Source organism: Panthera uncia, unplaced genomic scaffold, assembly GCF_023721935.1.
Source record: "Panthera uncia isolate 11264 unplaced genomic scaffold, Puncia_PCG_1.0 HiC_scaffold_1274, whole genome shotgun sequence".
In the NCBI taxonomy this organism is placed as follows: Eukaryota; Metazoa; Chordata; class Mammalia; order Carnivora; family Felidae; genus Panthera; species Panthera uncia.
In genome coordinates this window covers 152538-224626 of record NW_026057892.1, presented here as the reverse complement: position 1 = coordinate 224626, position 72089 = coordinate 152538, and the positions used below count along the sequence as shown (strand labels likewise).

General features: G+C 41.5%; 2 protein-coding genes and 1 long non-coding RNA gene across 3 annotated transcripts; 2 read left to right on the top strand and 1 right to left on the bottom strand.

The window, feature by feature from the left end:
- Nucleotides 1-17059: 17059 nt before the first annotated feature.
- LOC125916869 (protein CMSS1-like) lies at nucleotides 17060-18139 on the top strand. The gene has a single exon (XM_049623127.1). It carries the CDS (start codon nucleotides 17144-17146, stop codon nucleotides 17909-17911), a length of 768 nt encoding a protein of 255 aa, XP_049479084.1. The 5' UTR covers nucleotides 17060-17143; the 3' UTR covers nucleotides 17912-18139.
- Nucleotides 18140-54155: 36016 nt separating this feature from the next.
- Nucleotides 54156-60014, bottom strand: LOC125916868 (uncharacterized). The gene is made up of 2 exons (XR_007456051.1): nucleotides 59465-60014; nucleotides 54156-54651 (listed from the first exon to the last, which is right to left on the bottom strand). It is a non-coding gene; the product is annotated as an uncharacterized LOC125916868 (long non-coding RNA).
- A 38-nt stretch (nucleotides 60015-60052) lies between these two features.
- LOC125916867 (ribonuclease P protein subunit p40-like) lies at nucleotides 60053-68810 on the top strand. Its single transcript, XM_049623126.1, has 8 exons — nucleotides 60053-60248; nucleotides 61836-61980; nucleotides 63296-63364; nucleotides 64169-64264; nucleotides 64947-65072; nucleotides 66797-66995; nucleotides 67130-67264; nucleotides 68591-68810. The coding sequence occupies exons 1-8, from the start codon at nucleotides 60126-60128 to the stop codon at nucleotides 68787-68789; spliced, it is 1092 nt and encodes a 363-aa protein (XP_049479083.1). The 5' UTR covers nucleotides 60053-60125; the 3' UTR covers nucleotides 68790-68810.
- The last annotated feature ends 3279 nt before the right edge of the window (nucleotides 68811-72089 follow it).

Below are 72089 nucleotides of genomic sequence, written 5' to 3'. Positions count from 1 at the left end.
AAAGGAAAGGAAAGGAAAGAGGAAAGCAAAGGAAAGGAGCCATGACCATCGTCCTGGAACAAGTCCAACATACAGAGGTCAGACCCAGGCACCAGGGTACATGTGGAAATCCTGAAATGAAGCAGGTAAGCCTCACCCTCTTGAAGTTGGACCCCTGACATGGTAGTGGGGATAAGAAGTTTCCTAGGTGTTTAAAACAATAATGTATTAATAGAAAATTTGAGGTATATTAAAGCCACCAGATTAGAAGACAATGGCCTTTGAAAAGATGGTTTACTACTCACACTTCCGAGGAGGAGGGGGCATGACACACCATGAAGGGAAGCACCAGTGTTGATCTGGAGGCAGATGGAGAGCGGGAGCTGTGGGCAAGAGTCTTTGTTGTGGTTTCCATGGGAAGGAATGTGTGAGCCAGGCCCCAGGATGGTGGTACCAATCCAGGGACACCTCCAGACTTCTCAGACTTTCAGGGGTTGGAACTGTCCCCCTATGTGCTCTAGGTGTGGCAGCATGGGTCATTTAGTGGCCAAAGGCCACTGGAAATGAGCACAACTTTCCTTAATCTTGCTAGACACAGGGATCCTGGAGGTGGGAGGGATTAAGCCCTTAAACCAGTATCTTTGCTCCCTGGTCTGCAAAGAGAAATGTTGGAAATGCCCAGAAAGTGTCTTCAGAAGTCCTGGGCACTGGGTGCCTGGGTGGCTCAGTTGGTTATGCATCCGACTTTGGCCCAGGTCATGATCTCACGGTTCGTGGGTTCTAGCCCCGTATTGGGTTCTGCACTGACAGCTCTGAGCCTGGAGCCTGCTTTGGATTCTGTGTCTCCCTCTCACTCTGACCCTCTTCTGCTCATGTTCTGTCTCTTTCTCTCAAAAATAATAAACTTTAGAAGTTCTGGGCAGGAATCCTGATCAACTGGAAGGAGAAAAGACAGCAATGGGATTAGCGCTGAGGCAAAGCCCTTCTGGGAGATACACTGTCTTCCTGCCAGAGACTCACAAAGACCCAACAAAGGAAGAGCACAAGATTGCATATATACAACCTTCCCTCCTTCTCTCCTCCTGCCACCTCCCACACTCTTATTAGATCAGTTCCTGGTTCTTCGGGTCTATTTTGTACAGAATCCAGGTGCTAAGAAAATAAGAAAATGATAGAACACAGAAAAGCTCAGTGGATGGTTACAATGAAGAGATGGGCAGAGAGGGAGGATAAGGGGAGGAGGAGGGGCCAGGTGGGCTAGGCGTCAGAGGCGGGGTCCATGGGAAGCTCTGACAGAAGGTGTGGGCACGAGGGGATAGAAAGATGAAGAAATAGAACCTTTTGTAGATGTTGTGCTGTGTCTAAAAATTGTTTCCTCTTTCAAGTTCCCTCTAGAGACGAAATACAGATTTGGACTCCTCTCAACCCTACTTTTATGTCAGGCTGTTATTTCTTGGAAGGGAACACTGTGCCAGGACTGGGCCATATTGGGATCCCATGTTTATATGGATTATATTGTACTGAGCTGTGTTTTCATAAACTGTAGTCGGAGATGATTTTGCTGCTGTCAAATTTTATAGAAAAGCATAAAAAGCATTTTTGGCTTTTGTGTTTTGGGAAAAAGAGAAGTCTGGGTATCACCCTAAGGATGGCGAGTGCTCTGATTTCATTTCCCCTCCCAACAATGCAAGCCTAGACCTTTCTATTCTGATCTCAAGCTTGGAGGTGAACAGGACCTTTTTTTCTGAGGAAACATCTAGACAATGCCAGACAAATTGAAGGAAAAGTAAAACCTTGACAGCCTGTTTGGTCCACGGATTGCAAAATGACCAAGAAGGATGGTTTGGCCCACTGTCTCTGTTATATTCCACTGCTCTCTTTTCACTCAGTTGTCTTAAGAGTGACTGTTTCAGGTTTAAGATGGAGCACAAAGTCTTCGTGACTTTTCTCAGCTGAGAGATCGTGCTTGTTTTGAATGGCAATATTGTTATGCCAAATGGAACTTACTTCTGGCAAATGGGATGGCTAATTGATAAATTCAGGACAGCAGGCCTCCTGAAGGAGACAGTGCAAATGAAAAAGAAAATGCGCGGAGCCTATGTACCAATAGTTAAGCCAGTGCGGAAGCCACTCTCTGGCATCTCTGATGGAAAACCTCTGTTGAAAAAGAGACCCCACCCCCACCCCACAGCAGTTTAAAGTCAAAAGACTAGCTGCTTGCTACTTTTTATTTTTAACTCTGAGAGGATCAATTAGAGCCTTCAGATGCCATCCCCTAAGGTCCTGGTTTGAGCCTGCTGACTCAGGAGAGGCAGACAGCAGGCCCTCCTGGGGCCTCAGTGCTTGTCCTTAATTGGTTTGAAAAATTGCAGCTGGATCTCGACAGCCACTGCTCTCAGGCTGGGTCAGGAGCCCAGAGGGACAGACGGAGGATGACAGCATGGCCTCCCGCCTTGCAAAGCCCCTCCACTTACTTTCCTGCCGTCAGCCTTCTCTTCCTTCCCTGAAGTGTGTTTCTGGGACCTCTCCCCCAAACTGTCTTATGAAAAGACCTCTTCTCATCTGTGATGACACTTCTGGAGGCACTTCCTGTCTGTGCTTGCTGGCTGGTAAGTCATTAATGAGAGGATTCCTCTTCCTGTACCTCTGCCTCAGGCCCCAACCGGCAGACTGCTTCTGTTATTACCTTTGAGTTAAAGCCCATCTCTGGTTTTTCCTCCAGCATTTATTCTTTTGGGTTTTTTTTTAAGTTTATTTTTATTTATTGAGAGACAGAGAGAGCAAGTAGGGGAGGGGGAGAGAGAAGGAGACAGAATCCCAAGCAGGCTCCACACTGTCAGTGCAGAGCCTGATGTGGGGCTCAAACTCATGAACAGTGAGATCATGACCTGAGCTGAAGTCAGGAATCAGACACTTAACAGAATGAGCCAGCCAGGCGCCTCTTATCCTTCTGTTCTTTAACTGAACCCTTTCCTGCTTCAGTGTGCCACAAGTACTCTGACCACCCTCCTGCCTCTCCAGGCATCTTGGGGAAGCAGGACACTCACAAGGGTAGGAGAAACTCTGGCTTGCAGAAATAAGAGCTGTGCTTGCTATAGCCTCGGTTTCCTTGCCTGTAAATGAAGAGGGTTACAGAAGTATTTCAGCTAATACATGGAAAAGGAGTAATAGACCTAGAACATCCTCAATTTGCAAATCCTAATGTGTCACAGAGGTAGCAGTGAACATTAACGGCTGCTAATATCACAAGACCAGCAGACTTCAGATCTTCCTGGTAGAAGGAAACACCACCATCTGTGAAGTTGCTCTGTCCCTCCCCCAGCCCCACCACAAAAACAAAACCAAACCTGAATCTTGTCAAACCTCTAGATCTAATGAAGGATTTACAGGAATCAAGCAGGAAGGAGAAACATGTTAAAATAAACAAACAACTGGGGCACCTGGGTGGCTAAGTCAGTTAAGCGTCAGACTCTTGATTTTGGCTCAGGTCATGATCTCACATTCATGAGTTTGAGCCCCACATCAGGCTCCATGCTGACAGGTTGAGATTCTCTCTCTCCCTCTGTCTGCCCCTTCCCTGCTCATGGTCTCTCTCTCCCTCTCTCTCTCAAAATAAATAAATAAAACTTAAAAAAATTAAAATAAGGTAAGATACAAAATTGAGGCTAAGGGAATCTCCACAAGGCAAATGACCCAAGTATCAACAAAATATACATGGGGGAAAAAAAGAGATGAAGGGTTAACCTATAAGTGAGATATAAGAGATATATCAACCAATCACAATGGATTAAAAAAATAAATTTGTTCTCAAATCTCCTTTTACTTTCAGCTGATTGAAATTTTATTCAAACAAAACCACATCCTATGGAGGCCTGCCCACTTGGTCTCATGCCTTCCATTCCCCCCGCTCTCACACCTGTCCCTGCAGCCCCTGGGACTCCCAGAGCACAGTCCACAAATCACCAGACTGGAAGCTTAAGCGCTAGCAGTCTGGGATTCTGAGACTGAGATTTTCAGGAATGGCCTGAGGGGAGGAAAGGGACTCTGCAGTGTGACAGCCTTTTCCCCCCATGGGGCAGAGGACTAAAGGACAAGAAAGAAGCAAACAGTACTACCACCAATGACAATAGCTTATGCTGTGGTGTCCCTTCCTGTAGCTCCAATTGACCTACAAGTGAGTTGGGGGAAAACAGAGGGGCCAACTGCCCTGGCCCATCATCGCCCTGGAGACGAGGTTGAAGAGGTAGGCCACATTGGGGTTTTTGCTTTTTTTTTTCCTTTAGTACAATGGAAAGTTATTGAAAAATTTTAAATACAGGCTCAGCATGATCTAATTTTACACACTTAGAAGATCTATGTTTGAAAGAGTCTAATGTTGGTTTGGAGAGGGGGGGTGAGAAGATAAGCCTGGAGGCAGGGAAAACCACAAGGTTTTTTCACTAGTGTTATTGACAAATGATGGGATTACCTAAGAGGATTGAAACCTTGTGTCCACACAGAAACATGTATGGCAACGGTCACTGCAGTACTATTCATAATCGTCTTAAAATGCAAACAACCCTGAAGTCCACCAACCAATGAACGGGAAAACAAAACATGAGATATCTATACAGTGGGATATTATTTGGCCACAAAAAGAAATAAGGTACTGATGCTGACAGGTGCTACAGGAAGGATGGAACTTGAAAACATTATGTTGAGTTAAAGAAGCCAGTCATACAAGAACACGTGATGTGTGATTCCATTTATATGAAGTGTCTGCTACAGGCAAATCTATAGACAGGAAGTAGAGTCACGGGTGTCCAGAGAGGCCAGCAGGGGGATGCGGAGTCACTGCTGAGGGTGCAGGACTTCTTTCTGGGGAGGTGACATGTTCCAGAATTAGACAATGGTGATGGTTGCACGACTTTGTGAATAAACTAAAAACTAGTGAATTGTACACTTAAAAATAATTAAATTTAAATTTAAATTACATTAAGTTAAAATAAATTTTTAAAAAGAGATGGTGGGAACTGGAACAAAAGTGGTAATGGGGACGGAGTAGGTTCTAGAATTTTATTTTGTTTTATTTTATTTTGTTGTATTGTATTGTATTGTATTGTATTGTATTGTATATAGAGAGAAAGCACAAGCAGGGGAGAGAAGCAGAGGGAGAGAGAGAGATTCTTAAGCAGGATCCATGCTCAGTGCAGACACCGACACAGGGCTCCACCCATGACCCTGGGATCCTGACCTGAGCAGAAATCAAGGGTCAGACGCTCAACCGACTGAGCCACCTAGGTGACCCAGGTTCTAGAACTTTTCAAGAAAAGGAATAGAATTTGGTGAGAGGTTGAGCATGGGGTATGAGAGAGAAAGAGAAAGAGGGAGGGAGAGAGAAAGAGAAAGGGCAAGGGAAAGAGAAAGGAAAAGGGAGAGAGAAAGGAAAGGGAGAGAGAGAAAGAGAAAGAGAGAAAGGGAAAGAAAGGGAAAGGGAAAGTGAGAGAGAGAAAGAGAAAGAAAGATTGAAAGGGAATGAGAAAGAGAAAGGAAGAGAGAAAGAAAGGAAGAGGAAGGGAGAGAGAAAGAGAAAGAGAGAAAGTGAAAGGGAGAGAGAGGGTGTGAAAAAGAGAAAGAGAAAGAGGAGGCTGGCTCTCAGGCACCCAGAAGCGTTCTGCCTGCGGACAGGCCTGCCACAGAGCAGGGCAGGTACAGAGGATGGGCAGTGATAGAGTGGGAGCCGTCACCTGGAAGAGATGTGTGAGCTGGAAAAGCCCGGATGTGCTGCCTTGAGGCTGGACTTCCTTGCGGGGGTGGAGAGAATGGAGGCCACACACAGTTGGCTCTGAGATGGGGATTTCCCTGCTGCTAACAGGTGAGCAGAACTGAGCCCAGATTGTCCCAGGCCCCCATCCTGTTTCCTCCTGTGTGTTTTAGGCATGCTGAGCACTGTTCCCACCTTCTTTACTCTGGACTCCCCTTTATCTTTGCTCTGACTACATGGTATTGAAGGTTTTCAGTCTGTATCCAGACGAGGACAGGACTTCTGTGTGAAGACAAGTTCCTGGCAGTGGCAGGCATACAACGCATGGTTATTGGACTGGATTAAAATTTTATATAGAGTTGGTCCATCATCTTAATTATTTGGAGTTTGTTTTTCCACCTCTGACACTGGTTTTAAAGCTACAATGGCCAGAACTCCCTGTGGCATTCCAAGCTTGGACCTACCAGGAGGTGGTGTGTGGGAGAAAGCACAGGTGTGGAATTACTGGTCGGGTTCTCAGTTTTGGTTTTGCTGCAAGCTCTTATTTCTCTTAGCTGGATTATTCTTTATTCTTTATTTGATTTGATTTGATTTTTTATTTTTGGTAATCTACACCCAACCTGGGGCTCTAACTCATTACCTGGAGATTAAGGTTGCAAGCACTTCTGACTGAGCCAGCCAGGCACCCTTCTTAGCTGGATTATTTTATACAACTTTTAGGACTTACTCATCTATAAAATAAGGCCTAGGTATTATCTGAGAGAGTGCTGTCAGATAGAACTTGGGTGGTGACAGAAATGTGCTGTGGCTGTGCCGTCCAATATGGCAGCCATTAGCCACCTGGCAGCTGAGACCTTGAAATGTGGTCAGTTTGACTGTTGGGAGCTCAGCTCTAACACTCCTCACAGCTTTAAGATATCACTTTCTTTTTTTTTACAAATCTTTTTTAAAAAAAATTTATTTTAGAGAGAGAGTGTGTACAAGTGGGAGAAAGGGAGAGAGAAAAAATCTTAAGCAGACTATGTGTTCAGCGCAGAGCCTGACACAGGGCTTAAACCCATGACCCTGGGATCATGACCTGAGCCAAAATCAACAGTTGGTTGCCCAACTGACTGAGCCACCCAGGCGCCCCTAATATAACACTTCTTTTATGTGTTTCTACACATTCTTTCCTCTAGCCTTGTTTTCAAGTTCTAATATATGACAATAGAAAACTCAAAGATATTTCTGTTTGAACAAAATGTCAACATGTTTGTGATATAATTAGTGATAAAGGAAACTTTTTAGGTAAGTATTTTGGAGAACTGAGAAAAAAAGACAAAAGGATACCCTAACTGCAGTGTAAGGATGAGTCATGAGTCCTGGGAGGACTTGGGCAGTGCCATGAGCAGACAAGACTTGCCCGTAACCCCAAGTCCTCCAATGTGCTATACAGACAGCCCCTATTATGCCTCTCCTGCCTGGGGGTGGGAACTGGGGTGTCAAAGCATCTGGAGGCTGCCATATCTGCCCAACTAGAGGGAAATGCCAGTTTAGAACACACAACAGACCTACTGCCACCTGTGGACCTGTGTCCTCAGTGTGTAAAAGGGGGCCCACTTGTGTACAGAAAGACTATGGTAGGAGTGGTTTGTGGTGGGGACAGTTTTGCCCCCCGCGGACATTTGGCAATGTCTAGAGACAGTTTTGGTTGGGACACACTTGGGTGGGAATGCTATTGGCATCTAGTGGGTAGAGGCCAGGGATACTACTAAACATCCTATAATACACAGAAGAGCCCTCCCACACACACTTACACACAATGAAGGATTATCCAGCTGCCCCAAATCTCAATAGTGCTAATATTGAGAAACTCTGATTTGTAGCAACATTCCATCTAGAAATGCAAAGCTTTATTATTGTCTAGTCCTGGATTCCTAAAGCAGAGGCAAATGTTGAATAAATAAAATGGCTTATATTCAGGGTAATGTCATCATTTGGCTTCTTGCAATTAACTAGGAAAAAAGACCAGAAATTGTTATAGTTTCTAGCTGTATTCAGTTTCATATGAGTTAGGCAGAGCCCAAATGACATTAAACAATTAAGTGAAAAAAGATCAGTCACAAGATATTTTTATTATATTGATCAAAATAATCTTACATGAGAGATATTTTCTCTCTTTGTTCATGAATAATTGTACCTTTCTCTTCCTACTGGTATATATATGCATATATTTGTATATATTTTCAAATGGGCTATAACTTATAATTCTAACTTGGCTGTAAATGCTATGATTTATATATGTAGTTAGATAATATTTACCAGGCAATATCTATCAAGTATTTAATATTTTTTCAAAAATTTCACATGTATTAATAAACTATGAGCCATCTTGCAAGATGATATCATACCTATTTTACAATGAGGGAAACAAAGAATAAGGAACAGGTTGTTTCCTCAAAGCCATAAAAAGGATCATGTATTTGATCCAAATATCCAAATATTTAAATACTTTTATCCCATAGGTCCTTGTATACAAAATAACTTAGAAAATAATTACTTTTTACTTTAAACTTCTTTTTTATTTTCTCTGTTTTCAAACCAAATTTTATTTAGGTATAATTTATATATATTAAAACTAAAATGTACTGTTTGAAGAGTGTTTAAAAACTTATTTAGGGGTGCCTAGGTGGCTCAGTCGGTTAAGCATCTTACTTTGGCTCAGGTCATGATTTCACAGTTCATGAGTTTGAGTCCTGTTTCGGGCTCTGTGCTGACAGTGCTGACAGTGAGGATTTCTTTAGGATTTGTTTTTTTTCATGTCTAATTGCATATATGCACATATATCATAGCCATTGCTTTATCCATTCATCCATCAGTGGACACTTAGATTATTTCCATGTCTAAGCTATTGTAATTAATGCTGCTGTGAAAATGGGGATGCAAGTATCTTTTCAAGTTAGTGTTTTCACTACTTTTGGACATATTCCCAGAAATAGAATTGCTGGATCATATGGTAGTTCTATTTTTAATTTGTGGAGGAACACCCATATTTTCCATAGTGGTTGTACCAATTTACGCTCTCACCAATAGTGCATAGGGTTCCCTTTTATCCACATCCTCACTGGCATTTGTTATCTCTTATCTTTTGATGATGGCCATTTTAACAGGCATGAAGTGATATCTCATTGTGGATGTCTTTTTTAAGATTTTATTTTTAAGTAATCTCTACACTCAACATGGGGCTCGAACTCACAACCCTGAGATCAACAGTCTCATGTGCCACTGACTGAGCCAGCCAAGCTCCCCTCATTGTGGTTTTAATTTGCATTTCTCTAATGATTCGTGATGTTGAGCATCTTTTCAAGGGCCTATTGGCCTTTTGTATATCTTTGGAGAAGTATCTATTCAGGTCCTTTACTATTTATTTGTTTGTTTAATTTTTTGCTGTTGAATTGTATGAGTTGTTTATGTTTTGGGTATTAACCCCTTATCAGATATATGGTTTGCAAATATTTTTTCCCGTTCTGTAGGTTGTCTTTTCACTTTGTTGAATTCTTTTGCTGTGCAGAAGCCTTTCTGTTTAATGTATCTCACTTCTTTATTTTTTATTTTGTTGCTTATGCTTTAAGTGCCACATCCAAAAAATTATTACCAAGACCCATGTTAAGGAGTTTGGTCCTATATTTTCTTCTAGGAGCTTCATGGTTTCAGGTCTTACATTTAAGTCTTTAACCCATTTCCAGTTATTTTTTGTCAGTGGTTTAAGATATTGGTCCAGTTTTATTCTCTTACAATTGAACATCCAATTATCTTAACATCATTTATTTATTTATTTATTATTTTATTTTTTTAATATGAAATTTATTGTCAAATTGGTCTCCATACAACACCCAATGCTCATCGCAACAGCTTAGCACCATTTATTAAAGAGATTGTCTTTTCTCCATTGAGCATTCCTGACTGCCTTGTTGAATATTAGTTGACTGTATATTCTTTTTTTTTTAAGTTTTTATTTAAATTGCAGCTAGTTAACGCACAGTTTAATGTTAGTTTCAAGTGTGCAATATAGTGATTCAGTACTTTGGTACATCACCCGGTGCTCATCATGACAAGTGCCCTCCTTAATCCCCATCACCTATTTCACCCATCCCCCTCCCTCCCTCTGGTAACCATTAATTTGTTCTCTATAATTAAAAGTCTGTTTCTTGGTTTTCCTGTCTCTCTTTTTCCCCTTTGCTCATTTGTTTTGTTACTTAAATTCCATATATGAGTGAAAATCATCTGATTGACGTATTTCACTTAGCATAATACTCTCTAGCTCCATCCATGTCATTGCAAATGGCAAGATTTCATTCTTTTTTATAACTGAGTAATATCCCATTGTATATATATACACATATATACAATAATATATAGATACCATATCTTCTTTATCCATTCATCAATCTATAGACACTTGGGTTGTTTCCATAATTTGGCTTTTGTAAATAATGCTGCTATAAACATTGGGTACATTTATCCCTTTGAAGTAGTGTTTTTGTATTCTTTGGGTAAATACTTAGTAGCACAATTACTGGATTGTAGCATAGTCCTATTTTTAATTTTTTGAGGAACTTCCATACTGTTTTCCACAGTGGCTGCACCAGTTTGCTTTCCCTCCAGTAGTGCAAGGGGGTTCTCCTTTCTCCATATCCTCACCAACAACATCCTCACCAACACCTGTTGTTTCTTGTGTTATTGATTTTAGCCATTCTGACAGGTATGAGGTGATATCTCATTGTAGTTTGGATTTGTATTTCCCTGACAAGTGACATTGAGCATTGTTTCATGTGTCTGATAGCCATCTGTATGTCATCTTTGGAAAAATGTCTATGTATGTCTTCTGCCCACTTTTTAATTGGATTATTCTTTTTTGGGTTGTTGACTTATATCAGTTCTTTATATATTTTGGATACTAACCCTTTATCAGATATGTCATTCGCAATCATCGTCTCTCATGAAGTAGGTTGCCTTTTAGTTTTGTTGATTGTTTCCTTTGCTATGCAGAAGCTTTTTATTTTGATGTGGTGCCAAAGTTTATTTTTGCTTTTGTTTCCCTTGTCTCAGGAGACATATCTGAAAAGAAGTTACTATGGCTGATGTCAAAGAAGTTATTTTCTTCTGTGTTCTCTTCCTGTGTTCTCTTCTAGTATTTTTATGATTTCAGGTCTCAAATTTAGGTCTGTATGCATTTTGAGTTTATTTTGGGGTATAGTGTAAGAAAGTGGTCCAGTTTCATTCTTTTGCGTATTGCTGAATTGACTGTATATTCTTAAGTTTTTTAAATTCATTAGAGTGTCATTTATTCAATGAACACTATAAGCAGCACAGTTTGGTTGACTATACAGCATCCTGGTACATGGGAAAGTTAACAGTTGTTCTGATACATCAACAAAATGTCACTAATTTATCACATTGGAAAAAAGGCCAGTGTGACTGAATAGAAACAGTTTTGAATTTTAGAATATTTGTAGAAAAAGTGTATTATTACTCCTTAGGCATCCGGGATCCTGCTATGAAATCATAGTGTGACCTCAAGCAACTCACTTCACATCTTTGAATCTCAATTTCATTATCAGAAGAGATAACAGGATTATATTAAAAGATCTCTTGGGTCCTTCTGGGCCAAAAGTTCTATGAGTTTCAGTTTGTGCTTTCAGAACAGTAACTGCGCTCACTTCCTGCTGGGAATTCTCCTTCCCTGCCCTCCATCATCCCACACTCCCCTGGGATGAGAGAGCTCTCCAAGCACTCATCCCATTTCCTCCTCCTCCTTCTGCTCTTTCTTGATCTCCTTTCCAGCCTCTTCTTCTGTTATGGAATTCCTCAGGTTTCGTTTTTGGGGAACTCACTTTTTGTGGCTGTTGCCACCACCTGCCTGCTCATAACTTCCAAGTTGTTATGTCTCTCCCCCAGCTCCCCTACTCTGGCCTCCTGAGAACAAATTAGTCAGCCACTAGGTCCTGAACATAGATGTTCACAGGCATGTCCAACTTATGTGTCCAACAGACTCCTCTCCTGCCCTAGCCCCACAAGCTGCTGCTTTCCCTATTTTCTTTATTTAGGTAAAAGCACCGGCACTTATTTAAATCTCAAAATCACTCTGAGGTGTTATTTTCCCATTATATAGACTCTGTACACTGGAGAAGAAAACACTGAAGCCTGGAGAGGTGAAGATGGCTACACAGCTAGTGAGTTGGTGGAAACTCAAGCATCTCTGAGTCAGAGACTGGAGCTCTCACCCATGGCCCTACACCGTTCATGAGCCCAAGCCAGGAGCCTGGGGGTTGTCCCCAGTTCCTCCTTCACCACTCATGCCCAGCCCAGTGCTGGCACCTGGACTCAGATGGCTCTCAGATCAGCTCCTCAAACCTCTACCATGGCTGAGTTCATTCACCCTCTCCCTCACCTGGATATGGCCATCCCCCACTGTCTCCAGTCTAACCCTCAAACCACATATTACACTTAGAAAAAGTGTTGTTTTTTTTTCACAGCAGATATCTTGTCACTCTCTTGCTTGAAACACACAGCACTTGCACAAGAACAAGCTTTTTCGCTTATAGCAGGCCTCTCTGCTCGCATTGCGGTCCATCTTCATTATTTACAGATTCCGTATTTGCCAGTTTGCTTGCTCTCTATGATGTATCTGTAATTCCAAAGTCGATATTCCTGGCACGTTGGCAGTTATTTGCAGATGTGCAGGGAGGGGGAAAATTCAACTCATTCAGGGTGCACATTCCTAGCTGAGGTTGACCTGACACTCTCTACTTTTCATTTCAGCTCAGACTGTAAACATGTGTCCTTTCCATGGCCTGTCTAGCGCCACATTTTTCATACTTTTGTGCCTTTTGTTAGTGATTTCTCTTTAAAATGGCCCCCAAGCATAGGCTGAAGTGATGTCAGGGGTTCCGAAGTGCAAGAAGGCTGTGACATGCCTTCAAGGGAAAGTGTTAGATGAGCCCCATTCAGCATGAGCTACAGGGCCATCAGCCATGAGTTCATTGTTACTGAATCAATGGTACGGCACCTCCATAAAAAGAAAAAGGAAATCACCAGTGTGTACATGAGGCCATTCCAGAAAGTGCTAAGGAACATTGATAGTGGGTGATGAAGTTATGAAAAAGATGGAAAAGTAGTGAAACTTGTGGATTCATGAGGTGGTTAAAAAAAAAAAAAGCATAATGAGCAGTGTTATGAGGAAAGCCAAAGAAATTTATGGTCAGGGAAAGGTTAAACTTTTCTCAGAAAGGGCTGGTTCTAGGTTCTTGCATGGTTTTTTTTTTTTTTAATGTTTATTCATTTTTGAGAGACAGATACAGAGTGCAAGCAGGGGAGGGACAGAGAGAGAGGGAGACACAGAATCCGAAGCAGGCTCCAGGCTCTGAGCTGTCAGCACAGAGCCCAATGCAGGACTTGAACTCATGAACTGTGAGACATGACCTGAGCTGAAGTTGGACGTTTAAGCAACTGAGCCACCCAGGCGCCCCTAATCTAGGCACTTGCATGTTTCAAAGGTGACACGGTGTGAAAAGTGTTAAACTTGCGGGTGAGGCAGATCAGGAGGCTCTGGAAGAATTTCAAAAGCACATGCAAGCATTATACAGGAGAGGTGTTATGTGGAAGGGCAGGTTTTCAGTGCTGATGAAGCAGGCTTCTTTTGCAGGGATGTTGGCAAATGAACCTGTATAAGACAAATGGGGTTTTGATTGACAGAACTGTGACCGAGGCTCCCAGGAACCTAACCCTGTATTTCCCTAGGAGCAGTGTTCTGTATTCCCTAGTTTGGTATCTGCACTAAGTTCACAGAACCTGATTACCGTGAGTAATGAGAACTGACCACTTCCCACTATTCCTGCCTAGTGGGCTCCACTATTTGTAGTTGTCTGGATGCCCTCTTTTTTCTCTCCAGCTGGTCATTGAGATTCATCCTTAAACCTCTTTCCAGTTTCCCCAGGAAGTGTTTCTGGACCCCAGCCCAGGGTGACTGAGATACTCCTCTTCTAAGCTTGTTAACATACTGTGCATATACTTCTATCTCAGCAATGCAGTCTTTCGTACATGTATCTCCCCAACAGTCTCTAAGCTGCTTGAGGGCAAGGTTCTCCCTCCCTTCCTCCCTCCCTTCCTCCCTTCCTTCCTTCCTTCCTTCCTTCTTTCCTTCCTCCATCTATACACACACAACATGTGTGTGTGTGTGTATGTTATTGATATGTGTATACATATAGATACATATTTTGTGGGTAGCAAAAACCAACACTCTGATATATTTCTTACATTGTACTTTTATTTTATTTTGCAATGGTTTTGTTGTTGTTGTTGTTGTTTAGAGGGAGAGAGCATGCCCCCATGCCACTCAACAGGGGAAGGACAGACGCAGAGAGAGAATCTTAAACAGGCTCCACACCCAGTGTGAGCCACCCAGGCACCCCTTATTTTATTTTAAAAGTTAACATACAGCACTATACCATATTTGATTCTATGTTTCTGTGTTCTGATGCTTAGCACAGAGCCTGGCCCAAAGAGAGGATCAGTAAATAGTTGTTGGAAAAAAAAAGCATAAAGTTTAACAATATTTATTCATTTTACCTAATTGAAGTTCCTTGGGCCATATAGTTGAAATAAATAAAATAGTTTTAAATTAACATATTAAACTAATAGCCTGTTCTTTGAAATATTTTAAATAATTCCTCCACCCTCTATTTAACTTGAGCTATATATAAGAAAATTTTGCTGACCAGGGGGCCTGGGTGGCTCAGTTGGTTAAGTGTTTGGACTCTGGATTTCAGCTCGGGTCACGATCTCACAGTTTGTGAGTTCAAGCCCCACATTGGGCTCCATGCTGATAGTTCAGAGCCTGTTGGGATTCTTTCTCTCCCTCTCTCTCTCTGCCCCTCCCCTGCTCATGCTCATGTTCTCTCTCTTTCTCTCAAAAATAAATAAACTTAAAAAAAAATTAAAAAATTTTGCTGAACAAATAAGATTAGTCCAAGTGGAGTAATTAGAAACTTGGAAAAAGTGGTCTGCATTAATGAGTTTTTACTGTGCTCAGTAGAATTCTAGAATTTTAGAGCCAGAGAGATCTTATTTATACATGGGTTAATTAGGCTCCTGCAGTGCTCCTGGGTGGCTCAGTCATTAAGCATCTGATATCGGCTCAGGTCACGATCTCACAGTTGGTGAGCTCATGCTCTGCTTTGGGTAAAACACGAGCCCTGGGTGAGCCCCGCTTCTCTCTCTCTCTCTCTCTCTCTCGTTCTGACCCTCACTTACTTGCACCCTCTCTCTGTCTCTCTCTCAAAAAAAAAAAGGCTCTTCCAGGTTAACTAAGGAGACAGGAGGGGAAAGACCATAGACAGCCCTTCATATGGGGCTGTGGGGCTTGGAAGGAAGGTCATTTGTGGGCAGCTCTGCTCCAGCCATCTGACAGCAGCTGTGTGAGTCCACAGCAGCTGTCTTTTGGAGATTGGACATTTGCTCCTTCTGGAGCAGGGGCTGCTGTTCTGAAGCCTGAGCTACTCCAGACAATGCTTGGTCATGGCTTGTCCTGACTCGTTACTTCTGCTGCTATTCTCCTTGCTTGTCTTATGCTTCTACCCTGACTAGAAAGTGCTGCCAGTTTCTAAAGAGTCTTAATTCAAATCCTCACCTAAAAAGGATCTGAATGCTTAAGATAGTTATTCTCCTTCCTGCTGGGCAGAGATCTCATTGCAGTCTACCTCCTAAGATGGAGGCTGATGAGGTTTTGGGGTGATGGTGGGGTTCGGAGCCAACAGCCAAGAAAGAGTTCTTGAGGACGTCTTTGGTACAAAAAGGTGATTTTCTTAAAGCATTGGGACAGGACCCATGGGCGGAAAGAGCTGCACTGGGGTCATGAATAAAGACTGGTTATATACCATGGACTTGGGGGAGGTAAAGTCAAAAGGGAAGTTTCCAAAGAGACTTTCATATGCTAAAGACTCACAGGATACTGGAGGCCTAGCAATTGTCAAGCTAAGGTTGTTTTTCCCTCTAGCAAAACATTAACCTTAAGACAGTAGGGAATTCTGGACTTTAGGCTATTGATAAGATTGCCCTGTTTTTGTAATTGTACTAAGATATTTGTAAACTGATGGAGACTCTTAACAGTTTAACCATCTGTTTTCTGTCCTTTCCTTTGTTCTTGGGCAGCCAGGAGTGCCTGAGGAATATTACACATATCCCACCTTGTGTGTGGGATGGTGCTAGCTTGTACTTTGCCCTCAGCTTGCCTTATACTCCCTCAACAGAGGCCACCCATAAATTATCTGCCTTGGGGCCAACACTTCCTCCTTGAACCAGGATGGTGAGAAGCAGAAGCACAGCTTTCTCAGAAGGCCTGTGGGTATGGACTGCACTCCACTTACACAACCAGGACTACTCCTGGCTCTGGGGGGTCCCAAACAGACCAGGTTCGGCCACTCACTGCTGACAAAATCCACAGGCAGAGAGACGAGGGGTTGCAAAACAAGAAAGGATTTTGTTTTCATGAGGCCAACACCAGGAGGACGTGGACTAGCGTCTCAAAGACTGTCTCCAAAGTGCTGACTACCCTTCCAGGTTTAAGTCAGGAGGATGTGGGACAGAGGTGGGTGGGTATGTGTAGGTGGGCCGTGAAGGTCAAGTCATTGTGGCCATGGGGTTAGTCACAGGGATCTTGCTGGCTCCGGCAGCCCTTGATGCTTGAGGGGGTAGTTTTGGCTTCCACAGGGGACTCAGGGTCTCCCATCTGAGTTCGGAAAGAAGCTGGAAAGAACTTAATTAGAAAGTGATGAGGTTTTGGGGTGATGGTGGGGTTCAGAGCTGATGGCCAAGAAAGACTTCTTAAGACATTTTTGGTGCAAAAAGGTGATTTTATTAAAGCATGGGGACAGGACCTGTGGGCAGAAAGAGCTGCACTATAAGTGTGGGGGGGTGACCATTTTATGGAGTTGGCGGAGATAAAGTCAAGAGAGAGTTCCTAAAGGGATTTTCATATGCTCACAGACTACTGGAGGCCTAGCTGTGGTCGAGCTAATGTTGTTTTTCCTTCTAACAAAGCATTAACATTAAGACAGTAGCGAGTTCCTGGACCTTAGACTATTGATGGGGTTGCCTTTTTCTTGTAAACTGGTGGAGACTCTTACCTGTTTAACCATTTGTTTGTACTTTCCTGCTCTTGGGTCACTGGGAGTATCCAAGGAATATTGTACATGTCCCACGGCGGGGTGGTGGGTGGGGAGGCGGGGGCAGTGTGTTAGCTTGTGTTTTGCCTACAACCTGCCTTATGCTCCCTCATCAGAAAGTACAGACTGGAACGCTGGCCTCCTGGCTTGGAAGCTGCTAGAAGACCAGACGCTGTCCGCTTTCCCTTGGTGGTCCACCCACACCTAGTCCCGCCTGAAGATGGCAGACGATCTTGGAGACGAGTGGTGGGAGAACCAGCCTGCAGGAGCAGCCAGCAGCCCAGAGGCATCAGATGGTGAAGGAAGAGGAGACACAGAAATGATGCAGCAGGAGACAGCTCCAGTTCTGGCTCTGTCAAAGAAAACCAAACAGAAGAAGATTACTGATGTTCTTGCAAAATCAGAGCCAAAACCAGGGACTCCTGAAGACCTACAGAAGCTGATGAAGGACTATTACAGCAGCAATCGCTCAGTGATTGAGTTAGAGGAACTAAACCTACCAGACTCCTGTTTCCTCAAAGCCAATGATTTGACTCATAGTCTTTCATCATACCTAAAAGAAATCTGCCCTAAGTGGGTAAAACTTCGGAAAAATCATAATGAGAAGAAATCGGTCCTGATGCTGATCATCTGCAGCTCTGCCCTCCGGGCCCTGGAGCTTATTAGGTCGATGACAGCATTCAGAGGAGACAGCAAAGTTATGAAATTATTTGCAAAACACATAAAGGTCCAGGAGCAGGTAAAGTTGCTGGAGAAGCGTGTTGTGCACCTGGGTGTAGGAACTCCAGGAAGGATTAAAGAACTCATTAAACAAGGTGGCCTTAATTTGAACCCCTTAAAATTTCTGGTTTTTGACTGGAACTGGAGAGATCAGAAGTTGAGGAGGATGATGGACATTCCCGAGATAAGAAAGGAGGTTTTTGAACTTCTGGAAATGGGAGTCCTCAGTCTGTGCAAGTCAGAATCTTTGAAGCTGGGCCTTTTCTAAGTCTGGGTCCTATGAAAATTCCAGTTTTTATGGGATTTGCATCTCATTTAATAGCTCTGGAATATTGCAAGCACTCAGTAAATATCAGCTATTGTTTTATTATGTTAACTGCATCACCAGATGAATCACTAGAAATTTTTGATGGAGATTCTTTGACAAAACTGAAGCTGTCCTTTGCCAACCTCTCTGTATAATAAAGTATCACCAGCTTGTGTGTGATTTTTTTTTGTTTGTTTTTTGAGCAGACTGAGTTTTTTTTCCACCCACTGGGTTCTGATGTTACTGTGCAGGAGCAGGGAAAGAGCAGTTGGGCAAACCTTAGACAAGCCCCTTCCCTCTCTGAGCCTCAGTTTCATCAGCCTCAAAATGGGAATGATGTCTCTGAGGACTGTTGAGGATTCCATGTGATGGTACTCATGGAACAGATTTCTAAACTAAAGCCTGGTCTCAAGGTGAAGGGTGGCCGCAGTAGTGGTTGAAAGAGCTGGAAGTGTTTTTGTGGCACTTTGCAAACGTATGAGAGACAACAGTGTAACTACAATTGTCTTAATTATTGTTTAACTTTTTATTTTAAAATAATTTCAGATTTACAGAAAATGTCTGTAATGCCTGGGGAAGCTATCTGCTTAGCAGTTAAAGAGAACTGAAAGCAAGGGCTTAAAAAAAATCACTGTCTGAAATGTCTGATGATACCACAGTATAACAGCTGCTAACAAATTGTCATATCCATATCAATCTAGAAATGTGTGTCTCAGCCAGGGCATTTTTCCCCCCCAGGGCCATTTGCACTGTCTGGAGACATGTTTGGATGTCACAACTGGGGGGAAACTTCTAGCACATAGTGGGGGGGTTATGACTGGCATTAAGCAGGTACAAGCCAAGGATACTGCTCAACATTCTACCATCCTACAGGACAGCCCCACAATAAAGAAATATCTGGCCCAAAATACTAATCAGTTAAGGAAGTTACTGAAGTTAAGGAACCCAGTTCTAGAAATTTGAAAAGCAGAGTATATGAAGTATATTTGTATGCTTGGAGTAGGTTTATTTAGAAGAAAAATATGTAAATATAAAAGTGCCTGTAGATGAATCACTGGGTTCTACTCCTGAAACCAATACTACATTGTATGTTACTTAACTTGAATTTAAATAAATTAATTTTTTTTAAAAAGTTAAAAAAAAAAAAAAAAAGAAAGTACAGACTGATGTCAGAATGCAGGTGGCTGAAGTTCTCTTTCAGGAACTCCTCTCTGAATCAACAGAGGCAGACACTGAAGCCTGGAAGTTAGGTGGGTCATTCTAAAGAAGGGCCTTTCAAAGTCCACTGTGGTCTAGGTCTCTGAAGGATGTCATCCCCCAGATTTTGAGAAGACTTGCCTGTATGGCTCATTTCTTTTGAATTACTCTAAATGTTTGGGTTAAGCCTGCAAGGCTGGTTAACATGCATCTCATTTATGGATGGACTAAACATACTGCCAGTGGATCTTTTATCAGAATTACTTCTGGCTGAAAATGAGGGATGTCTGATATGACTGAACGTGAGTAAGTGGGCCTACAGCATATTGATTCTTTTCATTTGTTTCCTTAGTCTAAATAAAGGAGTTATTGCCTTAAAAATAAATGTAGGGATGCCCAGGTGGCTCAGTCAGTTAAGCATCTGACTCTTGATTTGGGCTCAGATCAAGCTCCCCATTGAGCTGTGCGCTGACTGCGTGGAGTCTGCTTGGGATTTTCTCTCTCTCCCTCTCTCTCTCTCTGCCTCTTCCCTGTTCATCCTCTCTCTCTCTCTCTCTCTCCCTCTCTCTCTCTCTGAAAAATAAATAAACATTAAAAGAAAATAAATTAATAACACTGCAAGGGAAACTGGTATGAAACTTACTGATGTGAAATGTTGGGGTCTGGGTGTGAACAGTTAATAAAGAATTCTTGAGATGTCTTCTGTGCAAAAAAGATGGGTTTTATCAAAGCACAGGGACAGGACCAGTGGGCAGAAAGAGCTGCACTGGGGTTGTGAGGAGTGGCCAATTATATACTTTCATGTTGGGAGCAGATTAGGGAATAGCGGGATTAGGGATAGTGTAAATTCGTAAAGAACTTTGGAAACAAGGTTTCCAGGACCTTGAGGGGCTAGCTGTCGTTAGGATAAGTCCATTTACTACTGTCTAGTAAACCCTCAGTCATGAGACTCTTGGGATTCATAGCAGTGGGCTATATGCTTACATACATCCTGGGGGGTAGAGACAAAGGAAGTTTCCAAAGGGATTTTCATATGTTAAGGAAGACTTACAGGATCCTGGAGGTCAGGCTAATGTCAAGCTTAGGTTGTCTTTTGCCCTTAGCAAAGTATTAACCTTGAGGTAGTTGAGTTCCTGGAGGAAGGTCACTCTGCCCATTTCAAGTACTTATCAATGAACTGTAAGTTGTAAGGAAGTTTAATTTTTTTCTACATTTCTTTTGCCTTTGTTCTCCACAGAAGTTGCTGTTACTTGGAAGCTATTAGTATTGTTTTATTTTATTTTTAAAATTTTTTAATGTTTATTTTTGAGAGAGAGATAAACAGAATGTGAGCGGGGGAGGGGCAGAGGGAGACACAGAATCTGAAGCAGGCTCCAGGCTCTGAGTTGTCAGTGCAGAGCCCAACAAGGGGCTCTAACTCATGAACTGTGAGATCACGACCTGAGTTGAAGGGGGACGCTCAACTGAGCCACTCAGCCGCCCCTATTAGTATTGTTATAGAAGTATGAAGCCAGGCAGTATGGAAACTAGTATTTAGTTAATTGGTATTTATTGAGAACCAATTGTGGGCCAGACATCATACTAAGCCCTGGGAATACAGCATTGAACACAACAGACGTATTCCCTGCTCTCATGGATCTTAAATAGTATATATTCAACCAAACTGGTTTTCCATTTTTTTAGAACAATGAAGAGTAGGGCAAAGGGTGGAGGGAAGGTCAAAAGTAAGTCCCGAAGTCCTGCACCACAGTTGTCTAATTAAAGCATTTATGAAAGAACTTAAGCAACCAAATTAGCAATTTTAACTTTGAAAACGGCAATTAAACTCCAACCTGAAGCAAGCTGTGAGTCAGAATAATGCCACAATGATATTGTTAATCATCAGAGGGCTTGTTGCCCACTGGGCTTTCTTCCTTTTCCTCCTTCCCCCCTCTCATTTCCTCTTAATAAAAACAACCGTTAATAAATAATTAACAGTAGACATGTTAATTATTGGATTGGTTATAAACTTCCATAAACCCAGTGATGTATGATGAGACTCAGGTCCTAAGGCCCTGAGCAGTCACCAGTTTCCATCACAAAAGACTCATTACTGGCTCCTCTGGTGTCCATCTGAGTTAATCAGCCCCAGGCCAGTGTGGAAGACCCTGTCCTACTTCCAGTGCTGTTTTACTTTTTTTTGAAGCAGATTCATCATTGCTCACAAAGCAGTTCCCTTAAAACAGTTCCATTAGAACCCCCAAAGCTCAGGCTTGTGAATGGGGCACTTCCCCATTGTTTTTCTCAGCACCAAGGAGGGCACACTACTGGCTGTGGAGGCTCGGCAGCAGACTTCCCGGAAGCATGTCAAATATCACTTGACATCTACTGCTCACCCTTAGAACTGATAAAGCCCTACTACATTCCTGCAGGGGCACCCTGTTACCCAGAGCATTGAGCCCCGGGTCAGGGCCAACTGATGATGGCCTCATCATTCCCCAAGACAAAGGATACTGAGCCCAAAAGTAAAACCTTGGTGTGTGCCTGAACATTTTCCACATGCTTTTCATATCACTTTATTTCTAATGGGACATGGAGGGGTGCCTGTGTGGCTTAGTAGGTTAAGCATCCGACTTTGGCTCAGGTCATGATCTCACAGTTCGTGAGTTCCAGCCCCGCATCGGGCTCTGTACTGACCACTCAGAGCCTGGAGCCTGCTTCAGATTCTGTGTCTCCCTCTCTCTCTGCCCCTCCCCCGCTCATGCTCTGTCTGTCTCTCTCTCTCAAAAATCAACACTAAAAAAGTTTAAAAAATAAAATAAAATGAGACACAGATTTACACGTTTGAGCTAAAGAAGCACCCAACTGTGCTTCTGTATTTGACAGTTTGTATACTCTGCTTCTTCAACCACAGGCTCTCCCTGCCCTTGACCCCTGGACCATTTCTGTAGTACATAAACAGCAAAGTAGGCACCCCAGGATATTGAACCACAGGGCAGTTTCACTGGGAGAAAGATGTGTCTGACCCCTTGCCTCTGGAAATGAACCAGCAGTCAGATTCACCTGGAATCCACTCTTACATCCAGTTGTCTGCTGGAGAGTTCAATCTTGGACACACTGACTGACTCATAAGCACATTGAAGTGTCTGGGCAGCTTCATGCCTGCTTGGGTAGGCGGGTTGTTAGAGTCAGTCTCAGGACAGCACATTTGTCATGAATGAGATGAAAATATTTATCACACTAGTAAATTTGTAATACTGGAATAGATTCCCCTGAAGGCATGTTCACTATTATTGTTGTAATCTATCCTCATATTAAAAAAAAAAAAAACTAATAGTATCAATTATTATTAAAGTCTGCTGAGTTACTCTACACCAGACTGATGTATAAAACACTGGGCAACTTAAAGCCCTCCCTCATCCAGTAGTTATTTCATGTTAACCATGTGAAGTGAGGCTTATAGGTTTTGGTGAATCTGTGACACTTGATAGGGAAACAAAGAAATTTACATATCACTCTCTGGCTTTCTTTATTATCGTTTTGGCCATAGAAATTACACAACTTGATTATAAAAATAAAGGTCATCTAGAATATCCAGAATATTCTTATGTCAACTTCCTAAGATTACCATCTAAAATAAGACATTTAAAAATATTTTTGAGAAATCTTAGCTCATGAATAATATGTCCATAGACCCATGGGAGTTTGAGAACCCTATTTCTATAGAAACAATCAAGAGCTCCATTTGTCTCTCCTAGGATTTTGAGATTCTGATGAAATACCACATCGACCCACTAATCTAGATCAAATGACCAGAATTTCTGTTTATTATTTGAATAATTCAAATTCAGAATTTCTGTTTATTAAAAGATATCATTAAGATAATGAAGGAGTGATTCACAGCGTGGGAGTAGATATGTGTAACTAACAATGGGCTCATGTGCACATAGAAAATGAACTCTTATAAATCAATCAGTAAAAGACAAAGTTTAATATAAAACTGGGTTGAAGACCTAAATACATAATTTACAAAAGAAGATATCCAAATGGTCTTCAACTTCCTTAATAATTATATAAATTCAAGTAAAATCACAATGATATTTTACACACATCCTCCAGAATAGCTAAAATTAGAAAGACTAACAAACCAAGTGTTGGTAAGGATATGGACCAGTAAGTCTTATTTATAGCCAGAGGGAGTACATTGTATAATAGACCTAAAAATTAGCATATCTTGAGTCCCAGGTATTTCACTCCTGGGGTAACAAAAATGCACGCACATGTGCATCAAATAACACGTATAAGAATGTGTATAGCATCATTCTTTGCAATAGGAAAAACAAACAAAAAAGAAACTAAAAGAGACTTCTGGTTTGCAGCTAGAATTGTCACTCTGGTCCTTACAACAGGATAAAAACTGAACAAATTGAAAAATCAGCAATTTTTCTTAGATTCATCAGAGAAGTGAAGTCCAGGGCAAACTGCTATCTCCAAATTGGAGAGACAGGTAACTATTGAAACTCTTTGCTTAGTAGGAAAAAAACCTACCAGTGGAGCCAGTACTGGGAGAGAAAAACTTAAAACTTTAATTGAAAAATTGCTGGAGGTCCACCAAGAGGTGGACCAACTTGGGAATTAGAGATTAAGAGGAGTCCTGTCTTTTGTGAACCTACGTCACCAAGAGATGAACCAACTTGGGAATTAGAAATTAAGAGGAGTCCTGTCTTTTGTGAACCTATGTCAAGGAGCTGGGAACACTACCAGGTTTTCAGAGTGAAAATCAGAGGGAAAACTCCCTTCTGTCTTCCACAGGGGAGGAGAGAAGTAGCCATTTTAAAATATGCCCAGAGCATTCTGTTCTTAACAAAAGCCTGCCCTCAAGGGACACGATTTTGCTAGAGCCTAACCATCTTGGGACTTACCAGAATCTAACAGACCTGAGGCATGGCAAATACCCAACTCCAGCCCTCCAAAGCTCTCCTGTCTTAACTTAGGGCAGGGGAGTGTGGTGGTTGCCTGAGAAACTCTTTGTGAAGGTCATAGCCTAGGGCACAGGCTTATTAAGAACAGAGGTCTAATAGACTAGGTCTAAGAACATTCCCCCTCCCTCCACACCTCCTCACCATAGCGGCAAGGTTCCTGTAACATTACATTGAAAGAACTACAAGCCTCAGATCGTATTGAACAAGTCCTTAGGAAAACCCAGAGACAACAGAGGAGAAAGACCAGGTACACAGGGAAATTTTAGCCTCTAACACACCTACAGCTACAGCAAAGAGTAAACACAGCTTAACCCCTGGCCAGATAAACATAAAACCTCACACAAAAGGCATATTTACCTCAGATCTTCTTATCAAGTACATCGTGTCTAGCTTTCAAGTAAATTACAAAGCATGCTAAAAGGAAAAAACACAGCTTGAAGAGCAAGCATCAGAACCAGACTCAGATATGGCAGAATTTTTGGAATTATCAGACCAAGAATTTAAAATAACTATGGTTCATATGCTAAGGGCTGTAGTAGAAAAAGTGGACAACATGCAAGAACAGATGGGTAATGTAAGCAGAGAGACGGAAACTAAGAAAGAATCAAAAGGAAATGCTGGAATCAAAAACACTGTACTGGAAATGAAGAATGCCTTTGATGGGCTCATCAGTGGCCTGGACATGCCAAGAAAAAAGCCAATGAACTTGAGGATATACATCAATAGAAACTTCCCAGACTAGAAAGCAAAGACAACCAAGAATTTAAAAAAAAAAAAAAAAAGAAAGAAAGAAAGAAAGAAAAAGAAAAAAGAACAGAATAGAACATCCAACACAATTGCAGAACAATTTAAAAAGGCGTAATGCACCTTTCTCAAAAAAGAGAAGAAAGAGACAGAGAAAGGCATAGAAAAAATATTTGAAGTAAGAAGAGCTGTGAATTTTTCAAAATTTATGATAAACACCAAACCACAGATCCAGGAAGCTCAGAGAACACCATGTGGGAAGATACCAAAAAACTACACTGAAATGTATCATATTCAAAGTGCAGAAAAATCAAGGCGTCTGGGTGGCTGAGTTGTTCAGCATCTGACTTTGGCTCAGGTCATGATCTCACGGCTAGTGAGTTCAAGTCCCACATAGGGTGAATTCGTGCTCTGCTTTGGGTGAGCCCCACTTCTCTCTCTCTTTCTCTCCCTCTGCCCCTCCTGGGATTCTCTCTCTCTCTGCCCCTTGCTCATATTTGCACCCTCTCTCTCTCTCTCTAAACAAAACAAAACAAAAATAAAAATTAAAAAAACAACAAAAGTGCAGAAAAATCGAAGACAAAGAGAAAATCTTGAAAAGAACCAGAGGAAATAGATGCCTTACCTATAGAGGGACAAGGATCCATCAAACTTCTTGCAAATCATGCTAGCAAGAAAACCCCACCAACCTAGAATTCTGAATCCAGGAAAATTATCCTTCAAAAGTAAAGGAGAAACAGACTTTCTCAGACAAACAAAAATTGAGGGAATTTGTTGCCAGTAGATCTGCCTGGTACAAAAATGTAAAAGGAAGCTCTTTAGAGAAAAGGAAGTTCCAGGTCAGAAACTTGGATCTACATAAAGAAAGGAGTGCTAGAGAAGGAATAAGTCAAGGATTTCTCGCTTCCCTCCCCTGAGGCATCAGTGCCATACCTGGGCACCCAGCACCCATGCCCACACCTGTGCTAAATAATATGGACATGGAGTTTTGTGGCTTTTGGCTTAAAGAAAGAGAGTAACTTTCTCAACTCATTGCTACAGCCTCTACACTTACAGGTTACTAAAATGCACATAGCGAGGTCTCTAGCTCATGGAAGAGAGGAGTCTCCTCCAAAGACTCTGGGAAAAACAAAATAAGAACTGAAAATATGATGAAAACCATCTTCTCCTCTGCTTTATAGATGTTGATAATGCACCTTATTGTGTCTTTTGCAACAGAACATATTGTTCTAATATCACCCTGCCAGTTAAGTGTCATGGCATCATTTTGAGACAATCACTCCGAACCTAAAGAAAAAAGAATTGAATATACTAAATGTAAACATGAGCTTTTTTAAAAGCCAAAGATTATTACAGCTTTTCCAAGTAGAAATGAAAAAGCCACTGAAGCATCCTATAGGTTTTGATTTTTAATAAGGTAAATATTGATTGCTATCCACCACATAAACAAGAAGCCCTTTGGGGTGCCCCCCCACCTTTGTCCTTTAAGAGTAAAGTATTCTTGAGGCCAGCAAGTGAGAAAAGCACTAGGAATTATCCCTGGTTGTGAATGGTACATTTCTTGCTATGACCTCATAGGGAACCATTGTTAGGCAACTGCACGTGCCTGCACAAGTCCATGGTTGAGCCTAGGGGTCTTGGTCCTTTTATCCAGAAAGCTGATTTTTAGTGACTTGAAGGATGTTGACCACAGCTTTTTTCCTCTTTGTTTTTATTTTTTCCTGCTCTCTTTTTCTTTTTTCTTACTCTTTTTTTTTTTTTAAGTTTTTGGTTTTTTCTTTCTTTTTAATTCCCTCATTTTTCTTTGCTCTAGTCTTAGTTTCTTTATTCTTTCATTTTTACTACCTCATTTTCTTAGTTTGCATTTTTATTCTTTGATTCCTTAATTTTCCAACCTTTTTATTATTCTTTGTCTCATTTAAAAATTTTTCCTTTTGGGGCGCCTGGGTGGCTCAGTAGGTTAAGCATCTGACTTCAGCTGAGGTCATGATCTTTTGGTCAGTGAGTTCAAGTCCCGAATCGAGCTCTGTGCTGACAGCTCAGAGCCTGGAGCCTGCTTCAGATTCTGTGTCTCCCTTTCTCTCTCTGCTCCTTCCCCTGCTCGTGCTCTGTCTCTTAAAAATGAATAAACATTAAAACAAAATTTTTAAAATTTTTTTCCTTTTTCTCATTTTTAACATTTTTCCCATTTTTTTTTAAATTTAGTTTGTTAGCATTGTTAGTATTGTTTCTTACTATTGTTAGTGTTGTCAGTTAAGGTTGTTGGTATCCTTCATACAGCTAGCAGGTCACCATGCAGGGCTGTTTTCTGCTGACAAGGAAACCCATATTGACAATTACCAGCTCTCTTAGACCATCAGGCAGATCAGCTTTGCTGAGGTGATGTTGGTCTGGCACATCCTATCCTGGCTGGGACAGGTAGTCATGAAGGTCATTTAACAAGATCAGCTCCTCCAGCCTCCAGAGACTATTCCTCAAAGGTCAAAGCACGAAGGCCTGGAGCCATCCAATATCCTGAAGGTACTTGATGTTATTGAGACCCAGGAAACAGTACCTGGCCATGGAATATGCTAGTGAAGGAGAGATGGTTGCCCACTGCTTCAGAGCCTCATGAAAGAGAAAGCAGCTTGTAGCCAAGTCCACCAGATGGTGTCCGCTGTGCAGTGCTGCCACCAAGAGTCCAGTCAGGGAAAGACATATAGCATCACACTCTAGATCCATCCATGTCATTGCAAATGGCAAGATTTCATTCTTTGTTATGGCTGAAAAATACTCCATTGTGTATATATTCCACATCTTCTCTATCCATTCACCACTGATGGACACACGGCACAGTGAACAGAGGTTATCCCTGCTGGTGAGTTTGTGAAGCGTTGGAACATGTTCTCATTAACGAGTACCATTTTTTGTTGTTGCCAGGAAGCGAGTAGATTTGTTTTTCCATTGTTTGAATTTACAATTAGATGCTTTACATGCTTTAAGTGAGAAACTAAAGCCTTAACTGATATTCTTTCTAGGTTGCCTTGGTTTGGTTTTGATGGTGAGGGGGGAAGTTAGCTAAATGTCACTGAAGACTCCTGCTGAGTGGGGCAAGAATGGTTCTTGTGGAAGCTGTCATCCAGTGTGGCCCCTGGAGGTGTGAGGTCCGGGCGCCTAGTCCTTCTCAGTGCTGCCCCTGCAGGGCTCACCTTCCACAGTCTGCTGTGGGTCTTGCTTTGCTTTGGGTTTTGCAAGATAAAAACTTGAGTCCAGAGGGAAAGCTCCAGAAATGCTTCCAGGGATGATGGTGGGAGTTTGATTTCCAAGTAAGTATTCCTGGGCATTTGATTAAATTGCTTTGTTATTAATCAGTATTTGAGTTGTCCTGGATTAGTTCCATCATTCGCAGGGATAGCTCCCATCTTCTACCAGCCCCACCAAACACGATTGTTTTGTTTGAGAACTTTCCCCTTGGAAGTCAACGGTGTGTTATTACTTTTATCAGCTTAAAAAACCCAATAGTTCTGTGTTTCTGAAGTCTTGGTTTTTGGTTTTTAAAAACATCTGTGTGTTTTTGAGCTGAAAATGAAAAGTATTATGAAAGTACTGGTGGTATACCTATAAGGATAGAATAGGGCATTTAATTTATTATGTGGTGTGAAAATTCTAGAATTTTTCCTCTGATTTGTAGCATTTTCCCTTTAAGGAAAGTTTTTTTTTCTTTATGTTCTATTATTTATTTTAAACACCCACTGTGTCATTTAAAGTGCCATAGATCTTTTTTTTTTTTTTTAATTAAGTAATCTCTATGCCCAACATGGGGCTTGAACTCACAACCCGGAGATCAAGAGTCATACACTCTGCTGACTGAGCCAGCCAGACGCCCTTAAAGTGGTGTAGTTCTGATGGACAGGATAATGTTTCTACAACCTTCCATGCCATCTTGGACTTACACTGTTTTGTACAATAGAGGTGCCAAGGTTTGGCCTCATAAGGATGGGACTATTTTTCTGTTACAATTTAAGAGATGCTCAAAAGACCTCCCTCCTACTGCTTTCTTTTATACCCCAAGTTACACAAGAATTGAGTTTGGCTCTTAAGTCTTACAGACTTTTCATCATGAGTCTCTATTGAAATATAAACATCTAGGATGGAGAGCAGCAGTCATCCACAGTCTTGCTGGGATTTCCTGCCAGTCATCCAGAGGACAGAGCAGAATGACCAGGCTGGGGAAGGTCTCGTTACTGCTGGGCCTTAGGAGCAGGCAAGAAGCTCCTCACCGAGGACTTCGCATGGCTGACTCTGGTTCTGCAGTGACAGCAGCTCCTATAGTACCGGGCTGTGAAATTATTCAGAAAAGAGTGGGGATGATGCATATACATTTTACCTGCTTGAAACTAATAGGCAACTTCCTTCTGGGATTTGCTATGCCAATAATTTATAATCTGTTCTACTTTCTCTTCCCTTACCTGCCAATCACTGCTCTTTTTAGTGGTAACCACAGGGAAGAGACTAGGATTTTCTACCAAGGTGTGTGTTACAGCTTCCTCCACTGTTGTATGAACACGCGGGCCCTTTCACCTCTGAGACAGACATCATCCCTTCCCGTTCTTAGTTCTTGGGCTGCTACTCGCACGTTTTGTGAACATACAAACGTGGTGAAGGAGCAGTTGAGCCATTTTGGTGGAGCGAATTTCCATTGACCAGCGTATGAGGAGGGCACGCTCAGGGACCCCAAACATAGGTATATGATACACTGCGTGCAAACAGTGCTAGAGGAAACCTAGCTGTTTCTCTAACAAGTCAGCGTGACGAATGATGGAATCTACCTTTCCTCTGTCTCTCTGGGCTTGGCTCGTGGCCCCCGAGGTGCAGTCAGTCCTGCTTCTGGGAGGACGGGTGCTAAGGTTGCCGCGTGCCGTTGACAGGGAGTCAGACTGACTTTCCACCGAGAATGGACCACAGACAGATTTCCTGTGTCACTTCCCTGCCTCCTCAGACTGTCATGTGGAGAGACATGCCATTCTGCTGCAGGAAGGTATTTGTTAGAAGCCCCTGCAAACATCTGGTTCCTTGTACCTCCCATGCATCCCGCAGGTGCAGATTGTGAGAAATCTGAGCATTGTTTACATATGGCTTTCACCTTCCATAATATTCCATTTCAGTTTGGTTAGTCATTTTAGGTTAAAAAAGGAATGTTTCTATGTTGCTTGTCTGTTCCCTAGATACATAGCATATCAGTTCCTTTGCATATCTCTTCCCCTTATAAACTGGCAGCTCTAATAGATATTTTATTTTTTTTATTTTTTTGAAAAAATTCTTTTTTTAATGTTTATTTATTTTTGAGACAGAGCATGAATGGGGGAGGATCAGAGAGAAGGAGACACAGAATTGAAAACAGGCTCCAGGCTCCGAGCTGTCAGCACAGAACCCGACGCGGGGCTCGAACTCACGGACTGCGAGATCATGACCTGAGCCGAAGTTGGCCGCTTAACCGACTGAACTACCCAGGAGCCCCACCTAATAGATGTTTTAAAATATGGTTTATTTCTCTCAATAAAAAGGGGGAGGAATTGCTGGCATACTGTGTGCCAGGGCACTTGAAGCAAACCTATTTCATTTTTAAGTGTATTGATTTATTTTGAGAGAGAGAACCGGGAGGGGAGGGGCAGAGAGAAAGGAGGACAGAGGATCTGAAGCAGGTTCTGTACTGACAGCAGAGAGCCCAATGCAGGGCTCAAACTCACAAACCATGAGATCATGACCTGAGCTGAAGTCAGAGGCTCAACCGACTCAGCCACCCAGCAGCTCCATAACCCAATCTATTTCTAACTTGAATATCGCAGCTAAGGAACTTGCCAGAGTGGTGCATTATTTGTGCCTCCTTGATGCTAGGTGCACTCAATGGGTAGCTAAGTGCTGCCACTTGTGCCATCCAGCAGCGTCAGGGACTGGCATGATCCCACCTGCTTTGCCTGCCTCCCTGTGCGGGGGCCGATTTCATCTGTGTCCAGCCTCCTCCAAACATCAAGTACAAAGGATCACTCTCTGAAAAGCAGGGGCCACAAGCATTTCTGGTGGTTTATTGTAGGGTGTATCTTTCTACAGTTTAAGCAACAGTTTCCTAAAAACAAGTGTCAGAAATGTTTTGTGTGTATTTTCAGTCTAGCCATAAAAAAATTATTCGTTTAGAAAGATGCCGTGATTTATGCTTAGGGATAAAATTTTGTAAATGATTACTTAATTTTAAACAAAAATGAAAGCAAATGACCAGATACTTCCAACGTGTGCAGTATATGTGACCGACAAAGTAGTAAAAAAACAATCCATGCCCTAGTAGTAAAGTGTTGAGAATAGGCAGTTTTTAAAAAGGAAAAAAAAAATCTAATAAAAATATGAAAATATTTTATTTATTTACTTATTTTTGAGAGAGAGAGAGAGCAAGTGGGGGAGCACATGCAGTATGTCAGGCCCACACTCAGCGTGGGGCCCGACCTGGGACTTGATTTCATAACCACGATATCCTGACCATGAGATGATGACCAGAGCCAAAATCAAGAATCATTCACTCAACTGACTGAGCCACCCAGGCGCCCCAGAAATATGAAAAGATTTTAAACATCACTAATAAGAAATGAATATAAAAGCATACATTTTGGGGGCACCTGGGTGGCTCAGTTGGTTGAGCGGCCGACTCTTCATTTTAGCTCAGGTCATATGGGGCTCCGTGCTGACAGCATGGAACCTGCTTGGGATTTTCTCTTTCTCCCTCTCTCTCTGCCTCTCCCTCACTCTCTCTTTCTCCCATTGAGTGCACCTATATAAAAAAATTATAATAAATAATTTTTTTAAAAAAGCATAAGTTTTTAAGCATCAGAATGGTAGAGATGAAAAAAAAAAACCAAAATACTCATTGACAGAGAGTAGAAGAGCAGGAAATGTGCCTTCTCACCTGCTATCAGTGGGCATGTTCACAGGTACTATGTTTTTATAAGGGTGTCTGCCAATACATTATGCAATTTAGAAGATGCACACGCGGGTTTTGACATGGAGGCTACCTTCATCCAGGATTGTTCAGCACAGCAATTTTTATTTCATGTGACCATCAGTGGAGAGCTTACTCTGCCCCCCTGTTCTGCCTGATGTATAAGTCACTGGACTCAGGACTCATGCTTGGTCCCAGTGGAAGCCCACGTTGCTGTGCTGGTCACTGAAAGGGCATCTCTTTTGCTCTGGGAAGAATGATCACAGATTCTAGAGCAGGGGCCCTGATGTTGTCAGGAGGAACACTTTTCATTTCCCTCAATTGTTAGCATTTGGCACAGGACCATCCTGGTGAGTCTTCAGAGGAAGCCTTGCCCGCATGGCTGCTGACCCCAGGGCTCCAATGGCTGCTTTGAGATCCTCCTGGAGGTCCTTATCAAGGACAGGTCAGGTTTCTCCCCACTCCTAACTGGCACCAACAGGGACTAGAGATTGGCCAGGCCTGGGGCTGCTGAGCAAATTGCCAGGTTCCTCCCTTTTCTCACTCCTTTTCTGCCACCTTTGTTAAGGCTTTGTGTTCTGGAGTCAATGGCCTTGTCACTCTTTTCTCTCTACAAAGTTGGGCCCAGAGCATATCAGCCGCATGGGAGATCCCAAGTGAGCCACACGGCACAGTGTTTGCTCTGAGCATCACTGCGTCTCCACCTGCAAGTGCCATCGGACGCTCAGAATTGGGGAGCATGCAGTTGGGGTGTGGACTGTTCTTTCCCAAGAGGCAGCATTTTGGTTTCAGTGACCTATTGATAGACCTTTTGTGTTAATTTACATGTCATCAACCCTATCCATCTTTTATGGATTCAACTAGTTAGTGCAGCTGACCACTGCTTTTAAATACAAGATTGTGAAAACAGAATCGTGAGAATGGTAAATCAGCCCAGGGCCCTCACAGATGCACCTGCTCCTTGGCCTGGTTCCTTATGTTGGGGTGATAGCACATTTAACACTCCTGAGGGAGGGGCACCTGGATGGCTCAGTTGGTCAAGTGTCTGACTTTGGCTCAGGTCATGATCTCACGGTTCTTGAGTTCGAGCCCCGCATCAGGTTCTGTGCTGACAGCTCAGAGCCTGGAGCCTGCTTCAGATTCTGGGTCTCTGTCTCTCTCTGCCCCTCCCCCGCTCTCACTCTGTCTCTCTCAAAAGTAAATAATAAACATTTAAAAATTTGTAACACTCTCAAGGGAGATCATGGCTTTCTAGAGCTCAGCTGAGTTAACCCCCACCCTGGAAAAACAAGGAAGGAAAAAAACTTAACAGTTTTTTACTATCTTTGTTTAATCAGCACTGTGCTGATGGTGCCAGTTATTATTTCACAGTTTTTCCGTTATTTGTTATGAAATCTCCATAGTTTGTGAAGCTGGTTGGTGAAGAGAAGAACACAGAAAAGGTCACGTTGTGGATGGTGAAGATTGCCCTTCGGGTTTGCAGTGTGCAGCCTGCATCCCTGCATGCCATTCAGCTCTGAGTTGACCTTTTCCTCCTTTTCTCCTTTCTTACTTTTCATTCTGGCGTCAGCCTGCAGTCTGCTCACTTGAGAATAGAAAACTGGGGGGATGGGCAGGGGACAGCTGCACCGCCCCTTGCCTGTGTTGATTCCCACTTTGTGGGTTGCAATGGGCTTTGACATTATTCTGGGCTTTACTGAAATAACATACTGGCTCCTGGTTTGTATAGACGATTTTTAATAGCATTTAGGGAAATTTTACACACCCAGTTTTATGCCATTTTGGGAAATAAGGCAGGAAAGAAGATGAAAGATCCTTGAAATTCATGCTACTCTTTGCAGGTCCTCTTAAAATCCTGATTTCTTTTAGGGTTCCCAGAGCCAATTCCAATATGTGGGTGCGTCCCCCATGCATACAACCAAACAATTCTCCAGCAATTCGTTGAGAATTCAATGCAATTCTGACACTATCTACCAGAAGATAGCATCAGATTCCATAGGTTAAGGGTTCATTCAGTTGTACAAGACTGCCTCCCACCCCTAACTTCAAATGCCAGTCGTGAGCCGCAGACTGTTCCCAGTGCTTCTCACCAACCACTACAGATTGGAGGGTCCTGTGACCCCTCCTCTTGTTCGATTAATTTGCTAGAGCGGCTCACAAAACTCAGGGAAACACTAACTGACATTTATCATTTTATTAAGGGATATGATAAAGGATATAAACCAACAGCCAGATGCAGAGACCCATAGGGCAAGGTCCTGAACAAAGAAGCTTCTGTCCTCATGGAGTTTGGGGCCCAGAATGGTGACATATGGAAGCATTCTGGTTTCCCAAGTGGGGAAATTCTTTAAAAGAAAAAAAGGCCCCAAAAGCTGTTCTCTTGGGTTTTTATGGAGGTGTCGTTGCATAGACATGATTAAGTCATTAGGCATTGGCTGATTCAATCTGTAGCTCTTCTCTCCTCCCCAGAGGTGGGACTAAAAATTCCAACCCTTTAATCACAAGGTTGGTCCTCCTGGCAGCCAGGCCCCTGCCTTTGGGTGGGGTTAAAAAGTCACCTTCTTTAATAAAAAGACACACATTTGTGGCTCTGAAACATTTTCAGGAACTGTGGAAAAAACCAAATATATCTGAAAAATATGACCAAACATATGTGTTTCATAAATTATATCTCATGATCTTAACAGATCCTTAAATAACTAAATTTATACCTTTTATATTTATTTTTATTAAGTCAGACATCCATTTACACTAGAGTTCAGGATAGGCCAGCATTAATAAGTACCCTTCTCCCCCCAAATAATAGGAGAATAAATTGGGAAGAGTTTACATTTTAGCTTTATTTTCTTTCTTTCTTTTTGTTGAAGGATATAGGAAAATATTTTAATTTTAGCAGAAGATTGCTCATTCTCTCTCCCTCTCAACCCTTCTCCCCAATCCATTGTGAGCATAGTTATTTGAGAACATGGTTAGAGAAGAAGGGTGTGATTTTGCAGAGCGGTCCTATTGCTGTTTTGAACATCAGTAATATGAAGGAAGGAGGCCCCCATTTTTCTTTCTTCTCTAACATGAAGGGCCTTGACTCAGGCTCTTTGGCAATGTCATGTCAGGAAAGATTAACAACTTGAGACTCAGGAGACCCAGGTCTGGCTGTGCTCTGTCCTAAGAGCTCCCATGTGACAATGGGCAACCATTGCCTCAATTTCCTAAGCTGATCCTTCTGGTCCTTCATACCTCTGTTCAGATTTATAGTTTTGAAGTATAACTGATGCCAGCATATTTATGGTGTCCTGGTGCTACCCACCCCCCCCACCCGCCGCACATTGCCTTTTAAGATATGGTATATATTGAATTAGGAATCCTTTTATAGTAAGAATGACTTCTAAACTATTCTCCTGGTGAACATCTTTTCCACTGCAGCTTTGAGGCCTAGAACATTGCTCTGTGGATCTAACAACAAGGGGGAAGTTTACTTACTGCAGATGGCCTGTTTTATGCTTAATGAGCTCTTCTTTCCCTACAGATATTACCTTATAAACCTTTAGCAGCCAATTTTTGCTGGGGAGGGCAGCCATGGTGAAATCCACTACCATTGGCTTTGAACAGAGGAAGTGCCCTGGCTGAGAAGTTAGCAAGAGGGAAAGTCTCTAGTGCTGCCATCAGGGCTGTGATGTCAGAACATACATTTCTGAATGGTCCTCTTCTATGTGGTGCATAAAGTCAGGGATATTAGAGTGCTGTATTTTAGTTACTGTGGCCTTATCTGCTTATGTGGCCTGACTGATTTCTAAACACTCTGCTGTACATTGTTTCTATTAAAAAAAAGTATGGCTAACCAACTCAAACAAGTTGATAGAAGGTAATTCTATTGTTATATGGGTGGAAAGCCTTGTGAAATATTTTTAAGTTGCCGTAGCATACCAGTTTTTAAAATAAATCATATGACTTACCTGAGTTCAATTTCTCCTAACATCAGAGTTGTGGTACAAAATTATGAATTTGTAAAGTAAAACTGAATGAATTCACCAATATCTCTGAATTGACTATGTTCATTGCCCTGCCTTGGTTAAGGTGCCATTATTTTCTCTACTAAATCTTATCCATCCATTAAGATCTCAGTTTCCTCCTTCTGTGTTTTTCCCTTCTTTGAACATCTCTAGGACCTACTTGATTAGGCACCACCTTGCCCTATAGATTTTTTCCAGTTTCATATCCCAGAATATTCAGGGAGAATAAGGGAGATAAGGTCAGGAGATGTTATGCTGCTTATACACTGGCAGCACCATTTAGCTCAGTGTTTTGTGTCCAAGTAAGAGGCCATGTTTCTCAAGCCGGGTCATAGGTGATAGCACAGTGATGAGTTCTGCAAGAAGACATAACAATCCTTAATCCTAATAATAAAGCATAAAAATATGCAAGGTAGGAACTGATAGAACTGCAAGGAAAAATAGATGAATTCACGATTGTAGTTAGAGACGTCAACAACAATCAGTAATTGACAAATCAGTAAGGACTTATGGAACAGCATAATCAATCAACTAGCTCTAATTGACTACTTAAGGTAAAGCAGATCTTATACTATACATCCTTCTCAAGCTCACGTAAAATATTCAACAACATATGCCACATTCTGTGCCATTAAACACACCTTAACAAATTTTAAAGAATAGAAATCACACAAAGTATGCTCTCAGGCCACAGTGGAATTAAAGTGGAAATAAACAACAGAAAGATAGCTGGAAAAATCCCGAAATACTTGGAGATTAAATAGCATGTTTCTAAATAACACATGGGGCAAAGAAGCATCAAGGGAAATTTAAAAATAATTGAACTAAATGAAAATGAAAATACAACTTATCAAAAGTGTAAGTATTAAGGGAAATTCATATCATTGAATGTGTAAATATTAGAAAAGAAGATCTAAAATCAATAATGTAAACTTCCATTTTAGGAAACTAGAAAAAGAAGAGCAAGCTAAATCCAAAGTAAACGGGAAAAAAGAAATAATAAAATTAGAGAAGAAATCAATGTAATTGAAATAGAGTATCAGTAGGGAAAATACTAATAAAAGATTCAATACAGCAAGACAGCATAACAATTACAAACATTTATGTACATAACAACAAACCAATGAAATATTTGAAGCAAAAATTGATAGAATTGAAAGGAGAAATAGAGAGTTCTACAATGATAATTGAAGACTTTAATACCTCACTCTCAATAATGGATAGAATAACCAGACAGAAGATAAGTAAGAAAATACGGGATCTGAACAAGTGATAAGCCAACTAGGTGTAACAGACATATATGGAACATTCTACCCAACAATAACAGAATATACATTCTTCTTAAGTACATGTGAGACATTCTCCAGGATGAGCCACAAATGTTAAGCCACTGATAAATCTCAATATATTTTAAAAGATAACTGTCATATATAGTATCTTCTCTGACCACAATAAAATAAAGTTAGAAATTAATACAGAAGAAAAACTAGAAAATTCACAAATTTGTGGAAATTAAACAACACACTCTTAATCAATGGGTCAAAGAAGAAATCATAAGGGAAATTAGAAAATACTTAGAGATGCATGAAAACAAAAAACACCATATACCAAAACTTATGGGCCCAGCAAAACCAGTGCTATGGGAGAAATTAATATCTATAAATTTTTATATTACAAAGGGAGATCTCAAATCAATACCCTAACATTACAATTTAAAAGATTAGAAAAAGAAGAACATGTTAAATCTAGTAGAGGGAAGGAAATAAAGACTGGAGTAGAGATAAATAAAATAGAGAATAGAAAATCAGTGAAACCAAAACCTGGCTATAGATAGAAAATGTACGGTGATTCCTCAAAATATTAAAAATAGGATTATCATATGATCCAATAACTCCACTTCTGGGTATTAACCCAATAGAACTGAAATCAGGGACACTGATATATATGTACACATATGGTTATAGCAGCATTATTGCCAATATCCAAAAGGTGGAATAAACCCAAGTGTCCATCAATGGATGAATTGATAAAATGTGGTAATACATACAATGGAATATTATTCAGCCTTAAAAAGAGAGGAAATTTGGACACATGCTACAATAAATAGAAAAAAACCAAATACTGTATGATTCTACTCATATGAGGTTCCTAGAGTAGTCAAGTTCACGGAGACAGAAAGTAGAATTGTGGTTGCCAGGGCTGAAGGGAGGTGGGAATGGGAAGTGATTGTTCAATGGGTACGAGTTTTAGCTTTATAAGATAAAAAAAAATCTGTGCATGGATGGAGGTGATGGTTGCATAAAAACGTGAATGTAGGTAATGCTACTGAACTGTACACTTAAATGCTTAAAGTGGTAAATTTTATGTTGTGTATATTTCACCACAATATTTAAAAATAAATGATGTATTTAAAAATGGCTGCATACAATGCATGGATAAATATCACCATCATAATGTTGCAGCAAAGAAAACAGATACAAAAATATATAAACTGTATAATTCCATTTATATATATTAAAAAAAAAAAAAACACGGGCACCTGGGTGGCTCAGTTGGTTAAGCATCTAACTTCTGCTCAGGCCATGATCTCACAGTTTGTGGGTTCAAGCCCTGCATTGGGCTCTGTGCGGACAACTCAGATCCTGGAGCCTGCTTTGGATTCTGTGTCTCCCTCTCTCTCTGCTCATCCTCTGCTCATACTCTGTCTCTCTCTCAAAAATAAATAAATATTAAAAAAAAAAAACAATTGGAAAACTGAGGTTCTGGCTTCCAGTAATGGTTATGTAGCCTGTGAACTAATACTCTCACAGATAACAGTAATAAAATCTGGATAAAATATCACATATTGTTAAAGAGAAGTATGTACCTATATATAATACACATAAGCTATATGTGTGTATATATTTCCAGAAAGTAAGCAGAAGAGAAAGGGAATCTACCCTTGAATGATGGGAATTGTGACAGGAGATATTTGCAAGCTTGAGTCTTTTTGCCTCAATGTACTTCACAATCTGTGCATGACCCATGTAGGCAGAAAACCACAGTCTTACTTGTGGTGTCAGAAAGGACATTTTTAGGGCTAGCAGAGTTTCTGAAAAGTTAGGGGAGAAATTCTGGAAGGGAGGGAGCCACAAAGGGGTAAATTCCAAAATATATATGTAGGTTTCCCCTAAATAAGGGATAGATCTTTAAACTACATATGTGCAGAACATCTTTTAAGGGGCCCAGCCTGAAAGAGGATTTCAGCTGTGCCTACTGTAGTGAGTTTTGAGCCTAGCCAAGTTAACTCTGTACTAGGAAATTAACACTCTTCAAAGGAATAAAACAGAATCCAGAGTCTTCTATAACTATCACTGATAATGTCTAGTATGCAATTTTTAAAAATCATGAGATGTGTGAAGAAACAGGAAAATGTATTCTATATACAAAACAAAAAGCAGGCAGTGGAAACTATCCCTCAGATATCCAAAATGTTGCAGTTAGCAGACAAGGATTTAAAATCAGTACTACGGGGCTCAGTCAGTTAAGCATCTGACTTTGGCTCAGGTCATGATCTTGCGGTTTTATAAGTTTGAACCCTGTGTTGGGTTCTGTGCTGACAGCCTTGGCCCTGCTTTGGATTCTGTGTCTCCCTCTCTCTCTGCCTCTCCCCTGCTCACTCTGTCTCTCAAAAAAAATTTTTTTTTAAAAATTAAAAAAATTAAAATCAGCTACTATAAATATGTTCCTGGGGGTAAAGAAAAATGTTCTCATAATTAATGAAATGATGTGGAAACTCAGCAGAAAAATGGAAATTATAAAAAGTTAGAAAGATGATAAAAGGAAAAGGAATTTACTTTTGAGCTTGTCAAAAATTAAAAGCCTAAAATTTGGTAGAAAACCTAAATTTTTAGATCCAAGAAGGTTAAAAAAAAAATACAAATCAAACTAAACCTAACACATCATAGTCAAACTGCAAAAATCCAAAGATGATAAGAAAATCTTGAAAGTAGGCAGGGAAGGACACCACATTACATACAAGGGATAATAATATGAATGACAAATGATACATCATCAAGAATAAGAGACAAATCAACAATGAAATGATATCTTTAAAGTGCAGGGGGAAAAGTCAATGTCAACAAAGGATTCCACATTCACTTAGCAAAACTCTCCTTCAAAATGAAGCAGAAGCCACAATGAGACGCAACATACCTATTAGAATGTTTAGGGGTGCCTGGGTGGCTCCATCGGTTAAGGGTCCAACTTCAGCTCAGGTCATGATCTCACAGTTAGTGGGTTCAAGCCCCATGTCAGGCTCTGGAGCCTGGTTCAGATTCTGTGTGTGTGTCTCTCTCTGCTCCTCCCCCATTCTCTCTCTCTCTCTCTCTCTCTCTCAAAAATAAACATTAAGAAAAAATTTTTAAATGTCTAAAAAAAAATTGCAAATAGCAAGTGCTTTTGAGCATCTGGAATGACTAGAACTGGAAATGCAAAATGGTGGTGACTTTGGAAAATAATTTAACAGTTTTTTGTAAAGTTAAACATTAGATGATCCAGATATTCCACTCCTAGGTATTTAGTGAAGTGAATTGAAAACTAATGTTAAAAACTTGTGCGTGATTATGTATAGCCACTTTAGCCATAATTTCCAGAACCTGGAAATAAACCAGGTGTCCTTCACCAGGTGAGTGAATGAAAATAACCCAGATACATCCATACAATAGGATACTGCTTGGCAACAAAAGGAACAGACAGCTGATTCACACAAGGACAAGGATGTATCTTAAGTGTTTTTCTCTAAGTGAGGGAAGTCAGACTCAAAAAGCTATATATTACATGATTCCTCTTAAATGACATTCTAGAAAAGAAAAAATTATAGGGATGAAAAATGATCAGTGGTTGCCAAGGGATAAGGGAGGGGAGGAGCTGACTGCCACAGGGCAGCATGAGAGACTTTTTGGAGTGATCTACAGTGTTAGCCATTTAAGACATCAGTTACCTTTGTGAAGGAGGGAGGAAGAGAAAGATTGTCAGGGGGCCTGAGAGAAGCTGGTTCTAGCGCTTAGTTACACAAGTGTATTCAACCTGTAATAATTCACTGAGCTTTACGTGAATGGTTTCTGCATATATTCCTGTATGCATGTTTATGTCAATTAAAATTTAAATACATATTTTCATAAAAATCCTCAATATCTCAGAATAAACAGCAGCATTTGGTTGGGTTTTGTTTTAAAGTAAACATGTTTGCTCGTGGCATATCAGATGGATTTTAATATTACAAAGTATGAATGTCCTAAACCTTGGGTGAATGCCTAGGGTCTATTTTATTTTTTTTTTTTTTTTTTTTTTTTTTTTTTTTTTTTTTAGAGAGAAGGAGATAGAGCATGAGCAGAGGAGGAGCAGAGAGAGAGGGAGACACAGAATCTGAAGCAGGCTCCAGGCTCTGAGCTGTCAGCACAGAGCCTGATGCAGGGCTGGAACTCATGAGCTGTGAGATCATGACCTGAGCCGAAGTCGGACGTTCAACCGACTGAGCCACCCAGGTGCACCGGGTCTTTCTATTTTTGCTTCAGTTTGGTAGGTCATATGGCTTTGATTTTTTGTGATGCAATTTTTTTCCAGGAAAGTCCTCCCTCCCAAAGATGTGTACTGACACCAGGACACCTAGCACAGCACCTTGCATTTTGTATACACATACTCGTGGAACTGTGTTGACAGGAACAAAGCTAGTAGCAGAGGTCTGTTCATGCACAGGATAGTGATCAGGTGATGGCAGGTAAGACTGAAAGGCTACACTTGGCAGTGAACGTTTTTACACTTTACTTGGTAAACTATTTGCAGCTAGTTCACCCAACAATGTTGGTTTCAGCCTTGCCACCCACTATGATCACCTGGAAAGCTATTAAAAAAAACGCTGATGCCCTGGCCCCACTCCAGGGATTCAGATTTAACTGATCTGTTGTGATTTGGGTTCTGTGAATTTCGAAAGCCCCCAGCTGATTTAATGTGCAGCCGGGGTGAGGGCCACAGATTCAGGGCCAGGGATGCATATGCTGTAAGTGATTTCCATGTGTGCTCTGGGGTCTTAGAAAACAGCTCTGCCCTGTTAAAATCAAAGGACTACTTCAGATTACTCAGCTCTTTGTCTAAACTGTAACAGGAGGAAATGTCTTCTTAGCAGATCTATCTTTATGTCACTTGCTTTCAGAATAAGAGGTTGCTTCGGGCATAGCAGTTTGATTTAGTCTGTGTTGAAAATCATTAATAGCCTACAGATACCAAAAAGGGATGAAAAGAATTTGCAAACACGTGGAGTGCATTATACATGTTTTCAAATTTCTCCTATGATTAGAAAGTAAAACTCTACTGCTGAAGACTTGATTTCCTAAACTCAGCCCTCAGCCATTTCCCTAAATTATTCCAAATCTTTCCAATTCACTCAGTATTCTCTGGACTATTCCCGACATGAAGAGTACAAGATGGATGCAGATCTCAAAGGAATTCTGTTTCTATTGCAGAAGCCTCACTTTCCAGAACCTCGGGTGATAGGGAAGCCGCATGCAGTGTGATCTAGTGGAGGCAGGAGGGCTCTGCAGTCAGGAGATGATATGGGGTCCCAGCCCAGCCACTTAGTAGCTGTGGGGCTTTGGACAAATTTCTTGACTTGGAACAGTTACATAAACCTCATTTGCAAGAAAAAGCATAAGGATACTGATTGTAAAAACAGCAGTGACTTTTCATTCCTCCTTGTGGTCCACAACCTTTGCAACGTGATTTTATAGCTGCCCCTACTGACAGGCAGACTCTTCCTCCAAACCTTGCATCAGACATGGTCTTACTTGCTCTGGTCAATAGAAAGCAGTGGGTATGACAGCAGTGTGCCAGTTTGGGGCATGGGCTCAAAAGGTCTTAGATGTTTCTGCTTTTTCTTTCAGAATACAGCTGTCTCCAAGCCCATGTTAGCTGGCTGGAGGATGAGGTACCATGAGGAAGAGAACCAAGGTGCCCAGTTGACAGCCAGCTCATTCTCAGAAGTAGAGTCCCCTGGTCAACCAGCTGCTGACCACCAGTGCATGAAGGAGCCCAGCAGAGACCAGACTGGTCCTGATGAGCCCAGGCTAAACTGCTGACCAACTCAATCATGAGCTAAAGTATTGGGATGGTTTCTTATACAATGGCTAATAATACACCAATTGCAGACAGGATGTCAAGATTCAATGATATATTAATTATGTTTCTTAGCAAATAGTAGGCATACTATAGATACTGATTTCCTTCTTCCCTCATTTAAAAAAAATTTTTAGTTTTATTTATTTTTGAGAGAGAGACAGACAGCATGTGTGGGGGAGGGGCAGAGAGAAAGGGAGACCTAGAATCCGAAGCAGACTCCAGGCTCTGAGCTGTCGGCACAGAGGCACAGAGCCTGATGGGGCCTCGAACCCACGAGCCGTGAGATCATGACCTGAGCCAAAGTCAATTGCTTAGCCGACTGAGCCACCCAGGTGTCCCAACTTCTTCCCTTATTTAATGCTGGATCTCCTGGGTGAAACAGAAATACATGTGGACATGTATGTATGTGATTGGTGCTTAAGCTCACATAGTGCCCCACACTGCAAGAGGAAATAGGCGACCAGAGTCTGACCGTAGGACGCAAGCCCAAATTGCAAAATAACAAATTTGCCTTTAATCTAGTCCCTCCAAATCTAAACTCTGGACGTCAAGGCTGTGGACAGGTCTGAAGACATGGAGTTCCCTCCTCCTGGGGCCCCATCTTCCTTTCATTGCTGTCTGATATCTGAGAAGGAGGAATGGGCCCCCGCCGAGAAGCAGCTGGGAAGCAGTGCTCCATTTGGGGAAACTTCCTGCTTGTGCCCCTCTGCTTCCTCTCAGGGTGCTTTTCTCCCCTTTGGTGGTGGAGGAGAGGGAGGGGTGTGGCACTTCACTTCCTGGAGGTCAAGGGGAGTCAGAGCCCTCACTGTTGCACTCAGTGTGCCTGCCTCTCAACACATGTGAGTACTCAGCACCTGGAATGTGGCCAGTTTATGATGTACTGAAAGTGTAAAATAGAGTGAACTTCAAAGATTTAGTACCAAAAAAGGTAAAAATTTCATTAATAATTTTATATTGATTACACATTAAAATACTATTTGAGATGTATTTAGGTTAAATAAATTAATAGTATTACCATCAATTTCACCCGTTTTTTTTTTTTTTGTTTCTAATTTTCTCTGTGATTAGAAAACTTAAAACTGTAGACGTGGCTCATGTCCTACTTCTACTAGACATTGCTGCCTTAGAGGACTGCCTCCTTTTCAAAGCCCAGGCTGCCTCCTCAAAGGACCAGAGGCCAGGAAGGTTAGGAAATCTAAAATTTTAAAAGAATTTGGCATCTTACTATTTCCATTTGTGAATGAAGGATTTAATAAGGCTTTAAATTTAAGATTTAATATTCAAAATAAAATGCATTCATTTCAACATTGTGCTTGGGGTTGTTTTGCATGGGGGTTGCAGAAGCACTGTGAAGAGGCTGTCCTTGGCTCCAGACCTTTACTACTTAGCTTTTCACAGATTGGCTTAGGGCCTGATATTTCCATTTTTCATAGATATTCTTCCTCTAGGGTGATTAAGGAATGAGACTGAAATGAAATTTGAAGCTCTCACAAACCAAAGGATTTTTCTTTCTGTGGCTTACCAGCATTTTTAGTTTCTACTATCAGAAATACTAATTGTGAGGTGCCTGGATGGCTCAGTTAGTTAAGCGTCTGACCTCGGCTCAGGTCATGATCTTGCTGTTCATGAGTCGGGCTCTGTGCTGACAGCTCAGAGCCTGGACCCTGCTTTAGATTCTGTGTGTGTGTGTGTGTGTGTGTCTCTGTCCCTCCCCGCTGGCACTCTCTCTCTCAAAAATAAATAAACGTTACAAAAACGGAGTCAGAGTCTTTATTTTAAAAAAAGGAAGAAAGAAATACTAATTGCAGGCCACAGCTGGGGAAAAGAACATAATGAATGGAGCTGCATCTAAGTTTCACAGACATGTGAAAAAGAGACCTAACTTTCAACAATTCTAGTAAGTTCCCAGGACTCAGTCCACACGGAGCATTCGACTGCGACAGTTCCCACTGCCATTGCTGGTATTGAAATGGGATTGTGCACTGAATCCAGACAGGGCTGGGATGCTTGAAGAGAGCAAATCTTCACAAAAACACTAAATAATAACACTCTTTAGTGAAAGCAAGCATAATGGCCAACGTTAGCTGATGCAAGGCAACTTTTTTTCTTTTACTTTTCCAATAAACAGTATCTTCAAGGAGAGAAGCCTAGTTTCCACACAGCAGTGCATTGATGGGTGCTTGGGGATATGACTGAATTAAAGAGGGATAAAGGAGATGAAATCCACATTTTAATTGTAAACAGATGAGTCATTGAAAAACTTTCAGATCCATAAATCCATGTATATGTTAATCATCACAGCAATGTGAAATGCAGGAAAATGATAAAAGCATGTGTCACTTATTATGTGTTTTTTCCTGCTCCTCCTTTTGTAAACTTTTCAAGTTCCTAAGTATACTCTTTATGAGAAGAAAAATTCCCACTGAAATCAATGTGAACCTTTAATACTATACAATTAGTTTTTCACTTTTTAATTTTGTTTGTACGCTTCAAAGCCAAAGATATATAGTTGAACATCTTACATATTGCATTTTTGTAAAAACTCTGAATGTAAAAAGCTTCCTTTCCTCAATTACTAATAATAGTTGCAATTTGCCCATTCTATGAAGATACACTTCTAGGAACTGTGCGAAAATGGAAAAGAAATAGCAAATATTGTTTCCGTGAGATGGCAAGTCCCCCACAGGCTGGGGCAGACAGATAGTCTCTCTGGGGCTTAGCACGGTGTTTGGCACCTGGCAGGAGCTTAATTAAGAGCTTGTTGATTGAATAAGTGAATACTTCCAATGCACATAGAGGCCAAATACAGATACGTTCCACATGTGGTGCTTTGGAAGTCCAGAAGCACACCGATGCCACCTGTATACCCACCCCTTCGTAAGACTCAGCCATGCCCTACTCCCCAGCCCCAGGGTGATGCCACCAGCTATGGGAGAATTCAGGGATTTCTCTTATCCAATGTCCTCACCTCATCACCATCTCCCTTCCCTTTAGTCTGTCCAAGCTGTCCTTCCACCTCTTATTCTTGTAGCTCTGTTCCTTCTACTGCAGATAGCTCTCCGCCTCCCTTCTCACCCCTCCCGTCTCTTCCATCAGATCTTGTCTGCTTTTCCTCATGAAATAACTCTTCTGCACTCTCCCCATTCACATTTGCTTGGGAATCAAACATTTGCCCCACAGCTTTGTATTCCACAAATTTAGAAAAAAGGAAGTCACGTTCTGGAATGAGAACCAGTGCCATCCACCTCTAGAGATCCTGGAAGTAGTTTAAGATCCTTTAGAATCTGCAGAGAAATCTTCATCTTTCTCATTTCCCTCTAATTAAACTATTTTACTCCAAGCACCAGCATTAAAGACAAGCCAATTTTTAAAAACAAATTTTTTAATGCTTATTTATTCTTGAGAGAGAGAGAGAGACACAAAGTGTGAGTGAGGGAAGGGCAGAGGGAGAGACAGAATATGAAGCAGGCTCCAGTCTCCGAGCTGTCAGCAGAGCCCGACATGGGGCTCGAACTCACAAACTGTGAGATCACGACCTGAGCCGAAGTTGGATGCTTAACCAACTGAGCCACTCAGGTGGCCCTTAGACAAACCAATTTTTACCTACTGTGCCAGCCATAAAAAGGGATGAAGTACTGACCCATGCTACAACTTGGACGAACCTTGAGAACATTATGCTGAGTGAAAGAAGCCAGTCACAGAAGTCTAAATATTACATGATTCCATTTATATGAACTGTCCAGAAAAGACAAATATATGGGATAGAAAGTAGATTAATGGATGCATAGGGTCAGGGTAGGTGGGTGGGAATGTAGGAGGCTGACAACTAAAGGGAGTTTCCTTTTGAGGTGATGAGAATGATCTAAAATTGACTCATGTTAGTTGTATCTATCTCTGCATGGACTAAAAACCATTAAATTATACACTTAGCTTTAAAAAAATTTTTTTTAATGTTTATTTTTGAGAGAGAGACAGAGTGTGAAGCATGGAGGGCAGAGAGAGACACAGGGCAGGGAGACACAGAATCTGAAGCAGGCTCCAGGCTCTGAGCTGTCCGCATGGAGCCCAATGTGGGGCTTGAACTCATGAACCGTGAGATCATGCCCTGAGCTGAAGTTGACACTTAACCGACTGAGTCACCCAGAAGCCCCTAAATTATACACTTTAAATGAGTGAATTGTACATGAATTGCATCTCAATGATTTAAAATTTTTATAAATTATCAACCATTTTACATGTACAAAAAATATATAGCATAAAGACAAATAAACATTCTGTACGTGTCACCTGCTTAATAAAATTTTACCACCACCTTTGAAGCCATCTGCATGGTTCTTCCCAAATACAATGCTTTGCCTCCCCTCCTAGAGAATCATTCATCTGAAGTTTAAAAAAATTATTATTCCTTTGACTTTCATTATAGCTTTGCCACATCTGTATCTCTAAATAGTATATTGTTGGGGAGGAGTTAGGATGGTGGAGAAATAGGGCTTTCCTTGTCCCTCAAACACATGTGTATTGAGGCCAGGTCACTTGGAACACCCAGAAAATCAATCTGCAGAGTGGCAGAAGGATCTCCAAGGTTGAAGAGAGAGAGTGTAGCAGGTATGAGGCTTATTTTTTTTTTTAAGTTTATTTGAGAGGGGGAGAGAGAGAGAGAGCGAGCAGGGGAGGACAGAGAGAAAGGGAGAGAGAGAATCCCAAGCAGTTTCTGTGCACCGTCAGCACAAAGCCTGATGTGGAGCTCTAACTCAGGAAACCATGAGATCATGACCTGAGCCAAGATCAACAGTCAATTAACTGAGCTACCCAGGTGCCCCTGGCTTATTCTAACAAACAAATCAAAGCACACTTAGTGAAAGGTCCAAACACTCCCCACCGCAAGCAGGAGGAGTTCTGCAGAGGACTGACCTGGGGGAAAGAGCAGCCAAAACACAACAGCAGAGTACACACAACATACACCAGAAATACTTCCTGGAGTGCCAGGCCCTCAACAGTGTATGACCCCTTTTTAATATAGCATTACTCTCAGGTGCAGGAAACATTAACAGGTTTCCAGAACACACACAAGACAGAAACTTTAGCCAAAATGACAGAATGGAGGAATTCTCCCCAAAAGAAAGGTTAAGAAGAAATCACAGCCAGGGACTTGCTCAAAACAGATCTAAGCAATATATTTGAACAAGAACTTAGAACAGTCATAAAACTACTAGCTAGGCTCGAAAAAAAGCATAGAAGACACCACAGAAACCCTTGCTGCAGATCAAAGACCTAAAAACTAGTCAGACTGAAATAAAAAATGCTATAACTGAGGTGTAAAGCTGACTGTATACAGTCACAATGAGGATTGAAGAAGCAGAAGGGAGAATAGGTGAGAAAGAAGATAAAATTATAGAAAATAATGAAGCTGAAAAGAAGAGGGAAAGGGAACTATTAGAGCACAAAGGGAGACTTAGGCTACTTAGTGATTCCATAAAATGAAACAATATCTGTTTCATTGGTGTCCCAGAAGAAGAGCAGGAAAAGGATTATTTGAACAAATTATAGCTGAGAGCTTTCCCATCTGGGGAAGGAAACAGACATTCAAGTCCAAGAGGCACAGAGAAGTCCCCTCAAAATCAAGAAAAACAGGCCAACACCACAACATATCATAGTGAAACTTGCAAAATACAAAGATAAAGAGAGAATTCTGAAAGCAGTGAGGGACAAAAGGCTCTTAACCTACAAGGGTAGACACATTAGGTTAGCAGCAGACCTGTCCACTGAAACTTGGCACACCAGAAGGGAGTGGCAGGAAATATTCAACGTGCTAAGTGGGAAAAATATGCAGCCAAGAATACTTTATCCAGTAAGGTTATCATTCAGAATAGGAGAGATAAAGAGTTTCCCAGACAAAAACTAAAAGAGTTAGTAACCACTAAACAAGTCCTGCAAGAAATTTTAAGGGGGACTCTGGGTGGAGAGGAGGAGGATGAGGAGAAAGAGAAGAAGGAGGAGAAGAAGGAGAAGGAGGAGGAAAGGAGACCAAAACAACAAAAACTACAAAGGACCAAAGAACATCACCAGAAACACCAACTCTACAGGTAACACAATGGCACTAAATTCCTATCTTTCAAGAATCACTCTTAATGTAAATGGACTAAATGCACCAATCAAAAGACACAGGGTATCAGAATGGATAAAAAAAGATCCATCTATATGCTGCCTACATGAGATTCATTAGACCTAAAGACACTTGCAGATTGAAAGTGAGGGGATGGAGAACCATCTATCATGCTAATGGATGTCAAAAGAAAGACAGGATAGCCATGCTTATATCAGACAAACTAGAATTTATTTAAAAAACATTTTTTTAATGTTTATTTTTGAGAGAGGGAGAGACAGAGTGCAAGCTGGGGAGGGGCAGAGAGAGAGAGGGAGATAGAATCCAAAGCAGGCTCCAGGCTCCGAGCTGTCCACACAGAGCCTGGCGCGGTGCTTGAACTCATGAACTGTGAGATCATGACCTGAGCTGAAGTTGAATGCTCAACTGACTGAGCCACCCAGTCACCCTCAAACTGGAATTTATTTTTTAAAAAATATATTTATTTTTGAGCAGAAAAGAGAGAGTGTGTTAGTGGGGGAGGGGCAAAGAGAGGGGACAGAGGATCTGAAGCAGGCTCTGTGCAGAGAGCCTGATGCAGGGCACAAACTCACAAACTGTGAGATCATGACCTGAGCTGAAGTCAGGTGCTTAACCAAGTGAATCACCCAGGCATCCCAGACAAACTAGATTCTAAAATAAAGACTGTAACAAGAGATGAAGAAGGGCATTATATCATAATTAAGGGGTCTATCTGTCAAGAAAATCTAACAATTGTAAATATTTATGCCACCAACCTGAGAGCACCCAAAGACATAAATCAATTAATTACAAACATGAAGAAACCCATTGATAATAATAATAGTAGGGGACTTTAATACTCCACTTACAACAATGGACAAATTATCTAAGCAGAAAATCAACAGGAACCAATGGCTTTGAATGAGACACTGGGCCAGATGGACTTAACAGATACATTCAGAACATTTCACCCTAAAACAGCAGGATACACATCTTCTTGAATGCATGTGGAACATTCCCCAGAATAGATCACACAGTTGGCCACAAATCAGCCCTCAACAGGTACAAAAAGATTATACCATGCATATTTTCAGATCACAATGCTATGAAACTTGAAGTCAACCACAAGAAAGCATTTGGAAAGCCCTCAAATACACGGAGATTACAGAACATCCTACTAAAGAATGAATGAGTTAACCAGGAAATTAAAGAAATAAAAAAATACATGGAAGCCAATGAAAATGAAAACATGCCAGTCCAAACCCCTTCTGATGCAGCAAAGTCAGTCCTAAGGGTGAAGCATATTGTAATACAGGCCTATCTCAAGAAGCAAGAAAGATCCCCAATACACCATCTAACCTTACACCTAAAGGAGCTAGGAAAGGAACAGCAAATATGGCATAAAGCCAGCAATAGAAGGGAAATAATAAAAACTAGAGCAGAAATAAATAATATAGAAACAAACAAACAAAAAAAACCCAGAACAGATCAATGAGAAAGCCAGCTCTTTGAAAGAATTAACAAAATCGATAAAAAGCCAGATTTATCAAAAAGAAAAGAGAAAGGACCCAAATAGATAAAACACAAATGAAAGGGAAAAGATCACAACCAACACGACAGAAATACGAACAACTGTAAGAAAATACCATGAAAAATTATATGCCAACAAACAGGGCAATCTGGAAGAAACAGACAAATTCCTAGAAACATACAAACTACCAAAACTGAAACTCAAAGAAATAGGAAATTTGAATAGACCCGTAACCAGCAAAGAAATTGAGTCAGTAATCAAAAATCTCCCAAAAAATAAGAGTACTGGGCCAGATGGCTTTCCAGGGGAATTCTACCAGACATTTAAAGAAGAGTTAATACCTATTCTTCTCAAACTGTTCCCAAAAAATATAACTGGAAGGAAAGCTTCCAAACTCATTTTATGAAGCCAGCATTACCTTGATTCCAAAGTCAAAGTACCCCACTAAAAAGGAGAACTACAAACCACTATCCCTGATGAACCTGGATGCAAAAATTCTCAACAAGATCCTAGCAAATTAAATCCAACAGTGTATTAAAAGAATTATTCACCATGAATTTATTCCTGGGCATCAGGATGGGTTCAATATTTGTAAATCAATCAACATGATACACTACATTAATAAAAGAAAGGATAAGAACCATATGATCCTCTCAATAGGTGCAGAAAAAAGCATTTGACCAAATATAGCAAACTTTCTTAATAAAAACCCTCAAAAAAATAGGGGTAGAAGGAACGTACCTCAACATCATAAAGGCCACATACAAAAACTGCACAGCTAATATCATCCTCAGTGGAGAAAAGCTGAGAGCGTCCCCCTAAGGTCAGGAACGTGACGGGATATCCACTCTCACCACTGTTGTTTAGCATAGGACTGGAAGTCCTAGCCTCAGCAATCAGACAACAAAAAGAAATAAAAGTTATACAAATTGGCAAGAAAAGGGGTGCCTGGGTGGCTCAGTCAGTTAAGTGTCTGACTTCGGCTCAGGTCATGATCTCACAGCTCATGAGTTCGAGCCCCGTGTTGGGTTCTGTGCAGACAGCTCAGAGCCTGGAGCCTGCTTCAGATTCTGTGTCTCCCTCTCTCTCTGCCCCTCCCCCACTCATGATCTCTCTCTCTCTCTCTCTCTCTCTCTCTCTCTCTCTCTCAAAAATAAAAACATTAAAAAAAAACAAACAAATTGGCAAAAAAGAAGTCAAACTTTCACTCTTCGCAGATGACATATTCTACGTGGAAAACCTGATTCACCAAAATTTGCTAGAACTGATACGTGAATTCAGCAAAGTCACAGGATATAAAATCAATGTACAGAAATCTGTTGCATTTCTATATACTAATAATGAAGCAGGAGAAAGAGAATTGATCCTGTTTACAATTGCACCGAAAACCATAAGATACCTAGAAATAAACTTAACTGAAGAGATAAAAGATCTGTTTGCTGAAAACTATAGAACACTTATGAAAGAAATTGAAGAAGACAATTTCTTACTCATGGATTGGAAGAAAAAATATTGTTAAAATGTCAATACAACCAAAGCAATCTACACATTCAATGCAATCCCTCTCAAAATAACAGCAGCATTATTCACAGAGCTAGAACAAAGAATTCCATAATTTGTATGGAACCAGGAAAGACCCTCAGTAACCTAAATAATGTTGAAAAAGAAAACCAAACCTTGAGGCATCACAATTCCAGACTTCAAGCTGTATTACAAAGCTGTAATCATCGATACAGTATGGTACCAACACAAAAACAAACACATAGATCAATCAAATACAGAACCCAGAAATGGACCTACATATATATGGCCAACTAATCTTTGACAAAGCAGGAAAGCATATCCAATGGAAAAAAGTCTCTTTAGCAAATGGTGTTGGAAAACTGAACAGCAACAAGCAGAGGAATGAACCTGGACCACTTTCTTACACCATACACAAAAATAAATTTAAAATGATGAAAGATCTAAATGTAAGACAGGAAACCATAAAAATCCTACAAAACAGGTAGCAACCTCTGTGACCTCAGCCACAGTAACTTATTAGACATGTCTCCAGAGGCAAGGGAAACAAAAGCAAAAATGAACTACTGGGACCTCAAGATAAAAAGCTTCTGCACAGCGAAGGAAACAATCAACAAAACTAAAAGGCAACCAACAGAATGGGAGAAGATATTTGCAAATGATACTGGATGAAGGGTTAGGATCCAAAATCTATAAAGAACTTACCAAACTCAACACCCACAAAACAATCCAGTGAAGAAATGGGGCAGAGGACATGAATAGACAGTTTTCCAAAGAAGACATCCAGATGACAAACAGACACATGAAAAGATGCTCAACATCACTCATCATCAGGGAAATATAAATCAAAACCACAATGAGTTACTACCTCACACCTGTCAGAATGGCTAAAATTTATAGCTCAAGAAACAACAGATGTTGGTGAGGATATGGAGAAAGAGAAAGCCTTTTGCATTGTTGGTGGGAAAGCAAACTGGTGGAGCCCCTCTGGACAACAGTCTAGAGGTTCCTCAAAAATTAAAAATAGAACTACCCTATGACCCAGCAATTGCACTACTAGATATTTATCCAAAGTACACAAAAATGCTGATTTGAAGGAGCACATGCACCCCAATGTTTATAGCAACACTATCAACAATAGCCACATTATGGAAAGAGCCCAAATGTCCATCAGCTGATGAATGCAGTAAGATGTGGTATAGGGGTGCCTGGTGGCTCAGTTGATTAAGTGGCTGACTTCGGCTGCGGTCATGATCTCACAGTCTGTGGGTTCGAGCCCCACATCAGGCTCTGTGCTGACAGTTCAGAGCCTGGAGCCTGTGCCCGATTCTGTGTCATCCTCTCTCTCTGCCCCTCCTCTGCTCCTCTCAAAAATAAACATTAAAAAAAAAAAAAAAAGATATGATTATTACTGAATATTACTCCCAGTGCAGGACTCAAACTCACAAGCTGCGAGACCATGACCTGAGCCAAAGTCAGCCACTTAAACTGATTGAGCCACCCAGGCACCCTGAGAGCCTTTCACATTTTAAAGTTTCTTATTCTATTCTATGCGTTATTAATTAGCCTCTAAGTTGAAGGTACTAAAACCTACTAAAACCTACCTCAGAAAGGATTCTTATGAGATAATTAATATAAAGTGCTTGCGGTAGTTAGTTCCTGATTCATTATAAGTGTTCAATACTGAATATGTAATATTATATATTATTATACAGTTATTGATAATTATATATAAAATTATGGTGATTGCCCCTTTCTCTGTTAATGTATACTATTTCATTAACTGCATTGTGGATTAATAGTTTTCACATTATAGTAAAATCCAAGATAAACAGAAATGCCTCATCCTAGATATCTGAAGTCCCTGGATAGCTAAGATTTAAATTTTTTATGTACCAATTTACTTCTAAACATATGTTTTTCACTTTAAACAAAAGAATGAGCTTTATAAAAAATGTCAACCATTTCAAAATCCTCTTCCAAAATTGTAATGAACATATGTGACAGAGTTTTAGTCAGACGGTGTGACTGTTTTGGGTTCTGCTTTTCTCCCCCAGATTTATTGAGATACAATTGACATATAACATTGTGTTCTGTTTTAAAATACTCCATTTGTGCACTTCCATGTGTTGACACAGTCCACACAGCTGCCAGTGTTAATATGTTTGCATGTTCCATCGATTCCCAACCAGTCAGAGGGAGAGGACATGAAGCAGTCTGCCTCTGAGCCTTCCCAAAACTCCAGGGATTCAAGTCCTCACTTGGAGTGCATCATATATTCTTGGGGGCCGCTGATTTTTTTCCACTGTACCTGCTGGATCCAGTTCCCAGGCTGCCTGCCATCATAGGGTAGTTTTGATCTTGTACCCCAACACCCGTCCATTCGTGGCAGCTGCCTGGAGCCCTGTGCTGATAAAGACTGTGAGGTCAAGTTTAGGCTTGGCAGGATGGAGTCCTCTGATTTATTACTGGTGTCTTCAATAGTTACAGTTCCCAGCACCACCTTCCCTGCTGCTCCCACCTGTAATGGGATGATGTTAACAGATTTTAGGTTGGCTGCCTACTGATGAACATACCCAGGAGCTTCAGAGATGGAAAGCTCTCTCCTTTCACCAGTATAAATACAATACACTTGCATGTACAATTGAATAACACGGGTTTGAAGTTTGCAGGTCTACTTATATGTGGATTTTTTACACTACAGTACTATAAATGTATTTTCCTTCATTTTAACAATTTTTCTCATTTCCTTTAAGAATATAGTATATAATACATATATAAAATAGGTGGTAATTTATTAACAGTAAGGCTTCCAGTCAACAGTAATTAAGTTTGGGGGGAGTCAAAAGCTATATGCTGATTTTTGACTGCAGGGGATAAAGGAGTGTGTGCATCCTAACTTCAGTGTTGTTCAAGGGTCAGCTGTATATTTATAGGCAATGTATTTGTGCCTTGAATTTGCACACTGATGCAGGCATTAATTTATGTAGAATAATATCTTAATGTTTTCACGGAGTTGAGCATATTTATCTATTTTTAAATGTTTATTCATTTTGAGAGAGAGAGAGAACGTGCGCATTTGCGTGCATGGGCGAGATGCAGAGAAACAGAGAAAGAGAATCCCAAGCAGGCTCTGTGCTGTCAGCGCAGAGCCCGAGCTCAGTCTCATGAACTGAGAGATCATGATCTGAGCTGAAATCAAATTGGACACTTAACTGACGGAGGCACCCCAGCGCCCTGAGTTGAGGATATTTAAATTATTTTTGTACTTCTAATTTTATTGTATCATAGTCCCAAAATGTGATGTGTAAAACTGTTATCCTTTTATATTTACTAAGTATATTTTTGTGTTTTTAGAATACAAAGGTAATTTTTTTTTGCAAGTCTCTTGGTGTGGTCATTTAAAAATTCATATTTGCTACTATATTCTTTTGGATATATACATACAAATCGGTTATGTTTTGCTTCTTATTTCTTTCTTCTTCTTCTTTTTTTTTTTTTAAGCCATTCCTGGCCCTTCATCCTCAGACTTGTGCTATGCTCCCGAATCTGTGATCTAATATCCATTTGTCAATTAAGATTGTTTTCAGTTCAGGGCACCTGGCTGGCTCAGTCAGTTAAGTGTCTGACTTTGTCTCAGGTCATGATCTCACGGTCCATGGGTTTGAGCCCCGCATTGGGCACTGTGCTGACAGCTCAGAGCCTAGAGCCTGCTTCAGATTCTGTCTCCCTCTCTGCCCCTCCTCGGCTCATGCTCACTTGCTCTCTCTCAAAAATGAATAAACATTAAAAAAAAAAATAAAAAGATTGCTTTCAGCTCTAGATACCAGAAATTCAGACAAATAATAGTATGAACAAGCAAGGGTAGCAGATGAGGCTGCAGAGGTAGGCAGGGGCCAGGTTATCTAAGCTTTTATACTAGTGCAATGAAAAGCCAGGTTAAAGCCAGGCAGGGTTTAAGTGGGGGGTGGGTAGCATATACAGGCCTGCCTCAGATATAGTGCAGTTTGGTTCCAGCCAACCACAATAAAGTGAATATGCAGTGAAGTGAGTCAAATAAATTTCCTGGTTCCCCAGTGCATATAAAAGTTATGCTTACACTATACTGTAATCTATTAAGTGTGCAATGGCATTTTGTCTTAAAAAAAATGTATATACCGGGGCACCTAGGTGGCTCAGTTGGTTAAGCATCCAACTTCAGCTTATGTCATGATCTCACAGCTTGTGAGTTCGAGGCCTGAGTCAGGCTCTGTGCTGACAGCTTAGAGCCTGGAGCCTGCTTCTGATTCTGTATCTCCTTCTCTCTCTGCCCCTCCCCCGCTTGTGTGCTCTCTCTCAAAAATAAATAAACATTTAAAAAAATATTCATACCTTGATTAAAAAATTGTTTATTGCCAAAAAAATGCTAACCATCACCTGAGTTTTCAGAGTTGTAATTACTGATCACAGATCACAGTAACAAATAATAATGAAACAGTTCGTAGTGTAAGAATTACCAAAATATGACAGTTACACAAAGCAAGCAGATGCCTTTGTAAAAATGGCACCAATAGACTTGCTCAACACAGGGTTGCTACAAACCTTCAGTTTGTTAAAAACACAGTATATGCAAAGCCCCTGGGTGGCTCAGTTGGTTAAGCGTCCACCTTTGGCTCAGGTCATGATCTCACGGTTCGTGGGTTCAATCCCCACATCAGGCTCTGTGCTGACAGGTCGGAGCCTGGAGCCTGCTTCAGATTCTGTGTCTTCCTCTCTCTCTGCCCCTCTCCCACTCATGCTGTCTCTCTCTCTCAAAAAATGAATAGACATTAAATTTTTTTTTAAAAAAACAGTATCTGCAGAGCATAGTAAAGTAAAGTGCAATAAAATGAGGTATGTCTGTATGACATTTTTCACATTTTTGAGATCGGTTTGGATACTGAGGGGAGAAGAGACCGCAGAAGACAGGAAGCAGGGAGGTAGTTAGAAGCCTGTGTCTAGCAGTCAACTGAGAGAGGGGAAGGTGGCTGAAACTGGTTGTAGAAACAGAGGCAGTGAGTGAGAAGAGGCCGCCACCAGGATGCATGCTGCAGGCAGAGCCAACAAGCCACAGATATGGGGTGAGAAGTGTAGAAGAGTCAAGAATGATGCCTGGGTGTCCCTCACCCCCACCCCAGGGATGAGGACCCAGGCCTGGTGGTACAGATAGATGGTTCTGAAAGCTGAGATCACGAGGGATCACTCTGAGAAGAGAGGGCAGGAAAGAGAAGCGGGGAAGGTATGGATCACTAGAGATCTAGTGGAGGAGGAAGGGCAGGAGGAAATAGAGTAAGGTAAGCGGGGGTCCAGAAGAAAGGTTCTCAAAAATCCACAGGGGAGTGTACCAAGAAGGAGGGTTTTCAAATGTACCCAGAGATTTGTTCTGACAGGGATGGCAAGCATGCAAAGAAATGACTGTCATAAAGGAAGTTTTTACTCACAGCTCCCTAGAATCCGGAGCCACAACAGGAAGCTTCTAGGTTGGTCAGGAGGCAGGGGAAGTGAGGGCAGAGCATCAGTCAGAGCTTTTATTATGGGAAGGAATGACTGAGGCAGGGTAGACAGACTATGTAGGCTTAGGAGTGGCTAGTCTGAACAGTTTCAGTGGGCTCTGGAGCATCAGGACTGTCCCTAGTTATCTAGGACCTGGCCCTGGGGTTATTAGGGCAGGGGAACATTAGCCTGGAGCGAGCCTAACAGTTTCCAGAAGAGGTGACAGGGTGTAAGCTCTGGATTAGTTGGTTTGCAAATGAAAGACATGCTCCCTGCACAAATTATTTGCTATCTTTAGGAGTTATCTAAACCTGGAAGGGGCAGTCCCACCCTAGTCAGTGAGGCCCCAGATCCAGAGCATCAGAGAAATTTTTAAAAAGAAGATAAGAAAATATAGTTAATACAAGGAAGAAGTGTTCAATTGTATCATCTGTGTTGAGTGCAGCTAAAAGACTGAGATAAGAACAGAAACTTGGCTTTGAATTTGGCAAATGGAAAGACCTTGATGAAAGCCAGGTCAGTGAAGTAGTATGGAGGAAAGCTAAAATATATTGGGTTCAGGAGAGAATGTGCAGAGAAGTGGCTTTTACGGAGCAGAGAAACAGAATGGTGAGAATGCAGAGGAATTCAGGGTCAAAGGAAGTGCCTTCACTTAATGCACAACATTAAGCACATTTGTATACTGACAGAAATGACCCAGCAGGCAGGGAGAAATGAGTCATTACAGACAGAACTCCAGAACACTGTGGAGGGAGGATGAAAGGATTCTGCAGTCCCAAACTTACTTGAAGTTATAGCTTTAGTCTTTTTTATTTTTTTTTGTGTTTATTTATTTTTGACAGAGAGACAGACAGTGCATGAGTGGGGGAGGGGCAGAGAGAGAGGGAGACACAGAATCTGAAGCAGGCTCCAGGCTCCAAGCTGTCAGCACAGAGCCAGACGCAGGGCTCGAACTCACAGGCTGCGAGATCATGACCCGAGCTGAAGTTGGACACTTAACCGACTGAGGCACCCAGGCGCACCCTCAGCTTTAGTCTTTAAAATAAATGAGAGTTTTAGAAGCACCTGGATGACTCAGTCGTCTGAGCATTTGACTTTGGCTCAGATCATGACCTCACGGTTTGCAGGTTCGAGCCCCGCGTCCGGCTCTGTGCTGACAGCTCAAAGCCTGGGGTCTGCTTCAGATTCTGTGTCTCCATCTCTCTGCCCCTCTCCTGCTTGAGCTCTCTCTCTCTCAAAAATAAATAAACATTTAAAATAAATGAGATTTTTGCCTTCTATTTCATAATACAGGCACACCCCCATAAAACATATCTGCAAGTACGATTTCCCTGGAGGAACACTGAGTTATGAATACCAGAATGGCATAGTGGCTGTTTATCAATCTTCAGCTGATATAATTTATATTGAATTTTCAAAACTTAATAACATATTTTAAACTAAATGGCTTGCAAGAAAACCTTCACATTGGCTCCAAATACAACTGGTAGACCATAAAATTACAGCACTTTGCAAATTTTGTATTATCAGCAAAGGTGTGTGTACACGTCTGATGGTGGTCTAAGAGAGGCCACTGCTACTTGTGACGTGACTAAGAGGTAATGTTTTAAGCATTTTATATCCTAATATGACATTTGTAACACCGCTAGGTGCCATATTGTGATTCAGGAAATTGGTAGAATTTTTCAATTAACCTGCTATTCCTTATAATTTTTCCTGTTTAAAATAATGGTTAATATGTTTTTCTTAGTTTTCTCAGAGATAGTCTGACATTTTGGGCACACGTTACTGGCCCGGTCTGTTTAAAATTTTTAAATACTTACCTTGTAAATTACGTAACTTCGGTTGTTCCAAATCTTAAAATTGACGCTCCAGACAGTTGTACCACAGATAGTCTGCTGTTTTGCATCCTCTCAGCACAGAATTGGGGCTGTGCATACTCCAGCTTGAGAAACGTATAGTACTTGATCAGAAAAATTATGGAAAAACGAATTCTCACATTGTAACAATAGTAACAAAATTTTTAAAGCCGTTCAGGTGGGATTTTTAAAAAGGGATCTTAAAGTGGTTCCGACGGAGTCGTATTGTAGGGCCGAAAACAGAAATTGTGTATTATCTTCCTGCACAAAACTCCTAAACCATTTGTGAAGGAACAGAGGGAGGATATACGGCAAGACAGCACCAGGGAGGGACGGAGGTCTTGGCGAGAAAGGTGGGTTTGAAAAAGCAAGTTCCAGGTTTCCAGGTACCAGGTATTTCCCCTTTAGGCAATGAATTTGCGGTTTCAGGTACCCAAGGTTCAGGAACCTAAGGTTCCGAAGAAACCCAGGCCCGCCCTCACCCCTAACCGGTCACCAAGCCCGAGCAGCCTCAACCGGCACTGCGCAGCTGCAATGCGCATGCCCGCGGGGCCAGGCGGAGGGGCGGAGCGAAGCGGAGGGACTGGGCTCCCGGAGCTCGCTCAGGGCTTGCGCCGGAGAGAGCATGGCCACACTGCGCAGGCTGCGAGAGGTTCCCCGACACTTGCTGGTCTGCGAGAAATCCAACTTCGGCCATGACAAGTCGCGCCACCGGCATCTTGTGGAGACGCACTACCATAATTACAGGGTGAGTCTGGCCGTCGTGAGCCACTCAGGAAGTACCCCGTCTCCGGGAGCTGGAGAGATGTGGGGAAAGTCGCGTTCAGTGAGGAGCCCGCCCTCAGCGCGAAGAGGGGCGGGGCCCCGCGCTAGGCACTTTGGGAGCTGTAGTCTCTAAACTACTCCGAGCTGGTAGTTTGCAGAGCTGCAGGACTACAACTCCCAGGATGGGCCGGGAGTAGGGGCAGTGTCCTGTCCTCGCAAGGAGGGGCTGGGCGATTTGCTCTGGGCCGATTCCAAAGCGTCGCTGGCTACTTTGGCCCCGCCCCCGGTGGAACACTTTCTTCGGAGGGAAAAGTCAGGCACGGGCCTCTGGAGTTGAAAGGCTGTGACGTCTGCCACGTGGAGCCGCGGACTGGCTCCAAATTGGGGCCTCGCGCCCCTCCCCACCTCTTGATTCCTTCTCCCACCTCATGGGAGCATCTTGCCGAGTCCAGACCAGGAAGCACATGCTTTTCTAAACTGTTTAGAGGAACTAGTTTTATCTCTGAGAAAAGTTTCCACTTTGCCTGTTACCTTCTGTGGTCTCCAGCTGGAGCGCGCTAGGTTGTCAGGTTTAGAGTGAAATGAGTCGTGGTGTCCCTGTTTGCAAGCATAATTTAAGAGCTTTACAGGGGGGGTAACTTTGGCTTTTGCTTCGTAAAAATGCCAGCCGCATGGGGCGCCTTTCTGCAGATGTGGAAGTTGAGGCATCAGTGAGGTTAATTATTGGTTCATCCAGCATCTGGCAAGAGAAGAGGAGAATAATCCAAATGTTAGTCAAGGGTCTAATGGTCCGTTCTCACCAACCCATTTAAGTGGTGAGGCCTCCAAAAACTCGACTTAAACTGGTTTAAGCCTTTTACTTTTACTTGAAATTGATCAGCCTCATCTCCACCCAGGTCTGACTGGCAGTTTTTCAGAGACACAAATGGTGACCTTGGTCCCTCAGGAATAGACTGGTGTTTGAGCTTTGGGAGAGCACTTTTCAAGGTGTGGAGCATTTGGGCCACATTTGAAACTGGTTAGGCTTAACATCTCTGCCTTAGATGGAAAGCTCCTCACCAGCAGCAGTCAGGGTGTGTGCCTTCTCCCGCCTGGGCTGATCTGTAGAATTCTTCTGTCTAGAAAATGGAAATAACCAGGAGCACTTATGCTTTCGTGGAGCCTGTTAATGATTGATGTCCCTAATTTCTGTAAGCCCTAAAGGACAGTCCCTTTGATTCCAGCTGGTACCAGGATAAACAAATCTAGGGATATTCCATTGTACTAGATTGCCCTAAAAATTAGAGTAGTGGACAGGATACAAAAGATATTGCTTATTTGCAAAAGATGAAATGCAAGCAAGAGCTTTCTATTAATTTTTTTTTCTCATTCAGCTTTCCTATAATGTTTGAATACACAAATAACATGAATTGTCAAATTTCTTTTTTCCTGAGACTGGTAAATTAATTTAAGAGTTTTATAGAAACCTGTGGGGGAATAGTTAGCAGCCTTCATATGTTACAGCATCCCTAAAAAGCTGGGGGTTAATCTACATGAAAATAAGGCTTATTTATATTACACATTCCAATAGGTTTCATTTCTGATTCCTGAATGTGGGATACTATCAAAAGAACTGAAAAACCTGGTCATGGAAACCGGACCCTATTACTTTGTGAAGAACTTACCTCTTCATGAGTTAATTACACATGAATTCATCAACACCTTTGTGAAGAAAGGTGAGGAAAACCTGATCATATCTATGAATGTGGCAAGCTGAGAAAGGATAGTTAGATCACATCACAATACTAGGGGTCTTCCCTTGTCTTCAACAGGGCCTCTGGAGATGGTCTGTGTGGTCAAGTGCGTGCATCGCCCCCCTGCCCTCAGTGTTCTCACCCTACACTTTCTGGCGCTCTCTGTAGGTGGTGGTTTCTGATTACACTTGTTCACAAGTGTGGCATGGGGATGTTGTAAGATGAAGGTATCTCTCATCTTAAAACAAGGATCCAGGGAGAGGAAGGTCTTGGGATCTGTGTGTTCAGATACACTGCTATTGGGTGTGTGGCTGCAGAGACCACTGTGTTCCCACTCAGTCCCCACTCAGCAGTCTCAAAGGGTTCATCTCCTGATGCAGCCACAGCGGCTGTTCACCAGGCGGTGTGCCTGTTTATGGTTCAGTGCCTTCTGCTTAGATTTTGTGGCTCTGACCCTCTTCTGCTCACCCCATTTCCATTCGTGTCTGCTGGGTTGATTTCTCTGTTGTAGTTGTTTTGTAGGGGCCACTTGTTTGAAACTGTATGTCAGTGTCTTTAGGGAATGCACCCTCACTACATGAATCACTGTGAGTAAGCCCCTTATCTTGTTGCCGGCCCTGTGTCTGTCCTCTGCATGGAGCTATGAAGAATCCAGTTCCTTGCAGTTCCTCTCCTTCAGGTGCTGCTGGCACTGCTCGAGAAACTGACATGTTGTCCCTGGCCCCATCAACTTTATTCCTTTCATCTGCTCTGAAATTCGGTACTAATTTGTTAATAATGTGGACACTGGCTGCAACAGGCACTTTTAACTATCTGAACTCTTGCAACAGCTCTCCAAATTAGGGCTATGATCCCCATTTTACAGGTGAGGAAACTGAGGTTCAGAGAGGCTGCATGGCTTTCCTAACCTCACACAAGTTCCTGGCGCATTTTGAAACTTTACCTGGAACCCTTCCTCTCAAGTGTATACATTTCCCTAGTGTTCTACTTTGTGCCTCTGCCAGCATCCCCGGGGGTACGCACTCCACCCTGAGTCCATTTTCTGCTTGATGGCAGTCACCTGGCACAAATAGGCCCTGGGGGGAGGGGGGGCATGAACTAGCTAGAGTGTGGCCTCTGTGTCCTCCAGCTCAGCCTTGGCAGGTTTGAGGTTGATTGAGTGAGCTGGAGCAGTGGTGGATACTGACCTTTAATCACCTGGAATATTTGTTACAGTGTAAAGATAATCTGCTAAATTTTTGTAGGTGTGATTTTTTTTTTTCCCCTTAATTTCTGGTCTGGGCTCTTTCTCTTATAGGTTCGTGCTATGCACTAACATACCATACAAATATTGATGAAGATAATACAGTTGCCCTGCTGCCAAATGGTAACAACACTCAGTCTTTTCTTTGATTTTACAAGAAATACTGTAAAAAAAAAAAAAAAAAGTCAAAACTCCAGATTCATTCCCCTTCTTAGAAGGAATTATTGTTAACAATTAGGAATTATTGGTGTTTATTCTTCCTGACATTTTCTTTATTTTTTTTAATGTTTTATTTTTGAGAGACAGAGAGAGAGCGAACAGTGGAGGGGCAAAGAGAGAGGATCTGAAGCGGGCTCTGTACTGACAGCAGAGAGCCTGATATGGGGCTTAAGCTCATGAACCATGAAATCATGACCTGAGCTGAAGTTGGACTCCCAACTGACTGAGCCACCCAGGCTCCCTTCTCTTGACATTTCCTATAAATTTATAAACAGACATAAAGCTTGTTCTTTTTTTTTTTTTTTTAAACATAAATTTCATTGTATTACATTGTTTCTCAGTTTGCTTTTTTCCCCAATATGTCATAGACATCTTTCCATATCAGGGCATATAGTTCTGACTTACTATTTTTAATATTTTGAAGGTATTCCAGTGAATAGATATACCATGATTTAACTATTATTTCTTTAATAAAAATGTACATATTTCTGTTTTCACTATCATAATATCCATGTATGTATAATACATTAAAATATCCTTCTACATAAGTAAGATGTATGTATAAATAATATCTTTGTATCACAAGGAAGATCCTTGTATGTAGTTTATTACCCTCATATCTAACTGTTGAATTTGCTGTGTTCTCTGTTCAGTCAGAGAACATGTCATATTTTAGCATCTTTTTTGGGGGAATTATTTGATTTTTAGGGAAATTAATTTTATCACTGGATAAAGATACTTATGAAGAAACTGGACTTCAAGGTCGTCCATCTCAGTATTCTGGCAGAAAAATCATGAAGTTTAGTAAGTATTATGCTCCATCAGCTTCCAACAAGTTAGTAATCGTCCTGTAGCTATTGAAGTTTAAATGTTTGAATTGCTGCTGTTCTTTTTGTTTAGAAGAACTATGGCTTTTTCTTGTCTTTAAAACTTCTGACTCAAGGGGCTCTAGGTTGAGCTTTGGAGAGAATAAGATTGCTGTTGTATCTATTTCTCTGCAGCTGTAGGCTGAATCTTATACAGATCACAGAGTTGGAATGGTCGATTAAATATATGTTTTGGGTCAAAAATTCAAAGTAATGAACCCAACATAAGAGTCTACAACTTGTTCTTAATAAAGAATTTCCTTTACTTTCACCGAATTTTTATGATTACTAGTAGAGATTCACCTGTGAGTGAAAAGAGATGGTTCTACTGATAGTGTCAGGCTTAAAACGTGAATAAGTGAGGCTGCCACATCCATAGGTAGATTTAGGATTGACTTCCCAAGGACCTCTGCTCTTGGTCTTTGACCTAGGAAAAAGTATGAATTTAAAACAAGGCAGAGTTTTGATTTGGTAAACCAAAGGAATGCAAGAAGAACAAAATAATTTTTACTATTCACAAAATTCCAAAAATTCTGATGCTTTTTAATACAACACTTTTGCCACAGTGTAGGCTGTAGTATATGTGAATGAACGATGTATTCCTCTTTCCATTTTTTAAGTTGTTTCCATTGATTTGATGGATTTATCCCTTAACCTGGATTCTAAGAAGTATGAAAGAGTTTCTTGGTCCTTCAAAGAAAAGAAGCCCTTGAAATTTGATTTTCTCTTGGCTTGGCATCACACAGGTATGAAAAATATGTAACAATACAATGACTTGGAAATCCAATTATTGATTAAAGGGGGGTAATAGAGAATTCAAACAGGTGATTCATCCTTATGGTCTAGGATATTGTATACATATATGCATAAACATTATTCAGGAAGCTGCTTGCAGCCCTCTGCCCTCCCCAAAAGCTATACATCAAGATGATCTAGGCCCACAGGCATCTGCCTCCATCACCGTGGGGTATGTTTGGATCCAGAGATGATGGCTTCAGAGCAGCTAACTCTTAGCTGTTTGTCCTCTTCCTTCCTGCAGCTTACCTCAGATAGCCTTGGCTGCACATTTTTAAATAACACACATTCTAAATACAAACTGTTGATTATGGCAAGATAATAATCAGGCAGACCATTCATTGTCAGGTTAAATTTGTCATAACTTGAAATTGATTGAACGTTAAATTTAGTTCAGGGGTCCCCAGACAATGTTGATTTGCTTACAACTGCCATGTGCCTTGGTCCTTTTAGAGTGTATCTTTGGTCCATCACAAGATTGTCATGGGTCAGATCATCAGTTATGATGGTGTGGTACTCTGTTTTGGAGAATAGGGAGACACATAGGTCCATTTTGGAGATCACGCCTATCCATCTGCTCTTCCTTGGAAGTTTCTGGTCACTGGGTGCTGTAGGTTGCTTGCATGGGTCTGGAATGCTTCAGTGCTTCTCCTACTTATGGTAGAGATACAAGAGGGCAGAGACACTGACTGACAATTCAGTTGCTCGAAGTGTTCATTGAGTACCTTCTGTATATTGGGTTCTGGAGAGTTCTGTGTTCCTAAGACTGCATATTATTCTAAGGGCTTATCAGGAACTGGGGAAGGTCTGAGATTTTCCCCACTTGTAAGCTAAGAAGTTAGCCTGCACAGTCTCATGGATGCTGGCAGAAGGTACGAGACTCAGGTCAGAGGCAAAGGATTTAATTATTCATAGTGTCAGTGGCTGGACTATGAGCATATACAGTAGTGCACCAAGTCCCAGTACCTACAGGGTGATACACAGTGGGCCAGGTGACACCCGTGCATGGAGTGGGCTGCATTACAGAAGAGGAATCCGGAACTCCAGTCTTATACTGGCCAGTAAGCCTGCTGACCTTTGCTCCTGGTGGTGGGGGATGGGGGTAGGTGGAGTTGAGATGGAGAGCAGATTATTTCTATTGCCCTGGACAGTAAGAAAGCCTGCCTGTTGCTCCCCCCACTAAGGGGGCCACTACTGCTGTCTCCCAAGGCTGTTGGAAAATCCGTGAAGATACATTGATTTTACTGGGTTTTTAAAGACAAGCTCAGATGAGATGCTGCCATCGTTCAGTTCGTCTTGTGCTTCCTTTAGAGAGATTATGCAAATAAGCTCCTCTCTGTAGAGTTCACTAATTTTATTTATACATAAGTGGTGCTTTTTTATTTAGTCAATCAAAATTCTCAGATTAGGGCACCTATGATACTACTATGGGTTGGACGTGAAAGGGTTATGCGTTTCCAGGAAAAGTGAAAGAAAGCGAATGTTTACAGAACTTTGGCACCAAGGAGCCCAAAGGAACTTAAATGATTTTAATTTGAATACAGCTTTGCACACCCTCCTTCTGCTTTACTTCATCCCGCCTGCTCCCCGGAACTTCGGGAGGGAATGGGGTGGTTCCAGGGATTCGCCGATCTTGTTTCCAGTACTCACATGGCCTTTTATGGTGTGTTCTAAGGTGCAGAAGAATCAAGGATGATGTCGTACTTTTCCAGTTACGGAATTCAGGAGCGGCAGCCGCGAGTAGCCCTGAGCACGGCGAGCGAGCTGCAGTGCCCGGTGCTGCGGAGCGGCGAGCTCGGGGGAGCCCCGGGGGCGGCTTGCAGCGCCCCTGAGTTCCTGGACTGGCTGGGCGCCGTCTTCAGTAACGCCCAACTGTGCGTCCGGGGGGCCCGGGCTGGGGCGTGGCCAGCTCTGCGTTCTTCATGGGGGTTTATACTTTGAAAATGATCAGGTGGGAGATAACAGAGGTATTTTCTTTCTTTCTCTTTTGTGTGTGTGTGTGCTACAGAAATAATGAGCCGAATAATTTCGTATCAACCTATTGTTGTCCTCAGCCGAGCACGGTGGTGGCAAAAGCTTACTTGTGTACAATCACTGGGTTCATAGTTCCAGAGAAGATACGTCTCCTGTTGGAACAGCTGTGGTGAGAACTTTTTTTTGCCTTTTAGGTCTTGCTTGTTCATGCCAGCGTGACACGTCCGGGGCAGGGCTACTGTTCCAGATCGCAGGGCTCTCTTGCACACGTCTTCTCTTTTTTCCTCACTTGGGTGCACAGTGTGGTAACATTATCATCTTAAATGATGTGACTGTCCTTGGTGAGAGGAAAATTCTGTTTATACTTAACAAAAAGACAAAGAGCAGAGTTTAATTAGGCTTCTTGAAAACAAGCTGTTCATTTTTCACGTCGTGCCCCAAAAGTTATAATACCACTTAGGAAAATGGTGATACTCTATGGAACACGTTATGGTCTGTTTTAAATGTTAGAGTTCTTCGAAGGTTTTTTTTTGAAATGGGGTGAGAAAGCAAGTTGACCATCTTTGAAACCAAATCATGTCTAACATCTGTTCCCGCTCTTAACATCTGCCCAGGGCAGGGTTCACATGCCAGGGACTGGACACGCAGGATGGGGTGTGTGGTTGGGGTCCGGAAAGGTACTCTCTAGAAAAAACGCCACATTGTATCTAATGTCAGGAAACTCCATTCCCGTATTAAAAAGACTATGAAGTAAACATAACGCCTTCGCAGTCTTCACTTTTCAAATGTCTAAGATTTAAGTCTTGAGGGTTTTCTAAGTCTAATACCCCTTTTCACTTACTAGTTTAGTAGTTTGATTTTCCTCAATAAGAAGGTTGGATTTTAGGGGCACCTGGGTGGCTCAGTCGGTTGAGTGGCTGACTTCAGCTCAAGTCATGGTCTCCAGGTTCATGAGTTTGGGCAGGGGTCGGGCTCTGTGCTGACAGCTCAGAGCCTGGAGCCTGCTTTGGATTGTGTGTCTCCCTCTCTCTCCCCCTCCCTTGCTCATGCTCTCTCTCTCTCTCTCTCATTCTCAAAAATGAATAAACATTAAAAATAATAATAATAAAAAGAAGCTTGGATTTTATTTAAATGCAGTAAATTATTCTGCAGTGTTGCCGTGAACACAGACTGTTGAGCGAACAACACTGTTAAATGGAGGGAAACTATTTTTATACACTTCTGTGGTTTTTTTTTTCTTTGCATCTTACATGTTTTCCATAGTAAGCGTAGGAACTGCTGAAGTTGGTTTTGTGCATTCTGTATTGGTTAACGTTTATTGAGTTCACCACATAGTAATTTGAATGTAATTTGTATCTCTTAATTTTTTATCAATAGAAGCTAAGGTCTGAGCTTCATTGGAACATCAGAAATACCACTCATTCTGAATAAGTGAAAATATAAATGTGAACGTTCCTAGCCCTCCCGTTTGTTAAGATTTCTCTTTCTTTTTCAGTCGCTACTTTGATGAACCAAAGTTAGCTCCTTGGGTTACATTGTCAGTTCAAGGCTTTGCAGACAGTCCTGTTTCGTGGAGAGAAAATGAACATGGTTTTCGAAAAGGAGGAGAACATTTATACAACTTCGTGATTTTTAATAATCAAGACTATTGGCTTCAGATGGCTGTTGGGGCGAACGATGACTGTCCACCATAAAAACTACAAAACCTTAAATCACGTTTGTGTATGTTTCTGTTTGGTTTCAGATTTCTTAATGGTAAAGGGCTGTGTGTTCACCCAGGCTTGTATGATGATGGCATTTCTACTCTTGACTTAGGGCCCATCCTGTGAGTGCAGCTGGGCCTGACATCCAGTACAGATCTCATAGTTGACTACCCCTGGTCAGCATCAGTATAAGCACAGAGGTGTGGGTCACTACGTGGTAGAGCAGAGCAGGATGGCCAGGGAACAGGCGCTGTTGGACCATTGGGTAAGATGTGTGCCATTACTCAGGCGTATGATTACAGGTTTTTCACATAATAATTAGATTATACTTCTCAGGGCCAGTCCCTGTTGTTAAGTGCTGATTGTGTATCACCTCATTTATTTCTCACATGAACCCCAGGAGGAAATAGTGGCACAGAGTATAAACAAGTGAGCAAGATCACGCTGGCTGTGGATCTGAGACTTGACCTCAGGTTAGCTGGTTCCTAAGTGTGTGTTCCACTCTTGCCTCTGGATCAAGGAGGGGTGCTTCAATACTGTATATTGTAAAGCACAAGTCAAAAGAATTTTTTTTTCCAGCTGTGGCTGATAAGGACCAGCTGAAAACAACTAAAACTTCTGGAATACATATCAAGAACGATTTTTAAAAATGGATTGATGAGCTGCAAAAGAATTTAAGAATTCTCAAAAAAATTTAAATATTCTTTTTTTTTAATGTTTATTTTTGAGAGAGAGAGACAGAGTGTGAGTGGGGGAGGGGCAGAGAGACAGAGGGAAACACAGAATCCAAAGCAGGCTCCAGGCTCTGAGCTGGAGGGCTCAATGTAGGGCTTGAACTCATAAACCGTGAGATCATGACCTGAGCCAAGGTCAGACACTCAACCGACAGCCACCCAGGCGCCCCAAGAATTCTCAAAAAATTTTAAATGGAGGTAGAAACACAAAGAGGTAATTAGGATACTGGTGCCACTTTTCACCCTTATGACATTTGCCAAATATCAAATTGAACTTTGTTTTTCAGCACCTGGGGTGGGGAAGGGCCAGTAGCACAGCTGACAAAACTTAGGTCCTGCCCATGGTAGGGGGACTGATAGGAGACCTCACAAGGCTGAGACCCCAAAAAAGACAGTGTAAGGGTGAACAAATCTGTCTGTTTCCTCCCTCTCCAATCTCCCCTTGTCCTCCTTCACTCCCCCCACCCCCCCGCCCTACAGATAGCGAGGAAGATTGCTTATCCTGAAAACCCATCTCCCCTGAGGATATGTATATATATGTGTGTGTGTGTATATATATATGTATACATATATGTATATATGTATATGTAAATATATAGCCACATTCAGCCCCCAAACTGATTTGTTTGCACAGCCTGGGTAGTCTAAAAAAGTGTCATGCTGGAAATTTAAAGTGATACCAGGTTTTTAGTGCCTTCCAGGTGACAGAAGCAAACCATTGTCTTTGGAGGAACTCAGAAATAGTTTCAAGGAATGCAATTTCACAACCAAAAATCACAAACATGTAAGAGAGACAAGAGCCAGCAAAAACAATGGACAAAAGAAGCAGGCCTACAGACTTAAGCTATTAAGACTTACCAGACATGGGGTGCCTGGGTGACTCAGTCGGTTAAGCATCCAAATCTTGATTTCAGCTCGGGTCATGATCTCTAGATTGTGAGATCAAGCCCTGCATTGGGCTCTGTGCTGAGCGTGGAGCCTACTTGAGATTCTCTCCCTCTCCCTCTGCCTGTCCCCCACTTGTGCATGCGCACACACTTTGTCTTACAAAAGAAAAGACTTAACCAGACATAAGAGTATGTTTTATATTTAAAGAAATAAGAGAGATTAAAGAGCATGAGAGCAGATGGGAAAAGGACCAAGGAAATCTAGGAATGAGGAACACCATAATTAAAAGTTAAGTGGATTGACTAACATGACAACAAACTAGGTACCACTGAGAAAATAATAGGAAGAAATAAGGATGTTTTGGACTTGCAAAAGACTGTATCACCAGCAGATACTCACTACAAGAAAGATGAAAGGGTGTTCTTCAGACGGAAGGAAAATAATCCCGGATGGAAATATAGATCGTCACAAAGGGATGAAGAGCAGAGGAAATAGTATGAGTAAATGTATGATTTATTATTTCTAAAGCTTCTTTAAGAGGTAATTATAAACAATTATAGAAAAGTAGCATGGACTTTATAATATATGTAAAAGCAAAATGATGACAAGAAAGGCTAAACAAGGGGGGGGAAGTATACTATAAGCATACTTATAAGGGTCTTATATTAGATGTAAAATGAGAGAACTATATTTTGAATGTAGGCTGTGATAAGTTAAAGATGTATACTATAAACCCTAAAGCTACCACCAAAATAGCCAAAAGATTATAGCTGTGAAACTAACAACAGATGAAATGCAATAAAAAAATAATAGATTAATCCAAAAAAAAAAAATGATAAGAGGTAAAAGAGTAGAGAACAAATGGAATAAATAGAAAATAAATAGCAAGGGGGGCACCCAGGTGGTTTAGTTGGTTAAGTGCCTGACTTGATTTTGGCTCAGGTCATGATTTCATGGTTTGTGGATTTGTGCCCCATGTTGGGGTCCCATGCTCATTGTGGAACCTACTTGGGATTCTTTCTCTCCTGTCTTCCCCTCCCATGCTTGTGCTCTCTGTCTCAAAAAAAAAAAAAAAAAAAAAAATGTGTATATATAAATAGCAAGGTGATAGACTCCAACCTAACCATACCAATATTCACATTAAATGTAAAGTCTAAATTCCCCAATTAAAAGGCAGAGATTGTCAGATTGAATTTTTAAAAACTACATTAGGGGCATCTGGGTGGCTCAGTTGGTTAAGCGTCTGACTCTTGGTTTCGGCTCAGGTCATGATGTCACAGTTTCATGAGTTCAAGCCCCACATTAGACTCTGCGTTGGTAGTGTGATGCCTGCTTGGGATTTTCTCTCTCTCCCTCTTTCTCTGCCCTTCCCCCACTCGTACTGCCTCTGTCTCTCTCAAAAACAAAAATAAAACCTATATTATGTCTTCAAGAAATGTACTTTAAATATAAAAAATAGGTTAAAAATAAAAGGATAGAAAAAGATACACCATGCTAACACTAGTCAAAAGAAAGCTAGAATGGGTATATTAATAACAAAATGGACTGTAGAACAAAGAATTTTAACAGGGATTAAGGATTATTTCATTATGATAATGGAGTCAGTTAATGAATGTAACTGACAGCAATCCTAAATGTTTTTGCACCTAGTAACAAAGCTTCAAGACAT

Coding starts and splice junctions, on each gene's coding strand:
- LOC125916869 (XM_049623127.1), top strand. CDS start 17,144: ATGGCAGACGATCTTGGAGACGAGTGGTGGGAGAACCAGCCTGCAGGA.
- LOC125916867 (XM_049623126.1), top strand. CDS start 60,126: ATGGCCACACTGCGCAGGCTGCGAGAGGTTCCCCGACACTTGCTGGTC. Junction 61,981..63,295: donor CAACACCTTTGTGAAGAAAG/GTGAGGAAAACC, acceptor TTTCTCTTATAG/GTTCGTGCTATGCACTAACA. Junction 64,265..64,946: donor CAGAAAAATCATGAAGTTTA/GTAAGTATTATG, acceptor CCATTTTTTAAG/TTGTTTCCATTGATTTGATG.